At 36.2% G+C, this 72,089-nt stretch overlaps 3 protein-coding genes across 3 annotated transcripts; 2 read left to right on the top strand and 1 right to left on the bottom strand.

The window, feature by feature from the left end:
• Positions 1–14,381: 14,381 nt before the first annotated feature.
• LOC121968079 (GEM-like protein 7) lies at positions 14,382–15,636 on the bottom strand. The gene is made up of 4 exons (XM_042518588.1): positions 15,379–15,636; positions 15,206–15,274; positions 14,849–15,123; positions 14,382–14,760 (listed from the first exon to the last, which is right to left on the bottom strand). Exons 1-4 carry the CDS (start codon positions 15,503–15,505, stop codon positions 14,560–14,562), a joined length of 672 nt encoding a protein of 223 aa, XP_042374522.1. The 5' UTR covers positions 15,506–15,636; the 3' UTR covers positions 14,382–14,559.
• A 3,792-nt stretch (positions 15,637–19,428) lies between these two features.
• On the top strand, positions 19,429–47,786 carry LOC122055916 (protease 2-like). The gene is made up of 11 exons (XM_042617606.1): positions 19,429–19,807; positions 20,957–21,237; positions 21,326–21,520; positions 24,820–25,166; positions 27,288–27,579; positions 34,904–35,062; positions 35,609–35,974; positions 39,852–39,917; positions 42,694–42,742; positions 42,816–42,939; positions 47,480–47,786. The coding sequence occupies exons 1-11, from the start codon at positions 19,474–19,476 to the stop codon at positions 47,559–47,561; spliced, it is 2,295 nt and encodes a 764-aa protein (XP_042473540.1). The 5' UTR covers positions 19,429–19,473; the 3' UTR covers positions 47,562–47,786.
• Positions 47,787–51,941: 4,155 nt separating this feature from the next.
• LOC122054686 lies at positions 51,942–54,511 on the top strand. The gene is made up of 4 exons (XM_042616125.1): positions 51,942–52,048; positions 52,157–52,339; positions 54,141–54,310; positions 54,405–54,511. Exons 1-4 carry the CDS (start codon positions 51,942–51,944, stop codon positions 54,509–54,511), a joined length of 567 nt encoding a protein of 188 aa, XP_042472059.1.
• The last annotated feature ends 17,578 nt before the right edge of the window (positions 54,512–72,089 follow it).

Here is a 72,089-nt window from a genome sequence, read left to right as displayed (position 1 = left end):
CAAAGCTTCCAAAAGATGAAGATCTTTTCCCACCAACCAAGCTCCAAGGGATACAAGCTTTGTCTCCTTCTTCTTCTTCTTCTCCAAGTAGTATCCGGCCACCACAAGAGCTCCAAGCCAATAGAGAAGGTTCGGCCACCACCAAGAGGAAGAGAGGAAGAGAGGAAGAGAGGTTGGCCGGCCACAACACCAAGGAAAAGAGAAAGAAAAATAGAATAGAGTCGTTAGACTTGAAGCCTCCTCTACCCCCTCTTTTATAATCCTTGATCTTGGCAAATAAGGAAATTTTAATAAAAATTTCCTTAATTCTTTTGCCATTGAAAAGGAAAATTTATTTAATTAAAAATAAAATTCTTTCTCAATTTTATTTGGCCGGCCTTATGAAAGCTACAAACAAGGAGAGTTTTAATTAATTAAAACTTCCTAATTTGTCTCCAGAAATTTATAAAAATTTCTCCAATAATTTTATCCCTTCATGATTGGTTTATAAAAAGGAAATTTAATAAATTAAAATATTTCTTTTAAACATGTGGATAAAAAGAAAGTTATCTCTAAAAATTAAAATCTCTTTTAATCTACAAATAAGGAAAGATATCAAATCTTTTCTTAATCTCTTGTAGAAACTTATAAAAGAGAATATTTAATTTTTAAACTTTCTTTTAAATCATGAACATGGTTAAAAAGGAAAGTTTTTATTAAAATTTAAAATCCTCCTTTAATCAACAAATAAGGAAAGATTTCAAATTTTAAACTTTCTTTTAAACATGTAGATGATTTACAAATAAGGAAAGTTTTTACCAAAAATTAAAACCATCCTTTTAAACTACAAATAAGGAAAGAGATTAATCTCTTCTCTTAATCTTTTGTAGAAAGCTATAAAAGGAAATTTTTAATTTTTAAACTCTCTTTTAAAATCATGATATCCACATAAGAAATAATTTTAATAAAAATCCTTTTTAATATTCTAATGGCCGGCCACCTAAGCTTGGGACCCAAGCTTTGGCCGGCCACCTACATGACTCATCCACTTGGTCTTGGCCGGCCCTAGCTTGGGTTCCAAGCTAGCTTGGCCGGCCCCATTGGATGGGTAAGAAGGTGGGTATGCGGTGGGTATAAATCTCTATATACTAGAGGCTACGATAGGGACCGAGAGGAGGAATTGATTTTGGTCTCCCGATGAAATTAAGCATCCCGTGTTCGCCCCGAACACACAACTTAATTTCATCAATAATAATTCATTCCACTAAAGAACTATTATTGAACTACCGCACCAATCCCAAATTACATTTTGTGCTCCTTCTTATTATGAGTGTGTTAGTCTCCCGTGTTTAAGATAACAATGTCCACTAATTAAGTAAGTTCCGACAACTCACTTAATTAATATCTAGCTCCAAGAGTAGTACCACTCAACTTCATCGTCATGTCGGACTAAGTCCACCGCAGGGTTTAACATGACAATCCTTATGAGCTCCTCTTGGGGACATTCTCAACCTAGATTACTAGGACACAGTTTCCTTCTATAATCAACAACACACACTATAAGTGATATCATTTCCCAACTTATCGGGCTTATTGATTCATCGAACTAAATCTCACCCATTGATAAATTAAAGAAATAAATATCAAATATATGTGCTTGTTATTATATTAGGATTAAGAGCACACACTTCCATAATAACTGAGGTCTTTGTCCCTTTATAAAGTCAGTATAAAAGAAACGACCTCTAATGGTCCTACTCAATACACTCTTAGTGTACTAGTGTAATTATATAGTTAAGATAAACTAACACCTAATTACACTACGACCTTCCAATGATTTGTTCCTTTCCATCATGGTCGTGAGCTACTGTTTATAATTTATAAGGTACTGATAACATGATCTTCTGTGTGTGACACCACACACCATGTTATCTACAATATAAATTAATTGAACAACTACATTTATCACAAATGTAGACATTTGACCAATGTGATTCTTATTTCTAGATAAATGTTTATACCAAAAGCTAGACTTTTAGTATACACTCTAACAATATTGCTAATGAAAAGAAAGAAAACAAAGCTAACCGACAAACAATAAATTAAAAAGAGAGCCGGAGTGAGTCGTCGGAGCTTTGTGAACGTCGTTGGAGCGCAGAGCAGCAGAGTGATTGGACTCAGAGTTCTCGTGAAGAAGCTCCATCACTGGGGCTTCTTTTATATCCGCTCGGCGCTGGATCCCTTCCGGCGCTGGAATGTGACGTAACACTCCCAACCAAGATGCTCCAAGTGTCAACGTCGTCCGATAAAATTTGCCTCCGCGCTGGATCCCTTCAGCGCCCGACCTCATTTCCTACCGCAAAGCGGTGTTAGTCCGAGGCAAATAAACTCTGCAGCACAGTTTTTTTTACGGATACGCTAAGTAATAAAAATTAGCATCAAGAGTATGACTTAGATCCCGTCTTTCCGAGACCGAATCTAGTCACGATCTCGACTTAGATATCCGAAATGGATCTAAGCGGATCGACGCCTAATGTTCCCCGGAACGCGTCCTCATGATCACTCCCCTCCGGTGACTTACCTTACTTACCCCGGACATCCGGTCAGCCCGTCGACCGTCTGGACTTCTCGCGCCCGTCGACCCGCTTGGACTTCTCGCCAGCTATCCGGTCAGTCCGTCGACCTAGCTGGACTTCTCGCCAAGCGTCCGGTCAGCCCGTCGACCCGCTTGGACTTCTCGCCAACTATCCGGTCAGCCCATTGACCTAGCTGGACTTCGTGCCAGACATCTGGTCAGCCCGTCGACCTGTCTGGACTTCTCCTGCACACTCGATCAAAGTGTCAGACAACAACACAACTAACTTAACCTATTTGTCATTCATCAAAAACTGGGTTAGACCGTTAGTGCTACCCGCACCAACAATCTCCCCCTTTTTGATGGAATGACAACCTGGTTAAGTTAGTGAAAGCATATGTACGAAACAACATGCATTTGTGTGGTTTTAAAGTTAGTTTGTGTTTTCAGATTGGTTTAGCTAACTTAACCACCTAACCCTTCTCCCCCTTTGGCATTCATCAAAAAAACAAGGGTAAACAATCATAGTGTAGAGTTACTTAAAACAATAACATTTAATCTTGAAAAGTAACTGAGTTTGGTTCAGGATTCAAGGACAAAAGTACAATTTTTAAATCCAAGAAAAGATCAAGTTGACTGGGGGGAGTATAAAGATTTGAAAACTGTTAAGTTTAATTTTCAAACATAAGTGTATAAGGTCTAAATTTCAAGATTAAATTTTCAAAACAAGTTTCAACTTTGAAACGCTTTTCAAACATAAGTTTTCAAAACCAAAATTTCAAGACTAAGTTTGAAAAATCTATTTTTCAAAACTAATTGAAATTTATTTTTCAACACTAAGTTTGTAAAAGATTCAAATTTCAAAATCAAGGAAAGTGTTTTTGAGAAGCTTAGTTTGTAAAATAATTTTTGTAAAATTTAACCTTCAAATCAAATTGTCAAAACTAAGTAAAATCAAATTTTAAGAACTAAATTCAGGAACATTTTCAAAGTAAAGTTAAATTAAATTTAAATCTTTACTTTTTAGAATGTTTTGATAAAATTTGTTTTCCAAAATCAAATTTTCAAAGTTTAAACGTACTAGATTCAAAACCATGGTTTAAAATACTTGAAAAGTTCAGTTTTCAAAGACTAGGTAAAAAGGATAAAAAGTTTGTTAAAAAAAAAATTTCACAATTTTAAACAAGTTGTTTTTAAATTTTGATTTTCAAAATTAAGTTTAAAATTCAATTTGAAAAACTAAAGTAGTTTTATTTCTCCCCCTGAATTTGATACTTAACTCTTACCAGCTGTCTAACCAATTTGGTACTAACTAACTATCAGAAGATAGTAGCTTTCACTTGGTTAGTCAGATTAAGTTAATTATGATCAGTCAGTGTTTGACTTGACTGATGAACTTTAATCTGATTAATATCTAAATTGTATTTAATATCCAGACTTATGCTGATGCACTGAAATAAGCATCTTAAGTCCAGACAGTTGGCCTATGCATCTCACCCCTTTCTATGTTTATCAAACACAAGCAAGGTAAACCTAAGATGTTGGTGAGATGCTCAAGAACTAAACCTATGGGTACATGCTTTCTAAGGATTCAAAACTAGTCTAAGGCCAAAACTGTTTTTGAAAGTCTAAAAATGGAAAGTTTGAAAACAATCACGTTTAGCCTATAAGTTGATAAAATCATTTTTGAAAGATCCTAGTCTATTAAGATAGAACATATTCAATGTAAGTTTGAAATGCCACTAGATAAGTCCAAAATATTTTACAAATAGTGTAGCTACAGAAGTAGGTCATCACTAAAGCTACTGAGATGATGAAGGGGTGGTCCAGATCCCAAGGATCGAAGAAGTGCCATCAGCTCAGTGTGGCGGGTGTCCCCGGCAGCTTGTAACTCGGCAACCTCTCGCCGTATGTCCCGATGAAAATCGGAGTTCTCCTGCTGGAGACTCGCCATGGCTCTCTCTAGTCCGGTCATACGGTCGGCTAGGGTGCGGGGAGCGTGTCGTGGTGCTCGAGCTGGGGGTGGTGGTGGAGCCGGTGCGGCTTCCTCCGGAAATAGTGCGAGCATGAACTTGTCCATCTGTGCGTCTGGATCAGGCTGGTGCTGTGCCCCCCTCCGCCAAGTCATAGTCCCGTCATCTCTATCTACCTGGATGCCGGCTAGGGAAAAGTTCCGAGAGGATATAACATCGAACTCGGTCATATGGGCAACATCTCCTCTAGTGACATCAATGTGCAACGAGGACATATAGGCTGTCAGAATGTGACCAAATGGCATATGGACTCGACTGTCAGTCACGAATCCGGCTGAGTAAATGATGGTGGAGAAGATATGTAGGCTAATGTCAATTTCTAACCTATGAATCAGGGCATAAAGTAAGAATGAATGGAATGGGCGCATTACAGCGATGTCGAGTAGTCGGTGGTAAAATGCAAAGAACTACAACCCTATAAAGAGCGTAGTCCTGGACTCTAAGTTCTATTGACCTAAACTGTGTCACGGTGGGATCTCTCTCTCCCTCAAAAAAATACGAATACATCGTATCGAGAGTAATATGTGAGTAGGGTCGAACGGTAGATCCCTCGGAGGATAGCACAAAAAGGAGCAAGTAGATGGACGCAACTCTAAAAACTCTCGGATAGTCGTAGGGGAAAATACGATATCAGTGCCTGCTGCCCTAGTGGTATAGGTGAAATCGTCTACTTTTACTAGGTTATTGCAAAATTTGGCACATAGGCTTATGTTTATTGGACTGGTACATTCGACAAGGTTCCTTAAATTATAGTGGCCTATAACCTCTAAAGCAGAGGGACATGACCTAAGGAAGAATGCTCTATCTATGCAGGTAGTCCTAATGGCCTTATAAATGGTGGATTCAAATTTAATCCTAAGTTCATCAGTGGGAAACCTAGGGTCTGCACTAGCATTGGAGGGTCCAGCACGATTTGTTCGTTTCCTACGTATATAAAGAATATTAAAAAATTTAGAAGACAAAAAAATTTTAGAGAGGGAAGAATGTTTACCGAGGAGCCATCGAAAAAATATAGATTTGACGACCTCGGTTGAATCACAACACGTCTTCACCGCAAGAAAATTTTGATTTAGAGTACTTTCGCCTGAGGTTCAAAGTGAACCTTGGCAAAAGTGAGAATGAGTGGGGCAGAGGGTGCCCTGCCCCCTTATATATAGGGACTCCGGGCGCCTGGGGTTGCCCCGACGAGAATACCAGGGGCGCCCCTGGTTTTTGACCTTTTTTTTTTTTTTTAGATTAAAATTTTGAAATTGATTTAAGTTTTAAGATTAAAATTTTGAAATTGATTTAAGTTTTAAAATTAAAATTTAGAAATTAATTTAAGTTTTTGAAATTAATTTAAGTTTTAGAATTAAAATTTTGAAATTAATTTAAGTTTTAAAATTAAAATTTTGAAATTGATTTTAAGTTTTAAAATTAAAATTAATTTAAGTTTAAAATTAAATTTTGAGATTAATTTAAAATTAAAATTTGAAATTAATTTAAGTTTTAAAATTAAAATTTTGAAATTAATTTAAGTTTTAAAATTAAAATTTTGAAATTGATTTTAAGTTTAAAATTAAAATTAATTTAAGTTTAAAATTTTGAAATTAATTTTTAAGTTTTAAAATTAAAATTTTGAAAATAATTTTTAAGTTAAAATTTTGAAAATAATTTTTAAGTTTAAAATTAAAATTTTGAAAATAATTTTTAAGTTAAAATTTTGAAAATAATTTTTAAGTTTAAAATTAAAATTTTGAAAATAATTTTTAAGTTAAAATTTTGAAAATAATTTTTAAGTTTAAAATTTTGAAATTTTGAAATTAATTTTTAAGTTAAAATTTTGAAAATAATTTTTAAGTTTAAAATTAAAATTTTGAAAATAATTTTTAAGTTAAAATTTTGAAAATAATTTTTAAGTTTAAAATTTTGAAAATAATTTTTAAGTTTAAAATTTTGAAAATAATTTTTAAGTTTAAAATTTTGAAATTTTGAAATTAATTTTTAAGTTAAAATTTTGAAAATAATTTTTAAGTTTAAAATTTTGAAAATAATTTTTAAGTTTAAAATTTTGAAATTAATTTTTAAGTTAAAATTTTGAAATTTTGAAATTAATTTTGAAGCCTTATTCATCTCACCCGATCTATATTATCAATCAGGGAATCCTATGATTTTGTGAGATGAAATTAGATTTTTAATTATGGAGTTTTGGTTTAACGTGTGTTAGATTCAGACTTAGTTTTGGTTTCCACAAATAGGCATTTTTCGGATAAATTTCTAAGCTTGGTGAGTCACATGGACATCATTAGAAGTAGCCAACCTTTCGAAGTTTTCCGAATAGTCCTATCCACGGAACTTAGTACTAAATCTTGGTCTAACTGGTTAGGATTCGTTTAAGGGTAGCTTCGGTCAGTTCCACTTGGCCAAATGCACCAGATCGAAGCCATATCTTTCTAGACATGCGATGCCCAAGCTTCCCTAACGTACTATCATCCAAAAACTTCACCAGTACCATGAGTCAAGTTAAACTTGGTCTCTCTTTAACTAATCCTAATTACCTTGCCGGGTTAGTTTGTTTTGGGTTACCCTGTCGGGTAGGTTAGTTTTGGAGGTGCCATCTATTCTGGAGCCTCCCCCTGAATTATTGGCAATTAATTAAGATTTTGGGTTTGTGTCGATTCTTTTTATAGTTATAATCAACTTGGTGATAATCTAAATTTTGTTGTTTCTTAAACTGTTTAGATTTTGAATTTGATTTAGGTTTGTATTTTGGATTTTGGTTTGGTTTATTTATATAATGTATTTTTTCTTTAGGTATATAGAATTGATTAAGTCCTACTTGCGTGGTTAAGCACGCTTTCGGGACCCAAGCTTGTTTAGTTGCTTTGTGTTGGGTTAATAATGATTTAAAGGTTTTGTTTGAGTTTGACTTATATCCAAGTCCGGTTTTATTATAGCATGCCTTTTGGTTATTTAGAATTAAATCTAAATTTTTAGATCTTGTTGTGAATTTTTCCAACAATTCTTTTAACTTATTAATTTCATTTTTTAATGATAAATTCTCCTCCTCAAGTGTTCGATCTTGAGTTGGATTCGAATTTTTTAATTGTTCCTTGAGGTTTTGATTTTCCTCAATAAGCGATTTATTTTTATTTTCTAATTTAACTAATTTTTTATTCAAACACGAGATAATTCTAAAGAATTTATGATTTAAGTTTAGGTATACCTCTTTGGAACCTTCGGAAACGAGTACGGACTCGTGGCTCGATTCGGGTTCGGACCCGTCTTCCGATTCCTCTGATTCGTCTTCCGTTTCAGCTTCGCGAGCCATCAGCGCGAGGTGACTTTGGTGCTTTTCTCCTTCCGATTCATCTGAGGAGGAATCGTCCCATGTTGCTTTGAGGGCTTTCTTCTTTGTTGACTTTGGTTTGTCAAGTTTCAATCTTGGGCATTCGTTCTTGTAGTGCCCCTTTTTGTTACATCCGAAACATGTGACATTTCTTGAGTCGGCTGGCGAACTGATCTTCTGAAGATCCTGTTTGCTGAAGCTTCTCTTTTTCCTGGTGAACATTTTCCTTACGAGTTCACCAGTCTTCGTCTTCGAGTCTTGATCGGAATCTTCTTGATTCGGGCTTGTTCTTCCTTTCTTTAGAGGAACCTGCAAATAAAGCTACACCTTTCTCGACCCCGGCGTTAGTTTGCTCATGAAGTTCTAATTCACAAAAGAGTTCATCCAATTTTAATTTAGATAAATTTTTTGAAATTTTGTAGGCATCTACGATTGATGCCCACAAATTATTTCGCGGAAAAGCATTTAACGCGTACCTGATTAAGTCTCGGTTCTCCATTTGGTGGCCTATCGCGTGGAGACCGTTGAGGATATCTTTGACCCTCGCGTGGAGCTGACTTGCCGTTTCTCCTTCCTGCATTTTTATATTAAAAATTTTATTTAACAGAAATCTCTTTTTGTTACGTCGCTTGTTCCTTCGTGCAGCTCGATCAGTTTATCCCAAAGCTCCTTAGCGTTTTGATGCGGTCCGACCCGGTTCAGTTCTTCTCGTGTTAGTCCGCAGTGTAGAGTATTGATGGCTTTGTTTTCAATTGATGCCTTTTTCTTTATATCATTTGTCCAGTCTTCAGGGTCTACTATGTTCCCGGAGTTGTCTACTGGAATTTTGTAAGCCCTTGTGACGCTCATCCATTGGTCGTAGTCTGTCTTCATGTAGACCTCCATTCTCCTCTTCCAGTACGAAAAGTCATCCCTGTTGAATAGGGGAGGACGTACTGTGCTGAAGCCTTCTTGTTGAGACATCTTATCCTGCACACACTAAATTAACTGGAAAAAAAATCCCAAGACTTCGTCTTGGATTAGCAGTGCGGGAGAAATAGAAACTCTAAGTTGGTGTTGTACCAATTTAGATTTTAAATGCAACGAGAAAAAAATCTTCCAAAAAGATAATAATATCAGTTTAGAATTGTTAAAAAAAATGATTTCACCCCCTGTCTGATTGGTGGTTGCACCAAATCAGAGCGGTACCTGCTCTGATACCACTTGTAAGACCGTTGAATTCGATAGAGGGGGGGGTGAATATCGATTCAAAAATCTCGAGTTAAAACGCAACGGAAAAGTAAAGAAATAAAGAGATGAACACTGTTGATTTTTACTTCGTTCGGAGCCTGTGACGACTCCTACTCGAAGGCCCGTACTCCTTGAGTATTTTCGTTGGGCAATTCACTAGCAATTCGGATAATTACAATTTACGTACAAATATTGCTAATGAAAAGAAAGAAAACAAAGCTAACCGACAAACAATGAATTAAAAAGAGAGCCGGAGTGAGTCGTCGGAGCTTTGTGAACGTCGTTGGAGCGCAGAGCAGTAGAGTGAGTTCTCAGAGATATATCGCTCTGGGGCTTCTTTTATATGCTACTCCGGGAGCCTTCCGGGCGCCTGGAATGTGACGTAACACTCCCAACCAGCATGCTCCAAGTGTCAACGTCGCTCAGGATAAAATTTGCCTCCGGCGCTGGATCCCTTCCAGCGCCCGGGCCATTCGGCGCCCGACCTCATTCCCTACCGCAAAAGTCCGAGGCAAATAAACTCTGCAGCACAGTTTGTTAGCACATTTTTACAGATACGCTAAGTAATAAAAATTAGCATCAAGAGTATGACTTAGATCCCGTCTTTCCGAGACCGGAATCTAGTCACGATCTCGACTTAGATATCCGAAATGGATCTAAGCCGGATCGACGCCTAATGTTCCCTTCCCGGGAACGCGTCCTCGCAGTCACTCCCCTCCAGTGACTTACCTTACTTACCTGCCAGACGTCCGGTCAGCCCGTCGACCCGTCTGGACTTCTTGCCAAGCGTCCGGTCAGCCCGTCGACCCGCTTGGACTTCTCGCCAGCTATCCGGTCAGCCCGTCGACCTAGCTGGACTTCTCGCCAAGCGTCCGGTCAGCCCGTCGACCCGCTTGGACTTCTCGCCAGCTATCCGGTCAGCCCGTCGACCTAGCTGGACTTCGTGCCAGACATCTGGTCAGTCCATCGACCTGTCTGGACTTCTCCTGTACACTCGATCAAAGTGTCAGACAACAACACAACTAACTTAACCTATTTGTCATTCATCAAAACCTGAGTTAGACCGTTAGTGCTACCCGCACCAACACCTCTAACCTGCTGTCCGAGGTGCCTCAAGCCACCATGAGGGCGCCTCCAGCTCCACTGCGTGCAACCTCTGCTCCTTTGCACCCGAGGCGCCTCAAGCTCCATGAGGGCGCCTCGGGTACTGTTTATCCGAGGCTAATCTTGCTCCTTTATCCCTGCAAAACATGTTAGTCTACAAACCAACCACATATCCTGCAAAACAAAGTTAACATACACAATAATAAAAAAGGTTTGACAGTCACGGACTGTCCAGTTCTGACTTCGGATTTTCGACCGGAAACCCTAGGTTGAACCGACGCCTACTGTTCCCTCTTTCGGGGAACGCGTGAGGGGTCAGGACAGGCTTGCTTATAACTCAGCTGAGAGACATGAGAGTCTGGAACAGACGTGAGGGCAAGCTTGTTTATAACTCAACCGAATAACATAAGAGTCTGAGATTTGATATTGTAGACACGGTGTATGACTCGAATGCCTTGGAGAGTTAGGGAGGCACGGTGTATGACCTGGATGGCCTGGAGAGCTAAGGATGCATGGTGGAGAAGTTAGGAGGAATGATGTATGCCCCGAATGCCTTAGATAATTAGGAAGGTGCGGTTTATGACCTGAATGTCTTAGATAACTGGAGAGATATGATATATGACCCGAATGCCTTGGAGAGTTGGGGCATGGTGTATGACCCGGATGCCTTGGAGAACTGAGGAGACACAGTGTATAATCTGAATGCCTTAGAGAACTGGGGAACAATGTATGACCCGGATGCCTTAGAGAATTGAGGAAGCATAGTGTATGACCCAGATACCTTGGAAAACTGGGAGCACGATATATGATCCGAATGCCCTAGAAAATTGAGGAAGCATAATGTATGACCCAAATGTCCTAGAGAGCTAGGGGCACGATGTATGACCTGAATACCTTGGAGAACTGGGGAGACATGGTGTATGATCTGAATGCCTTGGAGAGATGAGGGCATGGTGTATGACCTGAATGCCCTGGAGAACTGAGGAGGCATTGTGTATAACCCGAATGTCTTGGAAAATTGAGGAGGCAAGCTGTATGACTCAAATGCCTTGGAGAGCTGGGGCACGATGTATGACCCGGATGCCCTAGAGAATTGAAGAGGTACAGTGTATGACTCGAATACCTTGGAGAACTAGGAGCACAGTGTATGACCTGGATGCCCTAGAAAACTGAGGAGGCACGATGTATGACCCGAATGCCTTGAAGAACTAGGGGCACAGTGTATGACCCAGATGCCCTGGAGATTTGGACTTCTTGTTTGATAAGGAGATATTCTAGAATTTAAATTTAAAAATCTAAGTTCATACTTATTTTGAGATGGCTTGAGGTGATAATCCTAACCCATCGAGCGGGGATGGATGAGCCAAGTGGCACGGCAGAGCTGCTATAAGGGCATTCCTACAACTAGAGTTGTTTCGACACTACTGATTGATTTAAAATTTTGGTCCTTTGGGCTTTCCAGTCGGACACCTATTTTAACTTTTGTCGATCGGATTTGACTTGCCAGTTGGATGTTGTTCCTTTTAATTATTGTTGATCAACGTTTTGTTTGGGATGAGACTTCACATGAAGATGCCGCTCAAATGTTTTGATCCTCGAATTTGTCAATCCGCTATTTGGTTTGAGCATCTGTTAGACTCTTCCTACTATGTTCTTAAAGGAGATTCTCAAGAGGAGGACGAGGATGATCCTTTATTCACTTCTCTTGACTCAGCCGTTCGACGAAGCCTCTTGGCATATTGATGGCACTTAATGGTATTATGATGAGGAGATTAATGGTGGTCACAAAAATGTCTACGCCTTTTAGGTGGTGACTAATCTACTTCCTGCACTGCCCTTTCTTCCCGGACTGGCGGAAGATTCAGGCCGGAGTCTTTGGGGTGCTTTGGAGGTGGTAGCGATTTCCGACTGGCTTGGTCGATCGGAGTTGAGACAGTTGTCTCCTTCTGAGCAACCTAAGCTTCCTCTACATTAATGTATTTGATCGCTTTCTCTAGCAAATTGTCAATGTCCTTTGGGAGATTTTTGACGAGGGCTTGGAAAAATTCTCCTTCTAAAAGGCATTGGGAGAATGCGCTTATTAATATTTTGAAAGTGGTGGGCAGAACATCTAGTGCCACTTGGTTGAATCGTTTGATGTATACTCTCAGGGATTCTTTGGCCCCTTGCTTGAATATAAACAAGCTCGGGTTGATCTTCTGATATCTCCTGCTTCTGGCAACGTGGTGCAAGAAGGCTTTGCAAAAATCTTTAAAGAAGCAAATGGACTTAGCAGGAGCTGGCTAAACCATCTTTGTATTGAGCCGAAAAGAGTGGTAAGAAACACTCGACACTTAACAACATCCGTGTATTGATGAAGGAAGATTGTGTTTTCAAATTTAAGTAGATGATCTTCAGAGTCAGTCACTCCTCCGTATTCTTCGATTGTCAAAGGGTGGAAGTGGCTTGGCAGCTTGTCCGCTAAGATTTCTTGTGAGAACGACATAATCATCCGTTCGAGAGAACCATTTAGGACATGAGCCTTCCCCTTTGGTGGGTCCTAGACAGGTGCATCTCCAAAAGATGACACTTGATGCCTCTCTATTCGACCTATTTCATCGAATGGAGTGTGAAACAGTGTCCGGTGATATGCAATCGAGGAAGGCGGTACGGGCGGAAGGTCGATTGGTTGAACAGGTGGTTGTACGAAGTTAGCCGTTGGATGAATTGGTTGGAACCCAGTTTGGCCTTCTACTCGGGTCCTTAGTTCAGTGTGAGGGTCTGCCATCGACGTAGCCGAGACATGTGGTAAGTGACTTGCGGCTGTTGCTTGTTGTTGTTGTACCAACTTCTGCTCTCAGGAAGTTATCACTAACTCCAAATCCTCTTACGAAATGGTAACTGTAGTAAGTCGTCTAACTTCTTCCATCTCTGTGCTTCAAATTTATGTGAAGTTTCCACAAACGATGACAAATTGATCTTATTTGAAAGCGATGAAGATGTCAAGCTGGGCAGATTACTTTGTTGTCGACTGAGAGAAAACTCTGAGTTGGAAAAGAGATGACATCTGATACTCCTTCTTGACACTCCTTGATGCGCACACCACAAAGAGAGCAAAGGGGAGCATTAGAGCAAGAACGAAGGAGAGGTCCCTGGCGCAGGCACTTCGATGCTCAAGTTAGTACAATAGCCACGCGAAAAGTAGAGGAGACAATGAACAGTAGAACAATAGTGTAAATGCACGAGTATGCGGATTCGTATGCCTTCATACGCATACCTGGCCAACGGAGATGACTCCCTTTTTTATACCGCCCCTCATAACCTTTACAATTAATGAAGTGGTAAAGAATGTCTAGTGTCAGAATATGTCAAGCAGTTAAGGATGTACGGTAGCTTCTCCATGGTTGAAAGAAGATTTTGTTGCATCTATATGTTAGAATAATGACATGTTCCCTAACAGGTTGTTACGATTCTATGATGATACTGTCTCCTAGAGAGAGTCCGATCTGCTCTAGACCAACTAGTTATAGACTAGGAGTCATGCTCATATGGGGAGCTGAGCTCGTAAGTCCGACCGATATTGGGGTCGGATCGACTATATGCTGGGAGTTATGCTCATGAGAAATTGAAAATTGGATCTCGTAAGTCCAACCGCATTGGGTGGGGTGGATGTAAGTTGAGAGCTTTGCATTTGAAGAAATGGGGAGCTGAGCCCCTAAGGTCCGACTAACCTTTGAGCGACCTGGTTTATGTTGGGGATTCAGCATCCGCTCGGACAATATGTCCGATCGGACTTTATGTCGAGGGTTTATCTTGTGCTCGGTCGTTATACTTGAATGATGTGCCTAGCGTGCCCCCGATCGACCCTTTGGTCTGATTGGTCAGAGCACTTCTCGGTGACATTGGACTTATCTCATCATGACATTGATACGACTCGAGAGTTGATCTCCTTTTTAACTTTGATTGTCATATCAACCAATGTTGAACCCTACTTCAGGGGTCCAACCTTACTCGCCGTATCAATATGTAAAAGCATTTTTGGAGCATGTTGCACCAAGTGCTAATCTCTATCTGCAACTTTACTCAACGTCTAGAACAGTTTCCTGTTAAATTTCATTAATTTAGGCCATGACTGATACGATTCCCCAATTCATGTTTCCATGTCAATTCCTCTGTTCATTGCAAGAGTGAAATAACACTCCATCCCATCTATTTATACAAAACTAGATGAATGAAGGGTATTCAGTCCCATAACAACAAGAAGCTGTGAGACTCTCCACTCTATCTACCAAAAGAAGAAAAGATTCAAGGTACAGTCTCAGGCCACTTGATCACTGAGTCAGCTGCAGATATCCAACTTGAGAATCTGAAACTGCTTGTTTCAAGCACTTGAAGGATCTCTGATAGCTCAGGAACCCCATGAACCAGAACTCAAAGTCATCTACTGTGACTACTTGGATGTACTTTTGACTTGGCTTCTCGGAGTTCTCACTTTGTATGGCTCTCTTGATGCTCCCAACTGGAATCAAAACCTGCTCAGCAATTCAATTTGATCACTGTCAGTATTCATCTTAAATGATTGCTTACATGTTTCTTCATATATCGATTAAATTCATGTACCTTGTAGGGCACTCTGGTCAAGTTTCCCTTTGGAGAAGTGAGCCTGAGAGATCTGTCACTGTGGAATGCAATTTTCTTGTTTGAGATGAAGAGCAGCCCTGCAATAGGACCAGCAGTGGTGTACAGATAGCACTGGAAGGCCTTCCTCAACTTCTCCCCCTTTTCGACGCAGAAATTCTTCCGAAAGATCCTCTCTAGACCTCCGGCTTGAAGGATCTTAGCCCCCAGGCTGAACTTTCCCTTCAGAATTTCTGAAAAGTTGGCGCCTAAACTCACTGCAATGCACATCAGAAAACAAATGATGGAACTGAATTGCATGAGATGAACTGAACTGAACTAGCTAGTTAAGTTGAGTACCATGATCGCAAATACTTTCTGCCTTCTTGCTGAACTTGTTCATCCAGTCGACCACATGTTCAGACTTTCCTGAAAAAAAGAAAGAGAAAATCCTTTTGAGTTTCTGAAAGAGAGTTTATAAATAGAAAAATTAACAAGCAATCAAGGGGGAAAAGAAACAAGATGAAACATACTTGGCTTGTATCGCGAACGGCCACACGAAGCCGAATGAAGAGTTAATCTTCTGCAATCTGTTCCAGAGGCATGTTGGAGATTCTTGAGAGGAATTCCAACTACGCGGCCGCTGTTGAGTACCTCCATTGGATGAGATGAAGCTCCTCAATTCTCTACTAGTGCGAGAGATGCCTTCTTGCTTGATCCAGATGGACAAATTTATAAGATGCATTCGGATTCATGGTGCAGAGTCATCACCATGTCATTAGCCCTAAAGGTGTTCAGATAAAGCCAGAAGATGTGAAAAACTTTGATCATCTATCTTTTGCTCCATGTGATCAAAAGGCATTGAACCACCTAAACTTTATTTTGTGCTTGTTATTCAAATCTATCTGACACAAATCTTTGTCAGCAGCCCGGTGCGTTGCCTTCAGCTGGTGCTTTCCTTTAGTTGTCTATGTGGAAAGTAAATCTTGTGAATTGGACCTGAGATGGATAAGAAGTAATTGGTCAAGATTGGAAGACTACCTTATGATGGAAGGAAAGTGGTTGAATCTCAATTGATAAAATAAGGGAGAGAAAGAAAGTGCCAAAGTTGACAGTTGCATGTATGAATTAGATCACAGGGCACATGTTCAGGTATTAGTTTGTGCAGTTAGAAGACAGTCATGAAGAGCAACTAGCTTCTGGAAGATTCGTATGAATGCATGGAGTGGATTAGTTTGCATGCCCTTCCAATGGCCAACATTAACCTTGCCTTGAGCCTCTGGAACTCTTTGCCCCACGGGGTTATCTCGGCTGGTAAAGGCGTGGAAGTTTGCCACTGAGAACATGGGTTCGAGTCCGCAGGGCAACGGAGATTTATTCCCTATCCCTGTGCAAAAAAAGTCTCGGCCCACTGCGTACTTGCCACCGAGCTACCGTGATTTACCTCCCTCGTGATGACCCTGGGCAGGGTGCGGCGGGGGCCCTGAGGGGGAGGGTTTCGCCTTTGCCATTGAGCCTCTGGAACTCCAAAACAAGCAGTTCCCAATTAAGGTTACTTTGGCCATCATATAAACTTTTCAGCCCTTCATCTTCTCCAAAGAATGTAAAAACTCTTGAATAATGATCATGTTATATCTTTCAAGTCTCCCTCTGAATGCTTGCTTCTCAAATTCTACAATCATGCTACCTAATTCTGCATATAGAACACTGGTTGGAAACCAACATGCTTAAGACCCCCTTGCCTTCTTGCATCCATGAGGACTCTTCTTCATTCAATGTTCTGTCCAATTCTTCCGACAAGAGTTTTCCGAAAATGATTGTCTCCTCCAAAATAGACTTGATCACGGTTCGAAACGACAGTTTGGATGATACAGTTTGGATGATTATTGGCCAAGCATTTCTGAGAACCATACGGCTTTGCCAAACAACAAAAGACTAGAAAGGCTCGCGACCATGCTTTGGATGATTATTTTGCTGAGCCTAGAAGCAAAGAGGATGATGGTAAGAACATGTTCAAGGAATGATCCTAGCAGTAGCTTCATTGAAGGTTATTCTCCTACTCACTGATGTAACTATGTTAAGTCACATGTACAAATACTATGGAGTGCTTGTGTGCCACATCTAGTGTATCGCCCTCGTGAGTTTCCACTATAAATCATCCTTTGACAAGGTTTACAATTCCATTTTTTTTTTTTAACAATTGAATCAATCCTCTCAATAAAAATGAAATGTAAAGCTAATGTAGAAGAAGATTACTAAGGTGCTTGAGTTGAGGCTTCAACTTTATCCAAGCCCTTAAAAAGCTTTAAGCAAGATTAGGAAGGATTTTTAGCATATTTTCATACCACCCATAACTAGTTCATAGTCCTCCAAGGAATTATATAAGAAACAGTTCTTACAACTGTATTTTGTTTGCCTTCAATCATCAACTTAAAACACCCTTTAGTCAACTGATTAGACAAATATAGTTGTTAAGTAGACAATGACTCTCTAGGTTGTCGATTGATTGTTTTAATCAACTATTGGTCTAACATATAAATATATTATTTGAATCCTTGCATTCAGTCACTCACCGATCGATTGAACTTCTTGTTGATTGGATTCAACTTTTCGATTGAATGAATCTACAAAAAATCCCAAAAATCAAGCTCAATCTAGACTATGACTTATGACAAATAGTCCCTTGATTGGAAATTATATTCAAGCCGCTAAATAGTCTAACTCTGTCCAGCTAAACACACTATCTATAATGATGACGACGCCTTAAAATATAAACTCCAAGGTTACATTTTACTCACAGAATCTCCCAAACTTTGAGGTCTTCATTATCGTTGATGTACCAAACCTTAGAATTTACCTTATTAGCTAGACCTTTGATCTTTTAGATGCACTAAACTATTTAAGCTGTTTCATATCATCCTTTGTCTTGCCTTACTATACATCTCATTATGAACACTCTCTAGTGCTTAGTGTCAGGGCTGACCTTAAGACATGTCACCGGGGGTTACGACTTAGGACCCCTAATTTTTGGATCTTTAAATTTGACATACACATATATTATATATTATATATAATTAAATTATTTTAATTCAAAACTTAGAAAATATATTTTATTGGATTATTTTAATAAAGATAATATATATATATATATGAGGATTGTTATGCTGCGGATTATTTCCTACGGATTGTTACGGATTTGTCATGTCATTTTCTTTTTAATTTTTTAAATGCAACTTTTTCTTTTTTTTTTCTCTTCGTTCTCGCCGAAACAACTCACTGTGCTCACCGTGCCTCCTCGCGTGCCCGCCACCCGCCCTGCCACCGGCCACCCGCCCATCGTCGGCAGCCTCCGGCCGCCTGGACCCACCCGCACTATAGCCCAGGGGGTGAACCCGTCAGGGATCGCGGCATGTATTCCGGCCACATCTCGATTCCAGCCGCGATACAGCGACAATCAAGCTCGATTCCAGCCGCGATCCAACGCGATCGCGGCCATGTTGGACAGACGACCGAATTCCGGCGCTTTCGCAACTGGAGGCAGGCGATTCCAGCCACAACTCCATTCCAGTGGTGATCAAGCTTGATTCCAGGCGATTCCGGCCATGTTGGGCAGGCGACCGGATTCCGGCACGGTCGCATCCGGATTTCGACGCGGTCGCGTCTGGATTCCGACGCTTTGTTTCAGCGAGAACGACGAAGAAGAGGTGCGCGCGGTGAGCGGGCTTCGTTTCAGTGAGAACGAGAAAGAAGAAAAAAAATCAAAGAAAGAGAAATTGTTTTATAAAAAAAATAAAATAATATAACATGACACTTTGTCTGTAATAATCCGTAGGATAGAATCCCTAGTATATATATCATTAAAATTTAAAAATCTAACAAAGAAAAGAAAGAAAAATAGAAGGAAAGTAAACTATTTTTATAACTTTTTTTTTTTTATTAATTTATCTATTTAGATAAGTGAGAAACTCTGAAAACAAGTGAAGTCTAAATCCTAAACTTTAATTTCCTTCATTCTTCTCTTTTTAATTTCTTAGAAAATTCTATTCTCTAATTAAAATTTTAATTTAATCAATATAATCATTTATCAATATATAAACGGCTAAACAATTTTATTCATGAGTTTAATCATAAAATATGTACTATAATAAAATTTGTTATAATAAACATCCTTGATTGTATCATTTTAGGGGGAAACAAAAAAAAAAGTAAGAGAACTCCATTATATTTTTTTACCAAAATATTCTTTTTGAAAAATGTTATATATAGTCACTATTATAAATTATAGCAGCTAATTGAAGAATTAATTAGTGACTGTCATAATTATAACAACTAATTAATGACTATTATAATTATTATAGTAATTAATAGTTAACTTCTATAACAGCTGCAGCAGTCAATGTGATTTTGATTTTTTTTTTTGACAAACTTAATAAAATAATTTTTATTTAACAGTGTTATAAGCTGCTACAATTTACATAATAGTATTTACTCATTAGAAGATAAATTATTTTAATATATTTATTTCCATAATCATATTTTTATAATTTATATAAAATTATTATAGAAATCATGCGTATGAGAAAGTGCCTTGACCCGATTATCCCTGGTTGAATCGGCGTCGCATTTGAATGCTCCGCCTGCGATCGTTATCTGGCCCTTGCCCTCTCCTCACCCGCCGTTGCGCCGCCCTATTTCTGCTCTTCGCCGCCTCCCATCCCTCTCCTGTCGGTCACCTCCAGTGTTCACACGAAAACCAAAGAGTTTTCTCCACCCTCTCTTCCTCTGCCCCCAATCCATCCATGGCGAAACTACCGGTGGCGAAGAAGGTGAGGCACGAGATGGAGATGTTTGGCGACGTCCGAGTTGATAACTACTACTGGCTTCGCGATGACTCCCGAACTGACCCGGAGGTTCTTGCCTACCTGAAAGAGGAGAATGCATACACGGAACTTTTAATGTCCGGTGAGTCTTTATTGTCTCGCTCCCAGTGCGGATGCGTATCCATTTTGTTTATCGCACTGATCTTGATCTGGGAGTTAGAGAAATTGGAAATCTGGTATTTTTTGAACATTCGTTGAACATGCAATGGACTCCTAGGCAAATCATGGCAGGAGCAAAACAAACAAAAAAAGTCTTTTTTTTCCAGATCTTAAAAAGCAGAAAACTACTTTCTAATAAAAGTTTTAGATTTCTCTTCGTGCAAGATTAAAGGTGTCAATTGGGTCCGGCCACTGCTCAATCCTGGCCGGCATGAGATGCGCTGTGTCTAACTTGGCTCCCTCCTGTTAAGCTGGGTCATGCTTTGTTTGAGCAAATGGCGAGTTCACAGTGCCTATAAATATCCACCCTCACCCGCTTTCTTTCACAACATCCCTCCCCCATCCTCATTCAAAATTGGTATGCTCTTTACGATCTTAGCTGAGATTCATGTCCTCATCATGTTTCATGTTCAACACAGAAAATCTAATTCATGATGGTGATCATGTGTTCTGGGTCCATCTCTACTGTTTGCCACCTCACATCCACAACTCGACTTTGATTTGCTTGGACTAAAGATTCGAGAGTGAGAGATAGCTCATTCACAGACCTCACCTCATGGCCCATTAATGTGTTGTGCAATTGAGATTGTACGAATACTATAAATTGATCATATGTTGTGATGAAATCATTTGTATGGTAATGACAGCACAAATGCATTGGGGGGTTTTGGAGAAGTGTTGTGGATGAGGTAATCACTCCTCATCCCTCGTAGAACTTACAACTTTGTTATTTTTGATATATTTTTAAATTATTGAATAATTAAAAATAATGGTTTTAAAATAAAGAATATTAAGTTATTGAGTTTAACAGGCTTGTGCCATGCTTGACATGACAGATTTCTAACAAGATGTGCCCAGGCTGGGCTTGGGTTAGTTGTGTTTACTAGGTTGGCATGAGCACAATCTTGTAGGGTATGAACCATCCAACTAAATCTGGGCACAATCATCAAATCCTCCTGAATTTTTTCTTGCCTGTCTTGTCATACTTTTGTGATAATTATCACAAAGATAAATGCTGACCATGATATTCCTTATTTCATACTTTGAGCTGCTGACATACTATCACTTTCAGATGTGAAAGAGTATCAAAATATATTATACTCTGAGATAAGAGGAAGGATCAAGGAGGATGACATTACAGTCCCAATTAGGAGAGGTGGATATTATTACTATGAGAGAACATTAGAAGGGAAGGAATATGTTCAGCATTGCCGGCGGCCTATAAAAGATAATGCTGTTCCTTCTGTGACTGACATCATGTCCGTGGGAGCTGAAGCTCCTGAAGAGCATGTAATCTTGGATGAGAATATTAAGGCTGAAGGGAAAGATTACTACAGTATCGGTGCTTTTAAAGTATGCATATTCATTGATCTATAAATATCTGATAAAACTATGCTGCACTCTGGTTTTCTAATCATTGTCAACTTTTGGTTCCTTTCAGGTCAGCCCAAATAACAAGTTAGTAGCCTATGCGGAAGACACTAAAGGTGATGAGATATATACTGTCTATATCATGGATATTGAGAAAGGGACTCTTTTAGGGAAGCCTTTAACTAGCATAACATCTTACATTGAGTGGGCTGGTGATGGTAACCTGGTTTACATAACAATGGATGAGATCCTTCGACCTGACAAGGTTTTTACTATTTGGTGTTTGTGTTATTTTCATTTTCATTTTACTGTAAATATTTGTTCGTTACACTTGCAATTTGCCGTACTCATTTTTTTTTTTAATGGAAGCTCAACTCACGAATTAATGTCATACTGTACTGCTCATGATAAGGAGTAAATTGTTTCCCCTGAAATTGGTCTTGCTTGGTGCTTATCACTTGGTGTTGCATCTTATTTTGCGCAATATCAAATATTATAATTCCAGTGGCTAGTTGTATAATGGTGAATGATCAGAATGATGGAAAATAAAGAAGAGAGGAAGTGCCTGTATGAATACTGAGTGGTAGGTAAGCAAAAAAAGGATTGAATGATATGGAAGCTTCTATTAACCACCAAATCCATAATAAAAACTCCTAGTGTTATTCATAATCAAAAGTTACAAGTGCCAACTTATCTTTTTAAATAACCAAAGAGTTAGCACGGTCATCAATGTAGATGGTGATTACATTATGATTTTTTTTGCATATCCTATTGGACATCAAGTCAATTTCTATCTACTTGAGCACGCCCTTTTATATGTGTGAATGCTTGAGCCTATGTATGCCCTTGTGTGCATGATATTACTAGGTTCTTATTCTTTAAGTCATTGGTTGAAGCTCATACCATGTCTTGACATTATTTTGTATCTTTTCATCTTCTCATTTCTCAAACTAACATGAAATTAGGAAGTGATGACCTCTCAGATATTAGTTGTTAGGGGTGTGATACTGCTATTTAACTAGTTATTAGAATGTGAGAATCACACAAACACGAAGAATATAAGGGCACACAAATAGAAAAAAAAACATGATCAAGTGTGCGACATTTTATGTTGTTCAACAAGCTTCTATAGTTACATGAAGATAAGGATAGTTCATAGTAGTTAGTTGGGTACTTGTGATTTTACCTACTGCATGAATTCAATCCCATTTTAACTATGTTGAACTTACATGTTTAGTTAGATGGGTATACTTGTCAAATATCTAAACTTGACACAAAATCGGTGGAGTTTTGTGTATATAATATATGCATGGGTGGGAAAAGTTAATACGATCTATTTACACGACATGAGCTAACCCACATTTTTGGTGGATTTGGGTCTAAGCTAAACATGTTCGGTTTATAAATGAGGCCCCATTTATGATCACAAATAAATGGATCAGGTTATAAATGGGTTAATCCATTTATGACTTGTAAAATTGTTGGCCCTAATATAAACTCCACCCATAGCGAATAAACTCCACCATGGTTGGCCCTATTATAAAATTGTTGGTTTTGAACAGGTCATGTCATGCAAACAGACCCATTTAATTAAATGAATCATGTCACATGATTCCTTTTTGACTTGTATAATTCATTTAATTAAATGGGTTAACTTGTTTATAACTGAATCATATGTAGGTTGGAGATTTTAATCCATTGTGTTAAAAAAATTGGGTTTAAGTTTTTGGATTAAATAGGTATGCATACTAATGATAAATATAAAACACAATTAAAGCCTGAACAACTCTCAATTACATAAATCTTATGATCCAATTATTTAACAATTATATTAACTAAATATCAATAGAAAAAGAAAATTAGAAATTTTATACACCAAATAAACAATTAGCATTAACAAAGGTGTCAATTGGGCTAATCACCCATGGTTTGACTGACACATTTAGGCTGTGCTCAGCGCAAATGCAAATGGGTTGGGTTGGGCGTGACACCAAGTGCGGGTTCGTGTTGGGCGATGGTCTCATGGGTCTAGGTTTGAATTGGTTGTGCCCAACCCGACATGGGATTGGGCCCCAGCATGGCAAGTCGGCTAAGTCTACTCAAATATTTTCTTTTATAATTAATTAATACTAATTATAAATATTAAATGCTTTTAATAATGTTTAATAGAATATTAAATACTAGCTACAAATATTTTCTTCTACAATTTATTAATAAAAAAAAGGATAGCTCGGTGCACGAAGCTCCCGCCATACGGGTCCCAGGAAGGATCCATTGTATGCAGCTTTACCCTGCTTTTTGCAAGAGGTTATTTCCAGGATTTTACAATTTATTAATACCAATTATAAATATTAAATACTTTTAATTATATTTAATATCAATTTTACATTTTTATTATTTTTTTATTAAATTTTAAAATAATTTAGAAAAATCAAATATCTAAAAAGCTTGAAAGGCACTATTCGTTCTCGATTCAACTCCACTCTGGTGAGGCTCATGCTATGCAAGATCGCGACCAATTTGGTCTAGGACTGACCCAACTTCTTACTGGCCATCACACGTCTTGCTGTGCTCAACATAGACATGTCTAGTTGACACCCTTAGCATTGACCAGAAAACACAACACATTCAAATACTTGCACCAACCTGAATTGGCAAAAGTGTTTGCCTTGATTAGTATGAACTACCCAACTTAAATGTGTCTGGAATCACAAAACTACCAGATTATATCATACCTCTATCTGTATCAATGCTTGTTGTATTAGCTGTTGGTTTTCATCCTAGTATTCATAGGATAGAGAGTGGGTGGTTGAAATAAAGAGGAACCTTTTGAATCTTGTATGATCATTATATTCCCCTTAGGATAAAAGGAAAAACTTTTTATGTTAGTAGTATAAAATGTTGTACCAAAGGGCTAGAGTATTGGATTATTAAAAAATAACGCACAAGAGATTGCAAATTTCAAGATGAATATCCCGGGATCCTAGAGAAGATTAAATAAAACAATATTAATATTTGGTGCAATTAGTTGTAGCTTTAACTCTCAATGAAATGAAATAAAGTACATTAATTTTCTAGTTAAAAGAGTTGAATAGATTAAAGTGGAAAATATAAGGGGTAGAGGAGGATCAAAGAAAATTTTAGCCAAAGAATTAAAAAAGGGGAATGTTGTTAGTTATATAGTCTTGCATTTTAATTGAGGGATAAGCCCAATGTAGTTGACCCTAAATATTTGGGACAAGTACAATGGTTGATAATGATGATTTCTCTATTTAGTCTTTTGTTTGGTTTTCTTTGTTTAACCTTCTATTTAGTTTTCTCTATGACAACCTTTTTTTTTTCCTTTCCAATTTAGTGGTCTCTAGCATTTTTCTTTTTCCTACAAGACGTTAAATTACAATTTGTTGGCTTTGCTATCACTATGCTAATTCTTACTTTTGCTGTACAGACTAAACTAGGGTGTCAGTTTATGCTCTTATGAACTATGGTTAGATGTTTTGGGTGAAATCTAGATTTACAGATGCTTTTAAATTTCTCGATTCTCATATTCTAGTATTTTATCAGGCTTGGCTTCACAAACTCGAAAATGATCAGTCTAATGATGTCTGCCTATATCATGAAAAGGATGACACCTTTTCTATTGATCTCCAAGCCTCTGAAAGCAAGCAATATTTGTTTATAGCTTCTGAAAGCAAAACTACACGGTTCCTCTACTATCTCAATATCTTAAAACTAGAAAATGGCCTTGTGTCTTTAACACCTCGTGTTTCTGGGATTGATACATCAGCTAGTCACCGAGGAAATCATTTCTTTATCAAGAGGAGAAGTAATGAATTTTACAACTCAGAGCTACTTGTTTGTCCAATTGACAATGTAAATGAAACAACAATTCTGCTTCCTCACAGAGAAAGGTAATTGTTAAGAGTGATTGCTGATTTTTGTTTTGTGTTCTATGCACTTATCTTAGTTTCTTTTGATGATCCATGTTTCTTTACTTATATTCAAGTAAATGTAATTGTAGCATAGATTCACTTGGTAGAACTTTTTTTAATACTTGTGTGTTCATCTGAATCTTTCGGTTCTTTTCAGTATTATACATATTTTGTAAATGTGCATATTTCACAATAAACTATTTTAGTGTTCATACTTTTATTAAACTACAATATCATGTTTTGGGTTTAATTTTGTACGCTGTTATATATAATTTACATATTTATATACTAATGTTAATATACAATCAAACTATTTAGTATTTTTATTGCATAAATAGAATATATTTTTGTTAATTTATAAATAATATTTCTTAGAAAATATAATGACGGCATATTTAGGTTATAATATTTTGATAGCATTATTTATATATTTTTCAAAGATAGAATGAAAAATAAGCATCGACTCAAAAGATTGACAATTGTTGTCATGTGTATCTTGGTGAAAATAAGATTTTGAATGTAAACAAGAATTTTGGAAACTTTTATGGTCAAGTGTAACATATAGCGTTAGTCATGTTCTATAAAAAATATTTATTACAAATTAGAAGAGGAGTCGTGGCGCAATGGTGAAGTTGCTTTCATGTGACTTTGTGGTTACGGATTCGAATCGTGGAAATAACCTTTTGCAATGTATGGTAAGATTACGTACAATAGATCTAATATGGTCCGACCCTTCCCCAGGAGCCTGTATTGTGAAAGTAAATTCATATAATATTACCCTTATAAGGGATAACTACCAACTCGGGCAATTGTGGTGACATGCCATATGATTTATATTTTTTCCATATTGGGATTGCATGTTATCTATTTAACCAAGAGTGGATGAACAGTTAACATATAATGGATTTGTTACAAAATCGAACAAGATTGGATTATTTGTCAGAATTGTAAGCTTACTATATTTATTGATTGTCATATCCTTGTCAAGTAGTTGAATGTGATTTGTTAAAATCTTGAAATATAGATATTTTGTGCAATCAACTCTTTGTGGATGTTTGAACACTTCTTAATGATCACATATGTGAAATCATCATTTCATATATTTCTTCACTTGTATGTCAAGTTGCATTCAATTGTTCTAACATTAAACAGTCAACTTGTCAATGATTTGTTCTCTCCTTATCTGGATGATAAGGATGTCAAATAGGATATTAACAAATGCTTTATAATGAAAAATGCATCATTTACCTTTTTAAGCCAAATAGCATTTGAGGTCTACTAGATACATGTGTACTCTTTCACACGTTTATGAAGACTACTATGGTTTCCCTTTAATCAATCCCAATTATCAATTTTCTTATTTAAGTTGATGCAGCTAAAGAGCATATTCTATTGTTGGGTTTTTATGAGTTTTCTTTTGGAATTGCTACACTTGTCCTTCTGGAAGACTACTAATATCCTTATCCAACTAGAGATGACCTTATGCTATTGCTGAAACAGTTGCGGTGACAAGATTAGGTAGTTATGCTATTGTAGAGTGTCGACATTGAGGATGGGTAATTTAGCAATTCAAAATTTTATGCTGTGTGCTCTTTCACACGTTTATGAAGACTAACATGGTTTCCATTTAATCAATCCCAATTATCAATTTTCTTATTTAAGTTGATGCAGCTAGAGAGCATATTCTATTGTTGGGTTTTTATGAGTTTTCTTTTGGAATTGCTACACTTGTCCTTCTGGAAGACTACTAATATCCTGATCCAACTAGAGATGACCTTATGCTATTGCTGAAACAGTTGCAGTGACAAGATTAGGTAGTTATGCTATTGTAGAGTGTCGACATTGAGGATGGGTAATTTAGCAATTCAAAATTTTATGCACCTTATGTTACTTGACATTGTTGTGCTGTATATGATATTACATTATTGCTTCTTTATGGTGCTGCTGGGTTCTGGCAATGTGCTTAAGTTTATATATAAAATTAATCTTTTATTGTGGCACACTTTATATTCCTTTTCTACTTTTTGATTTTTCTTTTTCCATCTAGTTTATTAGATCAAGACAAATTGCTTAACTTCTGTTTTCTTTTTATAATTTCAGTGTGAAATTACAGGATTTTCAACTTTTTATCAATCATATAGTCGTTTATGAGCGTGAAAATGGTTTACCTACAATAACTGTATACAATCTTCCATCCATTGGGGAAGCAATTGGAGCACTCCAAGATGGTAGAAAAATTGACTTCATTGATCCAGTATACTCAGCAGATGCTGAAGAATCAGAATTTTCGTCGAGCATTTTACGATTTTCATTTAGTTCTCTAAGAACTCCGCTGTCTATCTATGACTTTGACATGAAGACAGGTGTTTCTTTTCTAAAGAAGATTGAAAAGGTAGTGCACTTTTTTTATATAGTTCAAACACTAATGTCTGTTTCTAGATGATTGTTTCTTATGGGATAAACTAGGATTCTTTTATGGAAGTATTATTTTTACATTATTTTGTTATTGCGAGACATGTATATTTAGTTGTTACAAATGTTGGTTAAGAGTGGTGCTTTAGAAATTGTTAAAGAAGAATTGTGATTGTTTTTTTTACTTTCATTTTTTTAGGCAAATAGAAACTTGTTTGATTGTCACATGTTTCATCGTAGGATCAAATGAGCAAAGAGACTGTAGGGCTATCTTTGTTTGGATAGGCTAATGCCCCCGGGCTTGGCATAGATGGTAAATGCATGGTAGTTTGCCTGTAGTGGGCAGGGTTCGAGTCCCAAGGAATGCATCGCCTGTGTTTGTCCTACCATGCACTTAACACCTGTGCTCCTGATGAACCTCCGTCTATCGACGTGGGGTCGTCGCATGGGGGCGTTAATGTGGCGGTTCCACATTTTTTTGTTTGGATAGACTGATATTCATGAGTTCTACAGAACTTTTCTTTTCATCGCTGTTGAAATAGGCCGAGACAAAGAAGAATGAGATAGTTGATTACCAACCTTTAAGCTTGTTAGAAGTGGTATAACTTCATACTTGAAACAACAGAATAAGTAGTTATGAAATACATTTCTTTCTTATTTCTCAATTTTTCTTTATTATAGAAGAAAACAAAAGTAGAAGCAACTATTAATGACAACTACATTAGTGAAAGTTGAGGAACATGAATATTTTAGCAAGATAAAACCTTTGTGAAGTATTTTGATTCAGGTTCTCATGATTACACTTCTAACGGAATATACGAAGATCATCAAGGTGTAGAATTGGAGCTATGAAGAAGTAACTGATTTCTGGTATTGCTTAAGTTAGTTAGAATAGTACTCGGAAAAGTTCAAGTATATCAATTGAATTGGATCAATGATTTGTTATTTAATACTAAACTAATTTTATAATATGGAATTGAACAAGAGCTATCTATACCATGATTTCAAATGTCTTTCAGTTTGGATCAACACCCAGAAACTTATTGTTCCGCTGCACACTAATTTTAATACTGAGTCCACATAGGTAAAGGTCATTGTGCTGTCTCATGCAGTATCGATCGAGATAGGAAGATCCTCTTCTTAGGACCATCCTTTGATTCCATTGGTCATAGAGAGGAGCTGAAACAGTATTAAAAAAAGAGCAAAGGGGAAGAAGGGAAGTACTAAATACCAATTGGAGCACCAACAGTAGTATAGAGAAGGAATGAGTCAGAGAAATAGAGATGCATTCTTTAAATGATATATATTTAGAGAGATTGAGAAATCAATTTCGATACCAGATGTTAGAATGCTACAAGAACCAATGCTTCTAATTGATGAACCACAATTATTTTGGTATTTGTAAGATATAATTATTAGTTGAGTTACTTATATATCTGTATCTTATTGTTTAATTCTATTGATTTTATACAAAGTAAAACCTAAAATCTCGTGTCTTTAGGAACCACGAGTTAGGCCTTTATATAGAAAAGAAGAAATAAACCAAAAGATCAAACTACCCCTATACTTATTCTAACACTCCCCCTCAAGCTTGAGAATATAGATCATATACGCTAAGCTTGTTACATATGTAGTCAATCCAAGGACCTCTAAGTGATTTAGTGAATATATCTGCTAGCTGATCATTTGAGTTGACAAAACTAGTAGATATTTCTCCAGATATGACTTTCTCTCTGACAAAGTGACAGTCAACTTCAATATGCTTTGTTCTCTCATGGAAGACTGGATTTGAGGCAATATGCATAGCGGCCTGGTTGTCACATATGAGTGACATTTGTGTAACCTTTCCAAACCTTAGTTCCTGAAGCAACTGTTTTAACCATATAAGTTCTTGACTAGCAATAGCCATAGCTCGATATTCTGCCTCTGCACTGGATCTTGCCACAACATTCTGTTTTTTGCTTTTCCAAGAAACAAGGTTACCTCCGACAAATATACAAAATCCAAAAGTGGATCTTCTATCAGAGGGAGATCCTTCCCAATCTGCATCAGAATATCCCACGACTTGAGTATGTCCTTTGTCTTCATATAGAAGACCCTTTCTTGGTGCACCCCTGATATATCGAACAATGCGAGTCACTGCATCCCAATGTTCTTTGCATGGAGAGCTAAGAAACTGACTTACTACACTCACTGCAAATGAGATATCCGGACGAGTGACAGTAAGGTAGCTTAGTTTCCCTACCAATCGCCTATACCGTTCAGGATCTGAAAAAGGCTCCCCCTGATTTGGTAGGAGCTTGACATTAGGATCCATGGGATTGTCGACTATCTTTGAGTTTAACATTCCTGTTTCTTCCAAAATATCCATTGCATACTTCCTTTGGGATATAATGATCCTATCTTTAGACTGTGCCACTTCTATCCCTAGAAAATATTTGAGTTTGCCAAGATCCTTTGTCTGGAAATGTTTGAAAAGATGTTGTTTTACTTGTGAAATCCCAAGATGATCATTACCTGTGATGACAATATCATCAACATAAACCACTACATAGATGCAACCAGTAGATGAGTGGCGATAAAAGACAGAATGATCAGCCTCGCTTTGAGTCATGCCAAACTGTTGAATTACGGTACTAAATCTACTGAATTATGCTCTGGGTGACTGCTTGAGACCATATAAAGATTTCTGCAAGCGACATACAAGACCAGAAGACTCCCCCTGAGCAACAAAACACGGAGGTTGCTCCGTGTAGACTTCCTCAAGCAGGTCACCATGTAAGAATGCATTTTTGATGCCCAATTGATGAAGGGGCCAATGACGAATTGCAGCAATAGACAGAAAAAGACGCACAGAAGACACCTTGGCAACAGGAGAAAATGTGTCTCCATAATCCAATCCAAATACCTGAGTATAGCCTTTAGCGATAAGACGAGCCTTAAGCCGATCAACCGTGCCGTCTACACCAACTTTCACCGTAAACACCCATCGACAACCAACCACTGACTTCCCAGGAGGTAGAGGAACGAGGTCCCAAGTCCCACTGTTCTATAAGACACTCATTTCATCAAGCATAGCCTGTTTCCATCCCGGATGGGCAAAGGCATCACCTGCAGTCTTTGGAAGAGAAATAGACGACAAGGAAGATAGACAATAATAATAGGAAGGGGAAAGACGATGATAGCTCAAAGAAACATAGTGAGGAGAAGGATTACGAGTGGAACGCATACCCTTTCGAAGTGCAATAGGAACATCAGGGTTAGGAAATGAGACCGGAGGAAACGGCGAAGGACTTGGCTCCAAAGATGTGCCCACAGCAGTGTCAGTGTTGGCCGGCGGCAAAGCAGAACGAGTACGACGTTGATAAACCTGCAAAGGAGGAGGCGAGGCTGGAGAAGATAGAGGCGCCTCCGGAGGACAAAAGATAGTCATTGGCGCAGGTGGAGAGGGAGAAACCTCAACCTGTGAAGCGGAAGGAGCAAAAAAAGAAACCGACTCAAAGAATGTGATATCAGCAGAGATGAAGTACCGACGAAGGGTAGGAGAATAACACTTGTACCCTTTCTGAGACCGTGGATACCCAAGGAAAACACACTTATGAGACTGGGGAGAGAGTTTATCAACGCCGGGATCAAGAGCATGAGCAAAACATATAGAACCAAAGACCCGAGGTGGTAGAGGATGAAGGGACTGATGTGGATAAAGTACTTGATGAGGTATTTTACCCTGGAGAGTGGATGAAGGCATGCGATTGATGAGATAACACGCAGTAAGTACGACATCACCCCAAAACTGATGAGGGACATGAGAATTGAGAAGAAGAGTCCGAGTCGTCTCAAGGAGATGACGATTTTTGCGTTCTACAACCCCATTCTGTTGAGGGGTATGAGGGCAAGACGTGCGATGCAACATGCCATGAGATGTCAAGAAGGTACGAAACTGAGTAGACAAATACTCGCGTGCATTATCACTTTGCAAAATTCGAAGGGAAGTACCAAATTGAGTTTTGATTTCAAGGAAAAAGGATTCAAAAATAGAAAACAATTTTGAACGATCCTTCATTAGATATAGCCATGTACAACGGGAAAAATCGTCTATAAAAGTAACAAAATATCTTGACCCCATTGTGGAAGAAATACGACTCGGACCCCAAATATCAGAATGAACCAAAGCAAAAGGAGACATAGCCCGACTCTCAATGCGAGGAGAAAAAGAACTACGAACATGCTTACCTAATTGACACGACTCACAAGATAAAGAGTCTAAGTGAGAAAGACTAGGATGTAACTGTTTCAACTTATTAAGACCTAGATGTCCTAACTGAGCATGAATAAGTAGTGGAGATGTTGCCGCCGAACCAACAAAAGAGGGATGTTGAAGCCGATATAGGCCATGGGATTCACATCCGAAGCCAATCATCCTCCCCGTACTCCGGTCCTGTAAGGTAACAGATGTGTTAGTAAAAGAAATGACACAATCAAGAGATCGAGTAAGTTGACTTATCGACAATAAATTAAAAGGAGCACCGGGAACATAAAGAACATTATGAATTGAAAGAGATGAAGAAGGATGAACAATAGCAATACCCTGAGATTGAGTTTGGGAACCATTGGCCATGGTGACCATTGGTAAATTATCAGAAGTAATGAGAGAGGAAAAAAGGGATTTATTACCAGTGATATGATCGGTGACCCCCGAATCAAGAACCCAAGGACCCGAAGAACGAGATATGCCAGTAAAGGAAGTACCAGCGTCTGCAATGGTAGCAGTGGAACCCGAAGCCTGTCGATCCTCAAACCATTTCAGAAAGTCAGTGTAGGAAGGTGTTGAAGTCGAATCAGGTGTTAACTGTGAGGTGGAAGCTGAAGGAGCAATAGAACTCTGAACAATTTGAGCAGCACGAGGAGGACGACCATGTAGACTCCAGCATTTATCAATCGTGTGTCCCAGTCGGTGGCAATGATCACACCAAGGGCGTCCCTTGCCACCCTTGCGAGGTGGAGGTCCTTTGTGTCGAGAGACCAAAGCTGATGAGTCGACAGGAACAGAAGAAGGCATCATCAAGACTTTGGCCGGGACACGGAGAAGAGTCGCCCAGGTATTTTCCATGGTAGCTTCTGTGGGGCTGCCCAGGATCTGGTCACGGACATGAGAATAATCTGTGGGCAGACCATATAAAGCCAAAGACATAAAAAATTTCTTCCGATTTTCAAGCTCTTCAACAGGATCAGCCGCAGGTGGAAGCAGTTCATTGAAGTCACAAAGAAGGCTAGAAACTGAACCCAGATAAGTTGACATTGAATCCTTAATCTGATTGGCGTTGAGGATAGTCATGAGATCTTCACAAACTTGATAGAGTCGCCGAGAAGTGTTTGTAAAGAGTTGTTGAGCTTGTGTCCAAACAGCTTTGCAGGTTTTGTGAGTACGGAAGACATTCCTAAGAGATGAATGGATGGTGGCTCGGATAATACAACACAACTGAGCGTCAACCTTCTTCCATAGAGGACGATCAGCGTCTTGAACATCTTCTTCAGTTTGAGTGAGATGTGTCTCATACCCCTGTCCAACAAGCCAAAGTTCAATGTGAGATGCCCAGGAGATATAATTTTTACCATCCAACTGCTCGGAAGAGAGGGGTGCAGTAATATGGTTGGTAAAGATTGAGGCATTTGGCTTTGGAGCGCCAGATGTAGCCATGAATAGAACTATGAACTGGACTGCGCTTGCTTGAACTTTCAAATCGGAAACAACAACTGGAAGGAGCTCCACCTCAATCGGAAAGGGCAAGGGCTGCTTCAATTGTGAGGTGGAGGTTCTTGGCTGCTGATGACAGAGACGCCGCTGGAGAAAGGCCACGGCAGAAAGAGACGGCGCCGCTGGAGAACTCGCGCGGCAGAAGGAGACGGCGCTCGCTGCTGGAGAGTTTGCAGCAGAGAAAGGCGCGTGGCAGAAAGACCGTCGCTGGAGGGCTGTCGCTGTTGGAGAGAGGCCCGTCGCTGGAGGGCTGTCGCTGCTGGAGAACTCGTGCGGCAGAAAAAGAGAAGGCGCGCGGCAGCGAGGAAGGAGGCCGCGCGAGGAAGGAGGTCGCGCGAGGAAGGAGGCGGCGCGAGGAAGGAGGCGGTGCTAGAAGACAGCGGCAGCGGGTGCGCGTTCGACGGAGGGCAGCGAGGCGACGTAGGCGGCGGCGCGTCGTCGATCGTCCAGGAGAGGCGGAAGCCGCGGAAGGAGTCACCGACCGCGTATCCCGTTACCGGTACAAAGGAAAACTCGTTGCCCTTGTCGGAGGCGATGTGAGGAAGGAGATGCTCGCGGCCGGCGAGAGAGAGAGACGCGGTGAGAGAGAAGCGGCGCTGAGATAAGGAAATTAGGTTTAGGGTTTTAAGTTGGCTCTGATACTATGTACAAAGTAAAACCTAAAATCTCGTGTCTTTAGGAACCACGAGTTAGGCCTTTATATAGAAAAGAAGAAATAAACCAAAAGACCAAACTACCCCTATACTTATTCTAACAGATTTTATAATTTCTATTGGCATGTATTTGGAGGTAAACTAGTTAAGTTGAAGGGCATTATAATTAAAATTCATCTGAGTAAATTTTTTGCACGCTTTGAAGGATGTTGAGTGAGTGTCGGCGGCACTGCATTATATTGAAACTGTTTTGCCAATGATCAAAACTCTGCCAAGGAACCATGCTTTAAACCTTGATCTCTGCCAACAATGCAGATAATTAAAATTGGATTATTAATTAAGATTACCAAACAAATAATAAACTTATGAAAAACTCAGATGTAGCAAGGGTTTGACTAGTCTTTTCTCTGATGGAATTTGTTGCTATGCTTTTTAGTACTACGGAAATCAGGCTACTACAAAAATTCAAAACAAGGGAACTTTTGATAAAACCTAGATGAATGGACAAAGTAGCATCCTTTTATCTCTGCTAAAACAAATAATGGTATTAAAACTTGTAGGAATATTTCTGTGGATGCATTCTGTGCCTTTTTCTGTGGCTTCCTTTTATATTTTCTGAATAAACTGAAAGTTTGTATAGTGACCTATGGTCGTGGGTTTTCAATATTTTTCTCTGATCACAAAGATATTGAAGTTTGTACATTTTAAGGTTGACATAGATTCACTACTTGTATCTTAATTTCTAGATGAACCTTTCTCTTCCGTACTGTAGTCCTGCTTTTTATTCTGCAAACTGCTAGTCATATTAAAGTAAACGGGAAGATGTTTTCTTTTTGTTCTCCTATTTATGCAACGTGTTCCCTAGTTATCACGAGTATTTCATCTACCATCTGCAGGTGTTAGGTGGCTTTGATGCATCAAATTATGTGACTGAAAGGAAATGGGCAGTCGCTTCAGATGGTACCCATATTCCTATTTCACTTTTATACAGAAAAGATTGTGTAAAACTTGATGGAAGTGACCCAATGCTGCTGTATGGATATGGTTCGTATGAGGTAACTACCTGCTTTCCACAAGGAAATCCTATAAATCTCTAGGTTTTTGTTCACGATTTATGAAATTCTGTTTTATGATTTGGTTGAAATTTCACAATAGTACTTGTAGTATAGCTAGTTATTTTATTCATTAACTACGTTACTTACTATGCTTGCTTTATTCTTTATGTTCACCTACTCAACATCCTGTTACTGGATTATTTCTCTCATCCATTACAAAAAATACTTTCAGATATTGCTGAGGATTTGTGCTATGCATGATTGTTTTATCACCTTTAAGGATGTTAGACGTGTGGACTAGTCCATTTTCTGTGGAAGGTTGCACTGATAACAACTTAATTTTATGTTTTTTAGATTATATTTGAAACGAGTATATAATTTACATGATGGATTGTTTATTCTTACTGTTGGTTTATATTATGCTAATTTATTGGCTGATGATCACTTTGATATGATTCAATTATTTAATAGGCTGTTTGTGGTTATTCTAGTTGTCAAGTGAGACATTTTTGTGTTTAGATTGTTGAATGTTTTGTGATTTTTCAGGTATGTATAGACCCCTACTTCAAGGCATCAAGGTTGTCTTTGGTGGACAGGGGTTTTGTATTTGCAATAGCTCACATACGTGGAGGTGGTGAAATGGGAAGACAGTGGTATGAGAATGGGAAGTTGTTGAAGAAGAAAAATACCTTTACTGATTTCATCGCTTGTGCTGAGTACTTAATAGAAAATAACTATTGTTCAAAAGAAAAACTATGCATCAATGGAAGAAGTGCAGGTGGGTTGCTGGTTGGAGCGGTTGTGAACATGCGGCCTGATTTATTCAAGGTTGCCGTAGGTGGAGTGCCCTTTGTTGACGTGGTGACTACTATGCTTGATCCAACAATTCCATTGACTACATCTGAATGGGAGGTATTGTTATTTGTTATTTTTCTATGGTTAGGCCATTTGATGATTTGCGTCTTATTCATCTCTCTTTATTTCTATCATCTAGTTTTTTACAAATTTGCTCTTTGGTCATACTTCTATTATAAACTTGTTCATTTGCATGAATCATTAGAAAATGGTCACAAAATGCAGAAAAACCTCTCTCGTAGAAGTATTTTCACAATGTTTTTGGTAATATTAGTAGATGCTACTCGAAACCTTCCTTTTTATCCATGTGAGCATTTCTTTTAGAAGTTATTATATTAGAAATAGTGTCCCTACCCATGTCTAATTATAATTATTGGTGTCTTATATTAACATGTTCTTTTTTTTTGTTTGTTTTATTTTCTTTCATTTCTTTTGTTTATTTTTTAATAGCCTCGCCAAAGCCGGTCCCAAGCCCGGTTGAAAAAGGGTGAGCGTTGTGCATTAGGTTGCTAGCTTGGACTTTCAGGTAAATGTTCAATGAATTGATTCATCAAACTATTGTGCTAATGTTAGGATGTTCCCAGAAAGGAATGCGTTGCAAAGTCCGACTATAACATCTCGACAAAGATTACTACATCTCTATTAGAACTCGAGTGTAGTGTGCTAATGTTAGGATGCTCTATGAAAGAGACGCATTGATGTCTTAGACCGCTACATGTCCATGAAAACTCAAGTGTAGTGCTAAATATGCAAGAGTTTGCGTTGCAAGTCCACTGTAACGTACCAGTAAGGATTGCTACATCTTTATGAGAACTTGGGTGTAGTGTAAATATGCAACAGTTCCCACACCATAGGCTAGATAAGAATAAATATTATAGAAAAGTTCATGGTCTAAGATTTAGAACATAGAACCCGCTCACTAGTAAAGAAATGGAGGTATTTGAGATGATGATTAGAAAAAAAATTAATATTTTGTGTGTATAGGAGACAAAATAGGTAGGACAGAATGCAAAGATGATAAAGAATTTGAGTTTTAAATTATGATACACAGGAAGAAGTAAAGCACGAAATGAAGTAGGTGTTGTTGTCGATAGCTCACTAAAGGACGAAGTAGGAGTAGTGAGAAAGGGGGATAGGATTACAACTCTTAAGATAGTAGTGACGAAAGAAACTATTAATGTAATTAGCATTTATGCACCTCAAGTAGGATTAGATGAACACACCAAATCTAGATTTTGGGATGATTTAGATGAGGTATTACAAAATATTCCGTTAACCGAAATGATTTTAATAAGAGGAGATTTAAATGAGCATGTAGGAGTGAAAAATGAAGAATATGATAGGGTATATGAGAGTTATAAGTTTGGAATTAGAAATGAAAAAGGAAAAACTATATTAGGTTTTACGACAGCATATGTTCTTATACTATCAAAGATATTTTTTAAGAAAAGAGAAAAACACTTAGTCACATTTAAAAGTGAGAATAATAAATCACAAATTGACTTTCTTATAGTTAGGAAGAATGATAAAAAGATTTCTAAAGCTTGCAAGGTTATTTTTTGAGAAAATTTAACCACCCAACATAGGTTAGTAGTGTACTAGTGTTGGATATATGCTTCACACATACTATCAATAGAAGGCAAATATGCACGACTCCTAAAATTAAGTGGTGAAAGTTAAAGGATGACAAGAAAAACATATTTATGGACAGGGTAGGAGTATAAGTATTAGGAGAAATATATGGCGACTCGAATACAACATGTGATAAGATGGTATTAAAGTTGAAAATAATATCCAAGAATATATTTGGTGAGTCAAAGGGATGTGCACAATCAAGTAAAGAATCTTGGTGGTGGAATGTGAAAGTACATGAAAAAGTGAAGGAAAAACGAATAACCTGTAACAAATTTTATACTTATAAGAACGAGGAAAACTTAAAACACTATACAGTAACCAAGAAAGAGGCTCAGAAAGCAGTGAATGAAGAATAAAAATTTTGAACGCTTATATCGAAAATTAGATATAAAAGAAGGGAAAGAGATATTTATAGAATAGCTAAAGCGAAAGAACGGAAGACAAGATATTTTATCCAAATAAGATATATTAAAGATGAATATAATAGGGTATTAGTAAATGATGAGGAATAAAAGAGCAATGGAAAATGTATTTTCCTCGACTTTGCAATGAAGGTTTAGATGACCAACTTAATTTTGGTAATTTAAATAGGTCAAATGAGTATAAAAATTTAAGTTTTTATCGTAGAATTCAAACTTCAAAAGTAGAGCGAGCTATAAATGAGATACAAAATGGAAAAATAGTTGGACCAGATGATATTCCGATAAAGGTATGGAAGTGTCTTGGAAAATAAGATATTGAATGACTCACAAGTTATTCAATCTGATATTGAAAATTAAAAATATGCTTGCTCAATGGAGGGTAAGCACTCTAATTCTCTTATATAAGAATAAAAGAAATGTACAAAATTGTGCAAACTATAGGAGTATTAAACTAAAAAGTCATACTATTAAATTTTGAAAAAAAAGTAATAGAAAAAAGACATGGTATTCATTGACCAAGAAAAAACTTATTGATTGAGTCAAAGGAAAATTATATAGAGAACTCTAGAAAAGAGAGGTGTTAGCTTACGTATATTAAACTAATTAAGGATATGCATGAGGATGTAATAACAAGAGTGAAGACTTCAGGCGGATTAACCAAAGCGTTTCCATAAAGATTGAGTTACATCAAGGATTAGCTCTAAGCCTTATCTTTTTACACTAATCATGCATGAATTCATTGGACACATCCAAGATATAGTACCGTAGTGTATGCTGTTTGTAGATGATATTGTTTGGGTAGATAAGACACGTGAAAGAAGAAATGTTAAACTCAACTCTTGACGGGAAAGTTACATCAAGGATTAGCTCTAAGTCCTTATCTTTTCAAGTGAAGGGTTTTAGTCTTAGTAGAATAAAGACAAAATATAAGCAGATCTTTTTTAAGATAAGAGATGATGAGTTGTCTGTAATGGAGAGTTTTAAGTATTGAGGATCTTTTTTGCAAAAGGATGGAAGGATTGAGAGATATGTTTTCCTAGAATATAAGCATAATGACTGAAATGGAAGAAAACGTCAGGTGTCTTTGTGATCGTAAAGTACAACTTGAAGGAAAGTTTTATAAAGTTAGACATGTTATGTTATATGAAATTGAATGTTGGCTATGACGCAAGCACATGAGCAGAAGATGAAAGTTGTAAAGATGAGAATGCTAAAGTGGATGTGCAAACATACAAGAATGGAAAGAATAAGAAATGAAAATATTAGAGAGAAAGTCGGGGTTGTATTTATTGAGGGAAAATTTCTAGAGACATTTAAGATTGTACATACATGTACTTAGACGATCAATAAATGTTCCAATTAGGCGATGTGAAATTATGACAAATGGCCATATCAAATGAGGAAGAGGAAAATAAAAAAAATTGGTTAGCAACAATAAAATAAGATAAAATTTATTTAAATTTAAATGATAATATAGTAGGGATAGAGCCTAATGAGGTAGAATAATCCATATAACTGACCCCACCTAGTGGGATAATGCCTAATTGTTATTGTTGTTATACAATTACCTAATTAGTACTTCAGAATTGATTACTTGTCTTTCCAGGAACTTAATATTATAACTTCAGAGTTGATTGTTGTTGTTGTATTTTGTTTAATTTTTAATATTATAAAAAAGTATATGCGTGAGACACGATTTACTACTACACTAAATTTGTTCTATTTTACATGTTCTGATCCTACTCTCTTGAGTTTTTTTGTCTATACCTTCTTCTTGGTGTAAAAAAATTATTGTGTTTGTCTAACTTTAATGTTTATCATTAGTAATGTTATTTTTATCCCTCAATTGCCTCAGAAAGTTTTGATGCTTGGTGTAGGAATGGGGTGATCCACGAAAGGAAGAATTCTACTTCTATATGAAATCATATTCTCCGGTTGATAATGTAAGTGCTGAACATTTTGCACTTCATTTGGTATTTTTCACTATTGCTGGCTCTTTTTCGATGTTTAGAGTGATGCTACATCATCATCACTATTTGTTAATCTATCACATTGAGACTTTTGTCTTTAAACATCTGTTATGAGTTTGAGATATTCGAAACTAATACCACATGCCAAGTAAACGTGTAAATCCTCACAGTTTTTTTTTTTTTTTGTACCATAACATTTATGAAATTATCTGTTTCCATCTAATATTGTATCAGATGTTTGAAGAATAAAAGATGGAAATTAATACAATTAACCCAAAAATTTGGGATGTTCAAGTTTTCTCTACAAATCATGTTACTGAAAATTTCTATAGTATAATACCAAGCCAATTCTATCATTCCAAACATAAGAAATGGAATTTCAGTTCTCATTTCTCAACTGAATTCATTGTTAAGGATTGGAACTAGGATTGATAAGAATTCTTTTCTATTACTGAATTGCACTTTTCCAATCAAATTGGTTGCAAACAAATTGTTAAAGAAAATGAAAGAATATGCTAAAGAATAAATTACTAACTTTCAAGTTGTTGAACTAGTAACCCTAGAGTTTCTGGAGTTGTAACTGGCCATGGACTACCGTAGCTGCTGCTGTCATCAACAAAGTGAAGAGAGCAATAGCTGCCACCAAAAGAAGTTTTGATTAAAGTTTAAAAAAATAAAATGCAGGAGAATTGAGAGTAAAGATACGTAGATTCTATATCTCTCTGGCTATCGATGAGACACAACCTTCTCCCTCTTCTTAAGGGAATCCTAAAGGTTCTGACTTCTTTCTTTTTGAATTAATTTGTTGGGTCAACCAAGATTTTTTTGTTGGTGCAATCAACTTCTAGTCAAGCTCGAATTGAATTTCGATGTTTGATCAATATGTTCGACATTTGAGCAGGAATTGGATTTCAAGTGAGTCACAATTAATTTGACACTTTATAATGAGTGGAGTCCTAACAGGTCATGGAGAGAGTTAGGTGTTAGGCATAAGAGGTGAAGTCCTAACAGGTCATAGAGGATCAGATGCTAGGCATGAGAAGGGAAAAGTCTTGACAAGTTATGGAGGATCGGATGTTGGACATGTAGTTGGAAGTCCTAATAGATCATGGAGGATTGAATGTTAGGCATGTGAATGAATGTTCAAACAAGTCAAGGAAGACTCAATATTTGGCAATGGTGAAGTCTTGGCGTTAAGGTTGATCGGATGCTAGATAGTGTGGAAGTCCTAGAGAAGTGAATTTTAGGCAAGTGTGAAGTCAACTGGATTAAGCAAGGTGAGATGTCAGCCTTACTATGGATAGAACTTAGGTATCAGTCCATTGATAAACCTAAAATCATAAATTTGGGGTTCATATAAATTTGTGGTATGGACAGTCGACTGCTATAGGATTCCTTTGGAGTTTAAACAAGTTTGTTGTACGAGTAGTCAACTATAAGAGTTCCAACTTGATTGATGATACACCTGATTGGTGCAGTCGACTGATGATATAGTGCAGTTGACTAGGCTCATTTTGAGACATTACAAAATGTTTTTTTAGTCGACTTTGAGAGTCAATTAATGAAGGTCAGTGAAAGTTCACTGGTAAAGAGATAGGTAGTCGACTAGTAGCTGAGATGCAGAGTTGGAAGAAGTTGTTGAATAGATAAAGTTAGAGCAATGCTTGAATTTTGAGAGATTCATCAGTTCAACTGATGAAGTGCAAGTAGTTGACTAATGAGCGACATTCAGCCAAAAGAGGGTTTCATGAAGATTTTGACACATTAATGCTTCAGGGTTTGCGGACTAGTGCTGTTGCATTCCAGAACCTTCAAAGAGCAATCAAAAGCAATAAGAAAGCGAACAAAACAAAGATTCTTTTGTTAAGTTATTTATTTCTATTGTATTATTTATTTCATTTGTGAAGGGGAGCCTTGGCGCAACGGTAAAGTTGTTGCCATGTGACCAAAAGGTCATGAGTTCGAATCCTGAAAACAGTTTCTTGCAAAAAACAAGGTAAGGCTGCGTACAATGGATCCTTCCCCAGGACCCCGCATGGCGGGAGCTTTGTGCACCGGGCTGTCTTTTTTTGTATTATGTTCATTTGTATCTTTTGTATTCTTGTTTGTGTTGCTTGTAAGAATAGGTATTGTAAAATGTTTCTCCACCTTCGGAAGGTGTTCGGTAAGGAAAAAGATAGTGGTGATTGTGATAGGATTTTAGGCCGTGGAGTAGGAAGTGGGGAGTTTCAAACCACGCAAAATTAAGTTGTCGTATGCTTGTATTCCCCCCACTAGGTATGACAATGGTTCACTTTTAGCTTTTGAGCCACGCACTGGAGTTAGCTTGCACCTAGCGCCTACATGTAGATTGAAGACTCGAAATTTTATTGTTTTGACTAACTAGGCGGCGGTTTGTGTTACCTTCTGAGCGCCTTGTGAGCTAGTGAGCAAGCTACATGCTAATTGTTGTTCAAATGGTTGCCTAAAGAGTCTGAAGCTGTTTGAGTGGTTTGCTTTTTTATATAAAATGCAACTGGTGACTGAACATTTGTCCTTGTAAATCATGTTTGATTTACTTGAGCTGTGGCGTCCAACTATTTATCTATTCAAAACACCCTCCCAAGTCCCAATCCTTCAAACAGCATGTTTGCATCTTATTAAACTCTAGACCTAAATCCAGTAATGTATATGTTTCCAGGAAACTATAATTTGCACTGCCTTTGTGTTTTCCTTTGAGTTTATACTAACATTGATGCAATCTTTACAGATAAAAGCACAACACTACCCACACATTCTTATTACTGCTGGTTTAAATGGTAATGTGATTTGTATTAGTTCTCACGTGTTCTTGCATCATATCATGTCTTCTAAACATTTATACTTTTACAGATCCACGCGTAATGTACTCAGAACCTGCAAAATTTGTTGCCAAGCTCAGGGAATTGAAGACTGACAACAATACTCTATTGTTTAAATGTGAACTTGGTGCCGGTCATTTCTCCAAATCTGGGAGGTAAGTGTTTGTGATCCTATTTTTATAAGCAGCGCTCTAATCTTTTATAACAGTCTCGTGCGGAAATTGAAGTTAATTTTATTCAACTTAATTAAAACTTATCGTACATCCTTTTACTTATAGATGATACCACATTGAGAAATAAAAGACTACTTATCAAATCTCCTAAAAACAGCAACCAACTAATACGGAAATATATGTCAAGGATAATACGAAGAGAATCGGGTAATAACTACCTTATATTGTCAAGGATCATTTAGGAGATTAATTAGCTAATTAACAACTATAATTATATATGGAAGTGTGAATATTCTTTAATATTCCAGACTCTCCCTTAAGGTGGGCTCTAGTTGTTAATTAACCCTTGCTTGAAGTAAGTCTTTAAGGTTCCTTGGTAGAGCCTCAGTGATGTTTGTTTGAAGACTAGTTGGCAAATGTAGTAACTTGATTAGTCTCTTATCTATATTTACCTGTATGAAGTGACTATTAATCTGCACGTGCTTCATTCTATCATGATATATTGGGTTCTTTGCAATACTAATAGTGATAGGCGGCTAATTATCACAGAACATCTTCATATTCTTTATAGGTTCTTCAAGAGTCTTCGTAGTCACATCTCTTCACATACATCACGTGTCATTGCTCTAAATTTGGCTTCTATACTACTTCTTGACACAACTCTTTCTTGCTACATCATGTATCTAAATTTCCTCATACATATGTGCAGTAGTTGGAAGTTAGATTTTTGATGTACTACTAATCTTGCCCAATTATCAACACTATATATCTTAACGATTTTGTTTGTTGATTTATCGAAATTTAAGTCATTCCTTGTGTTAATTTTAAATATCTTAGGATCTTATATATTGCTTTCATATGTTTTTCATTTGGGTTGTCTATAAATTGACTTATCATACTAACCGAGTAGTTAATATTAGGTCTTGTGTGGGATAAGTATATGAGTTTACCTATGATTGTGTTTCCCGTGAATCTTCTAGCATGTTCCCTTGGTATGACTAAGCTTGTGGTAATGTTCACAATATGAGTTTTGCTTTTTCTATCAATTCTCAATGGCTTGATTATGAGGCCCACGAGTAGCTAGGGAAAATTTTCGACTTGAGGTGTTATGGTTGGAGTCCTCTACATCACCTTTTCCGTGCTTTCTTCTTTCTGAATCTATTAAAAGGCTTCTGGAAGGTTGAGTTGTGGCCTCATTCCCTAACTGCTTCCTTGAACTTCATCAACATTTTTGTTGAACTCGAATAGAAATTTGTACATTCTTTTCTTTTCAATTATTTGTCTATACTTAACGGTCTTTAGGGCAATTCCATGAATATTCTTTGCAAATATCAATCTGGTGCCAATAACGCAGACTGTTGAAATATTGGGTCACCATCAAATCTCCTTTATGCAAATCATGTAGAATAGTTTCTATTTCGAACATCTTTGAAGTATTCTCCTTATTTGAATAAATCTCCCTCACTAGTTCCTAGATTTCCCTCATTGCCCCATAGAGGAGAAAATTTTCTCCTATTTTGTTGTTCATTGAATTAAATAATTAGATAAATAATCATTCTTTCCAATATCATCATCGTGGCAATAATTGTTCCCAGTGGGTTTATAACTTGTAATAAGGATTTAACTGTTGTCCAACATTCCACTTGGGTTGGAGAGGGTGGAATTTTCATGAGAGGTGAAGCCAAATGTTGTGGAGAAGGAACAAAGTCATTCATAGCTATTTCAATTTCTCCATGTATGGTACGGGTAATAACTAGAAAATATCATACAGCAACAGGTGGAAAGTCATGCATGGACATGCACAAACAATAATTGGAAGATACTGTGCGGGCGGTATGGGTAGTGGTTGGAAGGTGTCGTATGGTTAACATGTGGAAAGCGATGTACGAGTTTGTACAAACAATAGCTAGGAGGTAATGTTTGTGCATTTGTCCCTAAGATTTTTAGGTAATCAAATACTATGGGGAAATTAGGGCTAAATTTTTATTCAACTTAATCAAAACATATCGTACAACCAATTTATAGATGATAGCACATCTAGAAAATAAGAAAAGACAACTTATCAAATCTCTTAAAAATAACAACTAAAATGCGAAAATATACGTATATATATTTAGTTACCCATATCCTCTAGAGATTAATCAGATAATTAATAGTTGTAACTATATAAGTGTCTGCATTACTTGGTAATTACGTGGATTTATTAACCCCTCTCTATTCTCATTCCTTTCAAAATTATCCAGATGATACAAACTCTTGGTTAAGAAGAATATCATAATGTTATCTTTGGCAAAATTACATCTATCAAGTCATCATCCATAGAAAAAAGGCTAGAGGGTTAAAATGGAGTTTTATCAACTGATGCATTCTTTGGCAGCACTGATGCATTCTTAAGTCTATGGAAAGTAACGGGCATGAGAATGTTGGGATGGATGTAAAAACATATTAGTGTAAATTGGTTATTTAAGGAGACCTCCATATGTTCAAATAATAGGCATGTTCAAATAATATATATTTCATAGTTAAACAAGTGAGAAAAGAAACTCCTTAATATGATCTAAATGACTTAGGCAGGGTTGTAAATGCGTTGGATGTTTGTGAATAAGCTTGGTGTTAGGCTTGATAAAAGAATATATGAAACAAACAAGCCTGGACACTAGTGAGCTCAGTTCATTAACATTCATGAACAAAGCTCGTGAATAATTTATGAATAAATTTATTAACTTGTATAAAGCTTAATTTTAAATTTATTTTTAAATTTTTTTATTGAAATATATAAAAGGAATATATAAAATTTTATAATCATAAATTCTTCATAATATATTACAAATAAAAAATAATATAAGGTTCATGCATTTGATCAACGTTTTACCTAAATTATAAGGCCAACAACGATTTTGTTGAGCTCGATAAAAAGTTTGAGCTTGGCTTGAATTCAATTTGATTTTTTAATAAACAAGCTTGAACAAGCTCGATAATAAAAGAGACAAGCGCAAACATAGTTAAGCTCGGCTTGACTTAGCTCGTTTACATCCCTAGACTTTGGGATTGCCAGTGTTAGTGTGGCCGTGCATATAGATGGTAGCATAATGTCTGTATCTAGCTGACTCAAATAAGGAGATGCAAATTATTTGGGTTGTAATTATTCTATTAGACTAATTTTGAAGCTTCAACTTTGGGGGTCCTATGCACAATTAATGTAGATGGTGAAGCCTATTTGAACTGAATTTCACTCAATAACCATAATTTTATGTGTAGGACTATAATGTGCAAAACATAAAAAGAGAAAAGATGAGACCCAGTAAATAGATTCTCTAATCTCTGTTATTTCTATATTCTATTGCATAAAATTTAGATGGGCATGCAGATCTTATTATTTATATACATCTTCATGTTGCCTCAATTGGGACTTTTTTCTCCTTTTTGCATATGGATGGAACTCATCAGCTTAGATGCAGCCTGATGAGTTGGTTAAAACTAAAATTTGTAGATACCAACTGAAGTTTCTCAATGGAGTTTGTATTTAGTCATAAGTTGCTTCTTGGTCTCAATTAAAACTAAAATTTGTAGATACCAATGGAACTTTCTCAATGGAGTTTGTATTTGTGTCAACGTTTCTGTTAAAATGGGGAAGAATAACTTTAGTCATAAGTTGCTTCTTGGTCCATACAGCCTGATTATTCTGTGCAGAAAGCCTTAATACAAAGAAGGCCAAGAAACCGTCCATTTGTCAAATTTGTTGTTTCCATGTTGATGGTTTTGAAAAAAGAACATTTCTGATAATTGAGGAGGAAATCATAACAGAACTCTTCTAATGTTGGAAGCAAAGGAACATTTGTACTAAACAAAGTGCCGTTTGGTTTCTCTTTACATGGTGAAGAAAATGAGAAGATGCAGAGAGGGGGAGGATCATAGGAGGGGAAGTAAGAGGAAAAAAAAAATGAGGATGATGTTGCAACGGCCAGTGTTTTTAGAGATTCAACTAGATCGGATCATCCGGTTGAATTAATAACTCAGGAATCATTGGTCAATCTTTCTGGTTTAGGAAATTCAAGGAATTCCAATTGAACTGGATTTTGTGCTAATTTAAATAGAAAAATCACTGATCTATGGTCCTGATGATTCACTAGTTCAAGTGCCAGTGTGGTTTTAAAAATACTGGCAATCAGTAGAAAGAAATAGAGGTTGAGTGATTGTGATGGAGAGGAGCTCTAAAATTGCATGTAATCATCGTGTGCCCCTTATCCTGAGGGGAGAATTTGACTGTAATACTTATCATATTCTATGCATCAGAATGTTTTGAGTGAAGGAAACTACTTGTACAATACAAATATAGTATATATTTTATAATCGAGGGAGCAGAAAAGCAAACGCGAGGAATAGTGAAGAGATGAGCAAGTGTCAACTGTTGACATTGGTATTTTTACAGTTCGCATATCCAGCTATCTTTCAATTTTTTATATTTCTAGATGACGAAACCTAGTACTAGTATTGTGTTTTCTTCTATTTGTTTGGAGTGCAGGTTTGAGAAACTGGAGGAGGACGCTTTTACGTATGCTTTCATGCTTAAGACCTTGGACATGATCCCGCCAAGCCAGATATGATTCGGAAATATGAATCTCTCTCTCTCTCTCTCTATGTTTCCATTCTTTCTGTTATGAATCAGTATGAATATTGGCTGCTTGGTTACTCTAATACGAACGGATGATTGTGGGAGTTTTCATTGATCCTGGGTTCTGATGATATATACAATGTTAAACATAATCATTGTATTTTAAAAAGGTAGATTCTCTATTTTAACGGCCCTCCTAGTGCTGATAATCATTGTATATAAAGATTTGATGGTTCATTGGCAATTTTTTGAAGTCATTTAAACCAACCCATCGCTGTGTTGGGAGAAATATTTCTATATGCTTTCTTTTTTTTGCGCTTATGGTTTTGCTAATTGCCAAAGTCAGGGGGAAGCACACAAGTGTATGTAGCGAATATATATATATATATATATATATATAAAGTAGTTTTTCAGAGAGAAATTCCTACCTTATATCAATTCAATTTCAATGATCAACCTGAAGCCAGAGCATAACTAGTTAACTCCCAGGTATGCCAACTATTTTTTTAAAAAAACTAGTTTCCTCCCAGGGCATGTTTAAATGATCAAACTTCAGCCAGAACATTAATTGTTGCCTCGCAGGTATGATGCGATGGTAAGAGATGAGATAGACTCTCATACATCCAAGGTTCAATTTTTTTGTATGGCATATCATATGTTCACGGTTCTTGAATTATTCGTGATGTTGGGTTGTCCACTAATGCTTATTTGCACTTTTCATATTTATTCCAGTGATGTTGGGCTGTCCACTAACGCTTATTTGCACTTTTCATATTTATTCTAGTGGCAGGCAGAAAATTTTGGTACGATAAGATTGGCCATCTGTTAATTGGAATGAAAACAAACTAGTTGGTCCCTTAGCTGGTTGGCTTGGTAACAACATTTCATCCCCAAGAAATCAATTAATATTCTTAACTAAATATACTCATTAAATATCCAGTGGTGTTACGCCATCATCTTATACCTGCACAGTGCGATCACTTTGAAATAATAGCAAGAATTGAAAAAATAAGATTGTTATACATCTATATACATTACCATCGTTGAACAAACATCTCTAAACAGATCGTGCTTGGGCAAGCTTCAATTTTAATAGAATCTTTCACCATAAATCTGTTTCACCTGACATGGTTTCTTAGGTCAGCTTGAATTATAACGCCTGTTCTCGTATTTTCACGCATCGTTGCACAATATGCCTGCCTTTTTCTTCGATACGTCATCTCTTCTCTTCCTGCTTGTCCCCAACCCTCTTCCTAAAATCAATCATTCTCACACGTCTGCCGGTTTTCCTTGGCTTCTCATCATGTTTAATACTCGAATGATCATCTGACAAGATAAATGATCTTGACATGGAAACCATAGGGTTCTTGTAAGATGATTGATGATTAGAAATAATCATTATTAATAAATACTTATTTATTTTTTAGTTATTATAGAATAATTATTATTAAAAAATACTTATTTATTTTTAATTATTAGGAAATACTTATTTATTTTATAGTATTTTATATGTTTTCTTATTTTATGTGTTTTCCTATTTTTTACTTTGTAATGATATTTATATACTATGTATTATCATTAATAAAGTGTATGAATTCTATCGTCAACATGGTATCAGAGTGCTAAACTTAATAGCAATCTTTTTTTTCTTTTCTCCACAATATCCACCAGCCGCCTTCCACAATGGCTGTCGCTGACGACATCACTTGCCGGCTATCTCTCACAAATACTCCTGATTCACCTTCCACCCTTGTGGTTCTCAACGTCAATGCTCAAGCACCGTTGAAATTCATCATCTCCAATTACTCTGCTTGGCATTTATAGTTCACGTCTCTTCTATTCGGATATGATTTACTGAGATTTGTTGATGGCTCATGTCCTTGCCCCCATGCGTAGATAACGCCTACAGGCGCCACGCTCCCTCAGGCGAATCCTGATCATATTCTCTGGCTCCATCAGGATCAACTTCTCCTCAACGCTATTATAGGTTCGATGTCTCCTACTCTTGTATAGTTTATTTCTTCATCAACTTCATCTAGAGATGCATGACAGACGCTGGAGAGAACCTATACTGCTCCCTCATGTGGCAGGATTATGGCTTATCGTCAAAATCTTGCCAGCCCTCAACAGGGTAACAGATATATCACTGATTATATGCAGCCCATCAAAAGAAATATTGACACTCTTGCGCTTATGAATGTAAAAGTTAATTTTGATGAGCTCTCCATTCATGTCCTGAATGGTCTTAGCTAAGATTATTACAATATCTCACATGCTCTGTAAGTTCGTGGCATCTCTATTACTTTTGATGAGCTATTCGAGCAGCTCCTCAGCTATGAAGCCCAATTAAATGTCTCGACACCATCTCCATCTTTGACGCCGATGACTGCTCTTGTGGCTCCAGTAGGGATTTTTCGTAATCGGTATTCAAACTATCATGATGGTCGTCAGCAGGTTTCGTCGATGTCCCATCAGCCGCGCCTATCTACTCCTGGGTTGTCTGCGCGTCCTCCTGAACATCCAGCTATGTCCAGTCCCAATCGTTATCTTGGGTGTTGTCAGATCTATGGTGTTCAAGGTCACTCTGCTCGCCAGTGTGATTATATGACTGCCTCGATGCTTGCTTTTCTTCCGCCGACTCCTTCGCGTGCTCCACATCCAGCGTATAGTGTACCGTTTGCGCATATTGCTGTTCATTTTACACCTCCGTCTAATTCTCGGGAATGGGTGATCGACTCTGGCGCATCTCATCATGTCACCACTGATCTCACTACTCTCTCGTTGCATGAGCCTTACTCTGGGAATGATAGCATCGTCATTGGTGATAGTTCTAGACTACCCATTACACACACTGGTTCTTTCTCTTTCTCCACTCCATCTTTCCCTTTAGTTTTCTCTAATGTTTTATTTGTACTATCTATGTTAAAAAATTTGATTTCTATCACTGCACTTTGTGCAACTAATCCTATTACATTTTTTTCTTTGATTCCTATTTTCAGGTGTTGGATCGTCGTACGAAAGTGACACTGGTCAGCGGGGTCTATAGAGACGGTGTCTATTACTGGCCAAAATTTGTATCTCCGGTATCATCCCCTTCTACCTTTTCTGTGTCTGTCTCGTCATCTATTTCCTTATGGCATCATCGTTTAGGTCATCCATCATTAGATATTTTGCAATGTTTTTTGTTATTCTTGGATCTTTCGTATCCTGCGGATACTTTGTCTAATTTTTCATGCACTTCGTGCAATATTAATAAGAGTCATAAATTGTCCTTTCATAAATATAGTATTTCGTCTCGCGCTCCTTTGGATATTATCTTTTCTTATGTTTGGACATCTCCTATATCATCATTTAATGGACTCAAGTATTATGTTATCTTTATTGATCATTTTACAAAGTATATATGGTTTTATCCCTTACGTAAAAAATTGGACGTATACTCTACCTTTATTGCATTCAAAACTCTTGTTGAAAATCGATTCTCGATGACTATCAAAACACTTTTCACTGATAATGGAGGTGAATTCTTAGCTCTTCACTCCTTTCTTATTACTCATTATATCAGTCACCTTACCACTCTTCCACACACTCCTGAACACAATGGATACTCTGAACGTCGTCATCATCATATTGTCGAAACTGGTCTCACTTTATTGCACAAAGCGTCTATTCCACTCACTTTCTGACCTTATACCTTTGCTGCGGCAGTCTATTTGATTAGCCTCATGCCTAAGGTAAGTCTTTCTCACATGTCCTCTTTTGAAAAATTATTCACCACCATTCTTGATCTTTCTAAACATTGAATTTTTGAGTGTCTATGCTTTCCGTGGCTGCAACCCTACTCTCACCACAAGCTTGATCCCAAGTCAACCTCTTGTGTCTTCCTTGGCTATTCTCTCACCCAGAGTGCCTTCCTGTGCTATGACGTCACTCTCAAAAGAGTTTTTGTATCTCATCATGTTAAGTTTGTGGAGCATACTTTTCCATTTGCCATCACCTCCTCCTTGGAATCCACAGTAATAAACATTGATTCTGAGCTATCTGCTGCACCAGTCCTCTCGTGGGACCCTCCGGCATCGGTTCCACAACCTGCCACTAGCCGTAATCGCCCACAACCAACTTCTTCACCGCTATCATCGCCGCCGCCATCACCGCCTCTTGTTGTTGAGTCATCCACGCTGCCTGGTGGCGACCGTCCCTCTAGCCCACCGCCTCTCTATCCCCCTCTCGCTTCTCAAAACCAACGTCCCATGCAAACTCGCTCCAAAAAATGTCATCTACAAACTCAATCTAAAGTATCTTCTTCATACTAACCTTCCACAACCCTGTGAACCCTCCTCAGGCGCTCAAAGATCCGAATTGGGTATAGACCATGCACGAAGAGTATGTTGCTCTTGTTCCGCCTTCGCTAGACCAAAATCTTATGGGTAACAAGTGGATGTTTCACATTAAGAATAATTCTGATGGCTCAATTGATCGGTATACGGCTCTCCTTGTTGCCAAGGGTTTTCATTAGCGTCATGTTGTTGACTTTCATGATACATTCAACCTTGTTATTAATCCAATAACAATGCGTATTGTTCTTAGTCTGGATGTGAATCGGGGGTGGTCTCTTCGCCAATTTGATGTCAACAATGCGTTTCTTAATGGTTGTCTTGAAGAGGAGGTTTATATGGTACAACCTTCGGGTATGCGCAGTGTTGAGTTTTCGGATCATGTGTGTCATTTGCATAAGGCGCTTTATGGCCTGAAGCAGGCTCCACGCGCTTGGTACTTGGAGCTTCGCACTTTCTTGGTCTCTCTTGGTTTTTTCGCATCTCGGGCTGACACCTCCTTATTTGTTTATTTTTGGGATGATACTCTTATCTATTTCCTGATATATGTTGATGATCTAATCATTACAGGGAGTGATGCTTCTTCCATTGACGTCATAGTATATAAACTGATAGATCGTTTGGAGCGATAGAGGGGGGGGGTGAATATCGCGCTTTTTAAAACTGTTCTTTTCTTTCAAAACAAAGTCGTGCAGCGGAAATAAAAAGGAGACAAAGTATTTTACTTCGTTCGGAGTCTAGCTCGACTCCTACTCGAAGGCCCACAGTCCTTGACTGCACCGATGGGCAAAGCACTAAAATCCTTCTTTCCGAAGTCCTCGGAAAGAAGTGAATCGTACAGATACAAGAATGTTAAGATAGTAACACACCTACTATCTTATGTAAATTAAATGCAATATAAAAATAAATATACCGACAATAATATTTGAAAGACGAAGCTTGGTCGGCACGAATGAAGTTGCTTGCTGAAATCGTAGGCGTGAGCAGCTTGCAGAAGAGCACCAGAATTAATTCGAAAAGTTCTGTTCTGCCTCTGACTTCGAGCCTGCTTTTATAGATATACTGGAGGTTCGGTCGACCGATCCCACTTTTCGGTCGACCGAACCCGCTCCCTTCCTTCCTGGCTGAAGTTCGAAGCTGGCTCGATCTTTTGCATTTACTGGCATTCAATGGTTCGGTCGACCGATCATGCCTTTCGATCGACCGAACAGGATCTTTTCCCTCACTACAAAGCTAATAGACAACGCTTTTAAAGCGTTGTGTTTTTGCCTGAAAAAGCGTTGTTAAAGACACTGTTGTAAAACGTTTGTACCACAGACAACGCTTTTAAAACGTTGTCGTTTGTACCAAAGACAACGCTTTTGCAACGCTTTAAAAGCGTTGTCATTTTATGCAAAGGCAACGTTTTGCAACGCTTTTAAAGCGTTGTTTTTGGTAGAAAAGACAACGCTTTTGCAACGCTTTAAAAGCGTAGTCATATTTTGCAAAGACAACACTATTACAACGCTTTAAAAGCGTTGTTGTTTTTTACAAAGACAACACTTTTTACAACGCTTTAAAAGCGTTGTCGTTTTAAAGAAAAAAAATTAAAAAAATTATTTAAAAATCATTATTTTTATATTTACTAAACTATTATTTTTCTTTTACCATGTCTAGATTCGAATTTTACATATAATCAACTCAGTTAATGGTTTCAAACTCATAAAAATAATAGAAATCTGACATTGAAGTAATATTAATAATTAATTACATGAAAAGCTAGTAACTATCAAAATTTACACTAATTCTGTTTCAAAGTATATAGTGATATTCACATATAAAACAAAAGAGCACAAAAAATCTGTTTTGAATAGCTACAATCTGTTTAGCCAACAATCTGTTTACTGAATACTGAATACTGAATACTGAAGTAGCCAACAATCTGTTTACTCAAAATAGTACACTAGTTACTGAATTCATACGCTTAGTGTACTGATCAATTACTGAATCCAGACGCTCCTTAGTGTACTGATCTCGACTGTCCTGTATCCACCTACAAAAGTAGCAATAATATGTTTCAAGTTCATATATGAGCATTACTGATGGCTCTCAAAAGAAACAAAACAATCATCATGACTTTCTACCAAAAGAAACAAAATTTACACTAATCTTAATGAAGATTTTCAGATCCTTGATGTAAAATAGTTTTCAAATTGCATGCAGCTATCTGACTGCTTTATTAAACTGATCTCATGCAGCTTGTTCTTTGATCTACTAAGAGGCAAGCACATGCTCTCCCAAGTTTACTTCCTCCCCTATAGTGAGATACACTTTGCATTTTGCATAGGAGACCACTACCAAAGGGCTTTCATTACTCAAATCACAATTGCAGTGGTGGTATTCATCCAGATTCTGCAGCTCTTAGCAGGTACACATAGATGTTCTTCTTGTTAATCCTCCCTCCAATCCAATCCGATCCTTGCATTTGAAAGTTACACTTGTTTTTTTTTTTGTTTATGCAGTTTTCTTGATACTGGGCCGATTAATCATAGCGCCTATGATAGTTTGGTTCTTGCTTGGTTACAAACTATGGAACAGGGGAGATGGTCTTGTGGAGCGCTCTTGTTGACTACAACGGCCAATATGAGGAAGTGTTGGATGATGGTGTATAGTGGCTAGATCATGTCTCTAAGTTGAGTTTCTAGAAGAGGAGCCAAACTATTTGGAGCCAATAGCTTAGATATACCAACAAGAACCCATCTTCAGGGTGATGTGGTTCGCAAAGAACACCGAGACAAGATGGGAAATTGACTGAGCAGACATTATATATATCATCCTTTATTATTGTAGTTAATCCTATTCTGTGCATCATATCACTAAACCAAACATCGCAGCAACATCACATGCAAACCAACTATAGGTTTAGGAGCCTCTGAACATATATTTGGTAACATTTTCCTTTCTCTGACCTTACACAATCCCATCGTAGCTATGCTACTTTGTAGATGGTTCACTCTTCTCTGTGAAGACGTTGACCATGTCACTTCTATATTGTCTTTATCTCTTTCTTTATTTTTCTATATCTATAGTTTGCTCTGTATAGACTATCCATGAGCAAACTTATTAAGTTGCTAAAATGTTAAGTAACCTTTAATTAAGTTCACAAGTCATCAGAGTACTTAACACAAAACATGAGTCTCAAGGATGGCATTAGTTGATAATAATTACCTGTTCATCTACTATAGTGGCTGACTTATCTCCTCTTTGGATGTAGTCTTCTTCTAGAGCATCTTATCCTATACAACCTTTAGAAGACGTTCCTAGCTTATCAAGTTTGCAAAGAGTGCAGATCTCTTAACCAGGCAACACTTTGGGTTCTCATTTCTTAGTTGATCACAAAACATACCTCTCCTTTTTTTTTTCTTTAGTCTTTTCTAATCTTTGGGGATCCTAATCATGCCCCTTCAAAGTTGCCCCTTCACATCATCGTGAGCCTACACAGAAGTGAGCCATTTTACAAAATATGACTTGGGAGACTGTCTCATAGTCAAAGGCTTCATAACCATAAGCCCTAAGTAGTTCGCCCACTACCTAAGCAATCACAACATCACAAGATGTTACATGCCTAAAGACAAAATAATGATTATAATCACTCAATGTAATCTCTTAATTATGATTCTTATCCAAACACACGCAATATGCACTCATCCAAACACACGCAATATCTTAAGGAAGATTTTATATAGATATTTTGTGCAGTTAGTGCTAAAATGAAGATTACTAATGGCTCTTCCTAATAATCAATGAAACCTGAAATAATCACCCTAAACGGGCAAAAAAAGTATCTTTATTCAAAAAATTAGTCTTGTGAAGCAATGCATGCTAATAGCCTAAATAGCAGCATCAGTCTGATACACCAAACAAAAAAGAATGTAAAAGACTTGGCTTCTTAAATCTCAATGGAAGCAAACAAGTCGAACATAAATGATTCACCCTAATCGCCTCTAATGAATCATGACGAGTTCATAGTGAGGAGATGGAACGAGATCATCGAACAAGGAAAACGAAGAACAAAGATATCAAATAGAACAAGGAAAAAGAGGGATAGCACAAATAGCAGCAGCTCATAATTAAAACAAAAATGCTACTATTCAGAATAAACTAATAAATGATATAATAAGAGAAACTATGTTAAGTAGAATAGCAGTACTAATAGATAACAAATACATTTTGTGATTAGACAAGTTGAAATATCAGAGTTGAAGGGGTGAGGGATAGCACGAGATAAAAGAAACTCCAGTTAACAGCCAACTCCGATCATAAATATGAAGGGGTGAGGGAACGCTCCTACTCATAAATATGATCTTGTATACATTCTGCCAACTCCGATCGCACCTCATCAATTTCTTCTCGAGAATACTCTGCTTGTGTGAACTGTGAACATTATTGAGGAAAAAAAAATCAACATTGACTTTGCATATTTTAAATAGTTTATTTCAAATAATTTGAGACATAAGCAAGTAAACATTACTATAGATCGTAGTGAATCTCTTTCGATAATTTCAACTTCTTCAACAATTTGTCTTATAAATCGCATCACATAGTAACCACATTGTTTGGCATCTTGTTGTCGAGGAGCCTATGGAAATTAGAGACATATTATTAATGATAAACATACACATTAAAATATATGTTATATGTAATTACACATACCTTTACTATTACCCACATAGCCTTTTTTCTACCTTTCCTTCCCTTGTTTGAATTAAACAATCTTAAGGCCCTTCATACGTTAATGATTTTTTTATATATGAGTTTTGTATTAACATAAATGCTTAATAAAAAAGAAATATGAACTCACATTTCCACTATATATTTCCAATCCTCATCATGAATGCGGTGCCTTAGAGAATCCAACAAATAAATAACTTCATTGTAAGGGTCAATAACAGTGAGAATCCAATGGAAACTATGCAACAAACACATAATTAGTGCATATAATTCAATAAATTATCAAAAGACAACAATTGAAAGTGATGTTTTAATTCTTACTTACCCGATATTACATCGCACCAATACAAGTTGATCTACAGATGCACCACTTAGCCTGCCTGCCAAATGACTTGCCCTTTGGTTGCCTTTCAAACTTACCTTTTTTGTCATGTGCACTGGTTGCCTTATATGGGATTTTATGTGGATTCACAAATCTGAATTTTTCTTTCTTGTTATCTTTCAACAGTTTTTTATAAAGATACCTGCCATTGCAAACATAATAAAACGAAGAGGTAGATTGAAAAATGAAAGTTATTCACAAAATGGATGATTATCATAGATTACAGTAAACCTGTTAAAATTATATTTAAATTGCTAAATCTAAACACTTACCATATGTAGCCAACTACACAATTGCCTGAAAGGGGCTCCAAATGATACAAAGGAATGATGTCCTCAAGGTGTAGAACAAGTTCATAATCATCATCAAACACGTCATAATCAAAACTCACTGATATATATCTGCCATCATCTAAAGCACGCTTACTATAACAATATAACATATGTAATGCTCTTGGGGCACTTGTTGACAAAGTATGTTTCTTTTTTGGTCGTTCAAGCTTCTTCCTTCGAGGCTTCTAATAATTTCAAATCATTACAGTTAGATAGGATGATTAATAAAACAAGTGACAATTTAATTTGAAATAAAATCTAACAAATACCTCATCTTGGTTCACTATCAAGTGTTTTGGCCAAGCCACATGAGTTCCTATAGCATCACCAATTACTTCAAATTCACTTGGAATTGGATATGGCAAAGGTGCTGATTTTTCTACTGCTTCATCAATGGAGACTCGCATGCAATTATTTGGAAATGGAACACCATGAAGCATTTTATTAGATTCATTGCCACAAACAATTGTACCATGTGCAACAATTTTTGTGCTAGATTCCAATGTCAATGCAATTGGTTTTCCCTAAAATGTAAAAGCAGCAGGTCAAAAATAGCAGCAGGTCAAAAATAGCAACAGGTCACAAATAGCAGCAGCTCATAATTAATGCAACTAGTGTTATACCTGCAAAACATCAGCTTGACACAAAATTTGTAGGTCATCATCATCGTTCTTCTTGTCATCTTCAATCATGGGTTGCAACTTTACTGAGCAACTGCCTTTGTCATCAATCGAATTATCGCAAATGGTACCCTTTTTATACACCATTACTTCAAGCTTTTGTATACGTGCATCTTGCTCTAAAATTTTCTTCCTCGCCTCCATCAGCTCCCTTTTATGCTCAGTGATTACTTCAGCATGCTTGCATCTTCTACCAGAATTGAAATATATTGTTGGAGTGATATGACCTCCAATACCCCTCACACGGCCATTATATTCTTCAGTGCCAAGTGCTTTGGTAAGTATATCCTCTTTGGTTCTTTCAATTATCAACTTACCCTCCCTCTTTTGTTGAATGTAACCATCCTGTCAGGCACATTAAAAAAGCATTATTACTAAAAGAATTATCAGTTCAATAAAAATAGTACTTTTACTTATTGTTATTTTGCTTACAATCTATTGGATTTTTTTTTATCAAATCCTCTCCTTCAAAACCACATTCTTTGGTGACTCGTCCTTTCTTCCACATAATAGCTCTATTAATGTCTTCATCATCACATAATTCAGTCGCCTACAACAAGAAAATTCCAATAACAGTTAAATGAATAAAATTAGTCATTAAATGAAACAAACTCGCAGAAATTGGTCATCAAATTTCAGCACTAGAACAATCAGGATTGTGATCAGGATTAGAGCCAACTGGCACAGTGAAAATTCAAATAATTTTATGTGAATAAATTGGAGGGTTCATAAGAAAATATGCTAAAAAAATACTTACTATTTCTTCCGCAAATCGTGCATATCCTTTACGTGAAAGCCGATGATGATACGTGTGTTGTTTTCTTCTTTCTTTTTGTTGATCACTTAGTTTCTAGTTAGTGAGGATACATGAGGATACATGTGTTGTTAAACTTGAATATAAATAAACTAGTTTAAAAAGATTAAATTACAAATCTTACCATGAAGTCTTCAGACATGCAACTAATCACAAACGACCTCCAAGTATCTCTTGTAATACCATAGCCAATAGGTGGCTCATCCAACTCCTCGGGTTTATCAAGCTTACTTAAAATGAACGTCTTAGTGAGATAACTTTTGTATTGACGCCACTTATTGTTTGCTGATTTCAAACAACCATTCTTCCACTTTGGGTCAACATTGTACATCAACTGTAAATCACAAAAATGGAAATATGTAAAAAAAAAAATTAAGACAAACAGTAAATATATTATAATAATTGATAAAACATGCTAATTTACTTACATTAACTGATTCCCATATCAGTTCTTTAACATCACTTGGAACATATTTCCAAGTCTTGTAACTAATTTGAACCTTCTCTCGAGCCAGCACACCTATATAACTTTGCATTGCAATAGCTGCTTCTCCTATTGGTTGTCCAAGGTTATTGAATGCAACATCCTTTCTAACTCCTTGAATCCTTTGCTTAGCTAGCTTATCTAGGTGTGTACGACCTCTAGACATTCTTGTGGTTTGGGTGTTTGTAGAATCCAACTCTGTGTTACCATCCCAACTCTTGGTAGTGGCTCGAGTTTCAATTTTTTCCTTACCCTTAGCTTTTTTTGCATGCTTTCTAGAGGCTTCCATGGAGTCCACACCTTCTGCTGATCACAACAACATGATAAAAATAATCATAGAAAAAAGTAAATAGACAACAGATTTAAGAAAAGAACTTCCTAGAAACGAAATCAGTGCTAAAATTGATTTGCAGTAATATTGAAAACACTTTACTAAAAGACCTAAACTGTTTTAGAAAATGGATTTGCATTTAAGTGTTTTACATAAATGCAGTATTGAAATACGACAACTATGAAGCAAAAAAATAATTGTAGAAATCGGACTCAACAAAACTAGAAGTTACACCAACAAAAAATTAATGACAGTCATTTACCTTAGTTGGCAAACACTCGAAAAACAATGATCAGGCATATATATGCACACAGAACCAGAAGAAAGAAGATAAACATTATAAACTAACCACACTGTAGCATGTTTCAATTCCAGTGGATGAGCATGATCAAAACCTAATGTAGCATGTTCTTAAAGAACTTCCTAGATGGCTTCTTAATAAAGATTAGAACTTGAATCATGAATTTATAGATGGATCTCTTTTCTAACAATTCACACTGCAGGAACAAGTGATTCACCATTCATTTATAAATACCACTATACCCATCCATTTGAGATAACTTTGAGAAACAAAACATATCAATATTGTCCACAACATATCATTCTTCAACGGTAAATAACATATCAATTTAAATTGTTTACAAACTCATCTTGAAAAGTAAAAAGTTCAGCAGTTAAATATTGTTGACCCAATTCCCATCACAGTCATCCCGAATGCATGGTGGTTCATTATCATCTTCTCCGTCAACATCCATTGGTGGTAACCCTCTGCTAAAACATTGATAGTGGATTGCAATTTCTTCAAACTCTATACCATTTATGTATTCAAAGTACTCTCTGCTTGGAGTTGCAAGTACAACACTCCATAAAGGATCTTCAGGATCTTCGATGTAAAATACTTGCTTTGCTTGACTAGCCAAGATAAAAGAGTCGGATTTGAATCCAATTCGATTGAGGTTTACCAATCTTCTATGGCCTGTATATGACATTTTCCTACTATGCTTCAACCTTTGTGAATAGGTTTCTTCACCACAAATAGGGCATGCATGATATCCTTTTACCATACATCCTGACATTTTCCCATATGCAGGGAAGTCATTAATAGTCCATAGTAAGACAGCTCTAAGCGAGAAAGTTTCTTGTCGATATGCATCTTATGTTTCAACGCCTATATCCCATAAGCATTTTAAGTCATCAATTAGAGGTGCTAAGTAAACATCAATATCATTTCCCGGTTGTTTGGGACCAGATATCAACAATGTGAGCATCATAAATTTTCTCTTCATACACAACCATGGAGGAAGATTATAAGTGATCATTAAAACTGGCCAACAACTATATGCAGAACTCATCGAACCATGGGGATTCATCCCGTCAGCTGATATGGCCAATCTAATATTTCTTACCTCAGTAGCAAAATCTGGCCACTTGTGATCAACTATTTTCCAAGATGGTCCATCAGCTGGATGACGTAAGTATCCATCACGAAGTCTTTTATCAGCATGCCAAGTCAACTCCTTGGATATCTCCTTATTTCGAAACATTCTTTGAAATCTTGGAATAGGGGGGAAATACCATAGAACCTTTGCAGGAACTCCTTCCTTTATTGTATTTGTTTGGCCCAACTTCCACCTTGACATCCCGCAAGTAGGGCAATTGATAAAATCCTCATACTCCTTCCGATATAAGATACAATCATTAGGGCAAGCATGAATTTTCACATAATCCATCCCTAATGCACATAAGCTTTTCTTTGCATCATAAGAAGATAAAGGCAATTCATTGTCATCTGGAAGGATTTCTCCTAACAAACTAAGTAAGTCAGTGAAACTTTTATCACTCCACTATATTTGGCCTTCAAGTTGAATAATTTTACAACTGCAGATAACATTGTAAATTTAGTGCATCCAGGATATAAAGGTTTCTCGGCATCTTCAAGTAGCTTATTGAATTGGGTTGGATTCTCGGCATAACTATCAAATGCAGCATGTACCATATCTATTGGGTCCTCAGCAACATATTTTTGTTCATCTGGCCCTACTTGATCACTATCATTCTTTGAGTTCCCTATCGTAGCTCTTTCACCGTGCCATATCCATGTATGATATGTTAAATCTATACCATTACAATACATATGTGCTCTGATAGTTTGTACATTTCTCTTCTTTAAATTACCACATTTTGCACATGGGCAAGGAATTGCGTTACGATCATTAGCATTTGTCATTGCAAATTGCAAGTGATAGTCTATCCTTTGACATCCATTCTTTGTCCATTCTTATAACAACTAAATAACCAACAATGAGCTAACACCTTCAAAATAGTTGTAAATAATATACAAAATATTAACACAAACACAAGTTTTAAAACAACAGATAACAAAGGAAAGGTAGATAACTAAAAACAAAAATAAAAATAACAACAGATATTAATTACAAATATTTTAGAATATCACCAACAAAAGAAAACAGCAAACAACAACAGATATTTATGAATTATGTTTTCTAAGCATAAGTCTGCTAATGCAGTGGAGATATTTATATCTCCCAACAGAAGTAAGTGGTTAATATTTTGTAAACATAAGGGAAAATTGAGTTTTTCAATTGTCATGAAAATCTAAACAGCTAGAGAATGAAGTTTGACTTCTTGGATGCAATTATTATATGATTAGCATGGGTTAGAAGATGGATTTAATCCAAATATAGTACACAACAGAATATCATGGAACATGAAACTGGAAGGCCTATAGCTTTGACAACAATAAAGAAGCCCAAAAGTTTGATAATGGGAAGCAATGAGAGGATGGGCTCACAAGTTTGCTGTTCCTGAGTATCTAGTAATTTAAGTTAAAAAGTCATAAACATATATTAGCCAAATATCTTGACCACAAAATTTAGTAGTAACTTTAATTTGGGTGATCTCTCCAACTTATTAACCAAGGATTACTCCTACATTTGTCAATGGAACTAGAAGGTGTACTTGCATATCCTGATGTGCACTTGGCATGCAATCATCTCAATATATTCTATCCAATTAATGCTAACCCGTCCATGAATTCACTATACTATGCACACTACATCACTTCTTACAAGAAAAGGAAATCATCATATCAAAACAACTAAGCACTTATATGGAGTGTTCCTTTCACCCAACTAATCATCAGTTATCACCGCTCTCCATGTGCATAGATATGGAACCAAAGAGAAGTCGTTTCACCTTGTGAAAATAAGGTAAAATTTCAATCCATTTAATTGTTGGGATAGTGTAATGCTCAGGTCACGGAAAAATTCCATGCATAACATCTGATACTCTCATATGAACTTCTAGAGCCTCTGTTTATGACCAGTAAGAGGCATCACATGGTTCATATCTTGTTAGTTCAAACAAAAATATCATTTGCTAGATACAATTTTTTTTATGAAACATAACAAGAAATCAGCAGAACGAAATAATGAACAACCCAAACAAACTGCAGTTTCATGCTTACAGGTGCATAAGTATTACGCAGATACCACACTTGCACATGAAAATTGTCATGGATACAGAGAAAACTAAAACCCAGAACTATGACCTAAATCCCAAATAAAATAATAAAATCACGAAAACTGGAAGCCTCCTCCAAATAAAATTTCGTGATGCGGCAATCCCTCAGACACAAGAAACCCAAAATCCAGCCAAAAAACCTCGAAAAAGTGTTCCCTTTCACGAGGAACAGCGCGAAGGGGAGTGGAGAAAAGCGAAGACGCGAGGACTTGGACATAAAGCAAACTATACCGTTGCACAAGCCTATGCTGGATTCCTCGGTGTTGATACTGTAGAGGATGCCCTCGTATCTGATCTCGCTCTTGGAGGTCAAGCTTATGAGGCTCCCGATGTAGGAGTCCGCCGACGCCCCAGATCTGGAGGCCGGAGAGGAGTTTGCCGGAGAGGAGTTGGCCGGATGGAGAAGGCCGCGCGAGATGAGGAGTACTTGGGAGAAGGGTTCGGGACTTGAAAATGATCGGAAGATAGAAGTTGGGAGAAGGGTTTGGGTTTTCTACTCCTTACCTAGATCCAACGATTTGTATTAATCAAGATTTAGATCCAACGGTTTGTATTAATCAAGATTTAAATGAGATTTTAAACATAGACAACACTTTTTATAAAACGTTGTTGTAGACACTAAAAATCAGTCTAATAAACAACGCTTTTTATAAAGTGTTGTCTTTGACCCGTAAAAAACACTAATCGACAACGATTTTTAGAAAAGCGATGTCTATTAATAAGAAAATAATGAAATAGACAACGCTTTTCACTAAAAACGTTTTTAAAACAAAAATAGACCACGCTTTTTATAAAAAGCGTTGTCGTTTAAGTGTTGTAGAATCCCAATTTTATTGTAGTGCCTATTCGTCACAATTAGCTGAGATCTTCATTAAATGATATTTAATGCTGATTGGATCGGTCGACCGATCCTCCGGTTCGGTCGACCGATCAGCCTTTTCCTTTTTCTGCTGATCGATGTTTGTTAACTTGGTCTGTGCTGAGTCACCAGGGATCGGTCGACTGATCTTACTTTTCGGTCGACCGATCAAGCTTTGATCGGACTTTGACTTTGATCTGGTCTGAGCTGTTTGCTTTCTGATTTTGTCTGTTATGCTTTGTTCGGTCGACTGAACCGCTAGTTCGGTCGACCGATCCAGTCTGACCTGCAGCACAGTGTTAGAACAAAAACTTCCTGCAACATAGATGTTAGCACACAGCATAATAATGAATGAGTAATAAAAGAATAGTAGAACTGTTCTTGATCTCAACTTGGAAATCTTCCCAGTTTCTTCAGTTGGATCAGCGACCTAGAGTTGTTCCCTTCTGGAACTCGACCTCACAGTCGCTACTCCAGTTTGTTTACCTCAACCCACCTGCCAAACTTTGATCCTCCAGATCTAGTTTGGACTTTTCACTCAGCCTTGATCGGCTCCCCAGGACTTTTCCTTCGATCTTCGGCCCTCCAGACCTCTCGATCATACCACCAAGCATTGGATCCCCTTGACCTGCTTGGATCTGCACCTGGGTTCCACGATCTGCTAAGATTTCTCTTGCCTAGCCTCCAACTAGGTCTTTCTTGGTTGAGTAAACATCCTGCACACTCAGTCAACTAGCTAGATCATAACATGACTTAACTTGAACCTTTGACAACATCAAAACTCAGGTTTGATTCTGGTGCGTCTTGCACCAACAATCTTCCCCTTTTTGATGTTTAGCAACCAAGGTTCAAAGTTAAGTTAAAATATTCAACAAGTAAATAAACAAGCAATTTTTCTCCCCCCTGAGTTAAATAACTTCCCCTGAATTTACTATCTCTCCCCCCCTTGACACACATCAAAAATAGGGGCAGAACAAAAAAATAAGTAAATTTTGAATTGAATTATCAAAGGATTTAAAAATAATACTAAGTTTGAATAATATTTTGTAAAACATTACTAAAAAATTTACTAAGTCAAGAAATATTTTGAAAATATCTAAAAATTATACGTTGAAAAGAATAAAATTAAAACATTTGAAATTTTATATTTTGAAAAGAATAAATTTTGAACAACATTTTGAAAAATTATATTTTGAATTTTGAAAAATATTTTAAAAAAAAAAAATTTGAAAAACATTTTAAAAAACTTTTGAAAAGAATGATTTTTTGAAAAAATAATATTTTGAAAAGAAAGAAAAGAAGAATGAATTTTAAAAAATATTTTGAAAAGAATGAATTTTGAAAAATAATATTTTGGAAATAATTTGATCAAAAAATAATATAAGCTTAAAAAAAATCTTGTTTTGAAACTCCCCCTAAAATTGACAAATTCCTATAAGTCCAAGCATCGGTATAGAAAAACTAAGGAAAAAATTGTCCTTATGATGAAACGTCCAACATTTGTTCAGGGCTAACTACCACAAGATAGTAGCAAATGACTTAGGTTGGTCAATTTGAGTATTTAGTACTAACTGGATTTTTACCGGTTAGTTAACCCAAATTGATTCATGTATGTTATTTTAAAGCCCAGATTTATAGCGATGCACTGACATAAACATCTGAAATCTAGGGCTAAGACCTAAGCATCTCACCCATTCTAAGTTATCAAACAAGGGATCCTGCTGTGCTTGTGAGATGCTGGCTCCTAGGACTATAGGATCATGCAATTCTACGGTAGATCCTAAGCTACTCCAAAAAATTTAAAATAATTTGAAAGAATTTTTGAAAACTAAAAATTTGAAAGGGAATTTTTACAAAAATAATTTTGAAAGATAAACTAAATAATAATTTCCAAAACAAACAAACCTATTCTATAAAACATAACCCTAATTGTCTTCTTAGATTACTAAATTCTGCTTCAGGTAAAGGTTTAGTAAAAATATCTGCCAAATTAGATTTGGATTCAATATAATTAAGTTCGATATTCCCTTTAGACACATAATCTCTAATGAAGTGATGTTTAACCTCTATATGTTTAGTTCTAGAGTGATGTACTGGATTTTTAGTAAGATTTATAGAACTTATATTATTAATGTAGGTTTTTACATTTTTATAATCTAGATTAAAATCTTTTAATGTATGAGACATCCATAACAATTGGGCTACACATTCACCCATTGCTATGTATTTAGCTTCAGTGGTAGATAGGGCAACACATTGTTGCTTATGGCTAAACCAACTAACTAAAGATGAACCTAATAATTGACAACCTCCACTTGTACTCTTCCTATCTAACTTACACCCAGCATAATCCGAATCCGAATATCCGACTAAGTCAAAATGTGGGGTTCTTGGGTACCAAATTCCTACATTAATAGTGCCTTTTAAATATTTAATAATTCTTTTCACCAGTGAAAGATGGGTCTCTTTTGCACAAGTCTGATATCAGGCACATATACTAACTGCAAATAAAATGTCAGGTCGGCTTGCAGTTAGATAAAGTAAACTCCCGATCATGCTTCTATAATACTTTAAGTCAACAGGTATACCATTTTCATCATTATCAAGGGTAAGGTTACTTGCCATTGGTGTCTTAAGCCCTTTACTATTTTCCATACCAAATTTTTTAAGAAGTTCTTTTGTGTACTTAGTTTGATGTACATAATTACCATCCTTAGTTTGTTTAATTTGGAGACCTAAGAAATAATTTAATTCACCAACCAAACTCATTTCAAATTCATTTTCCATTAAGGTCACAAATTCTTTTAAAAATTTTGAATTGGTTGAACCAAAGACAATATCGTCTACATAAACTTGAGCAATGAAAATGTCTGAATTAAAGGTTTTAATAAAAAGTGTAGGATCAATTTAGCCTTCTTTAAAACCCTTTGATTTTAGAAAACTAGACAATCTTTCATACCAAGCCTTAGGTGCTTGTTTTAATCCATATAAAACTTTTTTTAGTTTAAAGACATAAGTTGGATTTTCTAGATCTTCAAAACCGGGTGGTTGACTAACGTAGACTTCTTCCTTAATAAGGCCATTTAGAAAAGCGGATTTAACATCCATTTGGTACAATTTGAACCCTTTAAATGCGGCATAGGCCAGCAACATTCTAATTGATTCAAGTCTAGCTACTGGGGCATAAGTCTCGTCATAATCTAGTCCTTCGACTTGACTGAACCCTTTTGCCACTAAACGAGCTTTATTTCTTAAAATATTACCCTGATCATCTAATTTGTTTCTAAACACCCATTTAGTATCAATGACCGTTTTATTTATTGGTGGAGGCACTAAGTCCCAAACCTAAATTTGTTCAAATTGGTGTAACTCTTCTTGCATTGCAATTACCCAGTCAGGTTCTATTAAGGCATCATTTATATTTTTAGGTTCAATTTTAGATATTAATGCTATTTGACTTAGATTTCTAAAAGCAGATCTTGTTTGAACCCTTAATTCAGAATTTCCTATGATTTGGTTGGATGGATGGTGAGGGTTAGATTTTAATACTTTTGAATTTTCAATTTTTTTTAAGGGTGGTTAACTCTTCATCTTCTTCTTGATTAGCATTTGAATGAGGTTGAGTAATAGAAAGATCATCAATTTCATTAAATGTTACATTTGTCGTTTCCTCAATTTTCAAAGTAGATTTATTATAAACTCTATAGGCCCTACTTGTAGATGAATACCCTAGAAAAATTCCTAGGTTAGTTTTTGAAGTGAATTTGCCTAAGTGATCTTTAAGATTTAAAATATGAACATTACAACCAAAAACTTTAAAATATTTTATGTTAGGAATTTTATTGAAATAAATTTCATAAGATGTTTTATTTTGGTCTTTGTTAATTATAATTCGACTTTGAACATAACAAGCTGTATTAACAGCTTCAACCCAAAAATGTTTTGGTATATTATATTCATTTAACATTATGCGAGCAGCTTCTTGTAAGGTTCTATTCTTACGTTCAACTAAACCATTTTGTTGTGGAGTTTTTGGGCATGAAAACTCATGGTGATAACCATTTTCTAAACAAAAAGTATTAAAGTTTTTGATTTTTGAACTCACCTCCATTATCACTTCTTATTTTCTTAATTTTAATTTCTTTTTCATTTTCTACTTGTTTACAGAAATGTTTAAATGTTTCAAAAGTGTCACTTTTATTTGATGAGAATTTTACCCAGGTAAACTTAGAGTAGTCATCAATGATTACTAAGCAATAAAGATTTCCATTTAAGGATTTTATTCCATGAGAATCAAATAAATCTAAATGTATTAGTTCAAGTATTCTAGTTGTTCTATTTTGATTTGTAGGTTTATGAGTTGATTTAATTTATTTTCCTTGTTGACAAGAATTACAAAATTTATTTATAGGATTTCCTAGTTTTGGCAAACCTTTTACTAAACCATTTTTGCTTAAGTTTAATAAATTTCTAAGGTGGGTATGAGCTAATCTCCTATGACATAACCAAGTTTCATCATTATTAGTTAGAAAACATTTGGATATTGTTTTAGGTAGATGAATAGAGTATATATTTTTATCTCTAAAACCTTTTAGTAATATATTAGTTGAGTCATTGTAACTTATTAAGCATTCAGAAGATAAGAATTTAACCTTAAATCTTGAATCACAGAGTTGACTTATACTAAGCAAATTGTAATTAAAATGTTCAACAAGTAAAACCTTTTTAATTGAAATATTTGACTGCAATTGAATTTCACCTGTACCGATTACCTTTAGCTTGTCATTGTTTCCTAAGGCAACTGACTCTAAGCTTTTGAATTCAATGTTGGTAAATTTGTGCTAATCCCCAGTCATGTGTCTGGAGCAGCCGTTGTCCAAAATGCATTTATCCAGAGCTTTGGATGCCTACACAATGTAGGATTAAACCAAAGTTTGGTTAAAGGATGAGATTGAGTGGGTTATTAGGTTTAAAGTAATTTTAATTAAGTTTTTAAAATAATTTTAATTAAGTTTTTAAAATAATTTTAATTAAGTTTTAAAACAAGTTTAATTAAGTTTTAAAATAATTTTAATTAAGTTTTAAAATAATTTTAAGTAAATAATTTTAATTAAGTTTTAAAATAAGTTTAATTAAGTTTTAAAAATAATTTTAATTAAGTTTTTAAAATAATTTTAATTACGTTTTAATTAAGTAATAATTTTAATTATGTTTTAAAATAATTTTAATTAAGTTTAAAAATAAGTTTAATTAAGTTTTAAAAATAATTTTAATTAAGTTTAAAAAATAATTTTAATTACGTTTTAATTAAGTAATAATTTTAATTAAGTTTTAAAAATAATTTTAATTAAGTTTTAAAAATAATTTTAATTAAGTTTTTTAAAAATAATTTTAATTACGTTTTAATTAAGTAATAATTTTAATTAAGTTTTAAAAATAATTTTAATTAAGTTTTTAAAAATAATTTTAATTACGTTTTAATTAAGTAATAATTTTAATTAAGTTTTAAAATAGGTTTATTAAGTTTTAAAATAATTTTAATTAAGTTTTAAAATAATTTTAATTAAATTTTAAAATAATTTTAATTAAGTTTTAAAGATAATTTTAATTACGTTTTAAAATAATTTTAATTAAGTTTTAAAAATAATTTTAATTAAGTTTTTTAAAATAATTTTAATTAAGTTTTAAAATAATTTTAATTAAGTTTTAAAATAATTTTAATTAAGTTTTAAAATAATTTTAATTAAGTTTTAAAAATAATTTTAATTAAGTTTTAAAGATAATTTTAATTACGATTTAATTAAGTAATAATTTTAATTAGGTTTTAATTAAGTTTTAAAATAATTTTAATTAAGTTTTAAAATAGGTTTAATTAAGTTTTAAAATAATTTTAATTAAGTTTTTAAAATAATTTTAATTAAGTTTTAAAATAGGTTTAATTAAGTTTTAAAATAATTTTAATTAAGTTTTAAAATAATTTTAATTAAGTTTTAAAATAGGTTTAATTAAGTTTTAAAATAATTTTAATTAAGTTTTTTTTTAAAATAATTTTAATTAAGTTTTAAAAATAATTTTAATTAAGTTTTAAAATAGGTTTAATTAAGTTTTAAAATAATTTTAATTAAGTTTTAAAATAATTTTAATTAAATTTTAAAATAAATTTTTAAGTTCGAATTGGATTTGAATTAGATTTCAATTAATTTTGAATTTATTGAAAGAGGTTATTGAACCCATGTTAGATTCAAACTTAGCTTTGGGTTAATCAAGCAGGTTTCCTAAGGATAAGCTTTCAGTTCAGTGATGAGGCATACGACCTACTTGAATATCATTAGACCACTTGTTGAAGGCTTTCCAAACTGTTCCCGCTCAAAAAACTTAATACTAAATTTTGGTCTAACTAGCCTATGTTTGACTGGGGTAGCTTCGGTCAGATCCACTAAGTCTAGTGCACCAGGTAGAATTCCATATTCAGCCTAGACATGCCTTCGACAAAGTTTCCTTGACGTACTATCATCCCAATCCATTCCGGTGCTATGTTATAGGGTTTGGTAAACCTTTTTCATCTAACCGTTCTAAGCAGAAAAATAATCCTAAGCCTAAGTATTGAGTTTGGTTTAATCAAGTTGGTTGGATTGTTTTTCTAATTGCTCCCCCTGAGTCATAGCTTAGATAAGGTCTATCTAAGTAATGGATTTGACTCTTAGGGACCAAGTAGTAGTTTGGTTCAATTTGTTTGGTTAAAAATTTTGTTTGAACCCATGCTTGGACTTGACTTCTAGTATTTTGACTGATTAAGGATAAGTATGGTTTGTTTGTTTGTTTGGGTTTGTAACCAAGTCCAGATTTGTTGTACATGGCTCGTTGTGATCCAAGTACCATATTTAGACACTTGGATCTCATTTCGAACCTTTCTAACGTTTTCTTGAGTCGCTCGACTTGACCTTTCAAATCGAAATTTTCTTCCTCAAGTTTTTCAACTTGAGTTGAAGTTCCGAGTTGAACTTGGTTAGTCGAGTCACTCAAGTTAACTTGTTGCTTAAGGTGATCTATTTCCTTAAGTAACAAGTTATTTTGTTTTTCAGATTTAGACAATTTTTTAAACAAACATTTAACTACCTTAAGCAAGTTAGACTTTGAATAAATCGTTACCATATTTGGATCTTCCGATCCGGGACTTCTATCAGACTCGATGTCGATCTCGGATTCGTACTCTTCGTCAGACTCGGTCCCCGAATCTTCGTTTCTTGCCATAAATGCAAGGTGGCTCGAGTGCTTCGTTTGCTCCGCATCGGATTGATCGGAATAAGTTTCGTCCCATGTCGCTTGAAGAGCCTTCTTTCGTCTTGTTGATTTGGGTCCTTCTTCTTTCTGATTTGGACATTCATTTTTGAAATGCCCATTCTTGTTGCAGCCATAACAGGTTACTTCTGATTTATTTTGGATCTGATTTGGAGGGGTCTTTTTGGTGCTTCTTCTAAACTTCTTTTTAGTCAACAACCTTCGGACCATGTTGACTAATTCTTATTCGTTTGTTAAGTCTGAGTCTGGTTCGATTTCTGACTCGATCTTCTTTTTAGATTTTGTTTCCTTGCTTGATCCTGCATATAAAGCTACACCTTTCTCGACATGGCTTGTGTTAGACTATTCGTGTAATTCTAATTCACAAAATAACTCGTCTAACTTAAGAACTGAAAGATCCTTAGAAACTTTATAAGCATCTACAATTGATGCCCACAAAGCATTCCTAGGAAAGACGTTCAGAGCGTACCTTATAGTGTCGCGATTTTCGAGATTGTGTCCGATTAGATGAAGACCGTTGAGGATGTCCTTCAGTCAAGCGTGTAGTTGCGAGGCCGTCTCTCCAAGAAACATTTTTATATTTAACAAATTGTTTAAAAGTAGATCTCGTTTGTTTACCTTCGAGTCGTCCATTCCTTAGTGTAGTTTGACTATCGAGTCCCACAATTCTTTGGCGTTGTCGTAGGGACCAGCTTTATTCAACTCGTCCATCGTGAGCCCGCACTGAATGGTATTGATTGCTTTGTAATCCA

Source organism: Zingiber officinale, chromosome 3B (assembly GCF_018446385.1).
Source record: "Zingiber officinale cultivar Zhangliang chromosome 3B, Zo_v1.1, whole genome shotgun sequence".
NCBI classification, from domain to species: Eukaryota; Viridiplantae; Streptophyta; class Magnoliopsida; order Zingiberales; family Zingiberaceae; genus Zingiber; species Zingiber officinale.
Note: the sequence above shows the minus strand (reverse complement) of the source record. Positions and strands in the feature narration are given on the sequence as shown.

Bases quoted from the DNA above. Each gene is read 5' to 3' on its own strand.
- LOC121968079 (XM_042518588.1), bottom strand. From the start codon at position 15,505: ATGGAGGTACTCAACAGCGGCCGCGTAGTTGGAATTCCTCTCAAGAAT. The intron at 15,275-15,378 runs GTATGTTTCATC...TCTTTTTTTCAG, and splicing joins CCGTTCGCGATACAAGCCAA to GAAAGTCTGAACATGTGGTC. The intron at 14,761-14,848 runs GTACATGAATTT...ATTGCTGAGCAG, and splicing joins TGACCAGAGTGCCCTACAAG to GTTTTGATTCCAGTTGGGAG.
- LOC122054686 (XM_042616125.1), top strand. From the start codon at position 51,942: ATGCACGAAGAGTATGTTGCTCTTGTTCCGCCTTCGCTAGACCAAAAT. The intron at 52,340-54,140 runs GTACTTGGAGCT...GATCTCATGCAG, and splicing joins AAGCAGGCTCCACGCGCTTG to CTTGTTCTTTGATCTACTAA. The intron at 54,311-54,404 runs GTACACATAGAT...TTGTTTATGCAG, and splicing joins GATTCTGCAGCTCTTAGCAG to TTTTCTTGATACTGGGCCGA.
- LOC122055916 (XM_042617606.1), top strand. From the start codon at position 19,474: ATGCTCCGCCTGCGATCGTTATCTGGCCCTTGCCCTCTCCTCACCCGC. The intron at 42,743-42,815 runs GTAATGTGATTT...ATACTTTTACAG, and splicing joins TATTACTGCTGGTTTAAATG to ATCCACGCGTAATGTACTCA. The intron at 42,940-47,479 runs GTAAGTGTTTGT...TTTGGAGTGCAG, and splicing joins CATTTCTCCAAATCTGGGAG to GTTTGAGAAACTGGAGGAGG.